General features: G+C 36.3%; 3 protein-coding genes across 3 annotated transcripts; 1 reads left to right on the forward strand and 2 right to left on the reverse strand.

Moving 5' to 3' along the window:
* Positions 1 to 10,734: 10,734 nt before the first annotated feature.
* On the reverse strand, positions 10,735 to 11,007 carry LOC124935070 (auxin-responsive protein SAUR66-like). The gene has a single exon (XM_047475533.1). The coding sequence runs from the start codon at positions 11,005 to 11,007 to the stop codon at positions 10,735 to 10,737; it is 273 nt and encodes a 90-aa protein (XP_047331489.1).
* Positions 11,008 to 22,345: 11,338 nt separating this feature from the next.
* On the forward strand, positions 22,346 to 27,816 carry LOC124934155 (villin-4-like). The gene is made up of 22 exons (XM_047474637.1): positions 22,346 to 22,453; positions 22,676 to 22,775; positions 22,853 to 22,921; positions 23,015 to 23,251; positions 23,329 to 23,506; positions 23,624 to 23,753; positions 23,870 to 24,032; positions 24,110 to 24,257; positions 24,346 to 24,446; positions 24,651 to 24,806; positions 25,102 to 25,170; positions 25,263 to 25,331; positions 25,430 to 25,567; positions 25,658 to 25,786; positions 26,026 to 26,173; positions 26,286 to 26,296; positions 26,404 to 26,544; positions 26,640 to 26,765; positions 26,861 to 26,926; positions 27,003 to 27,327; positions 27,424 to 27,575; positions 27,660 to 27,816. The coding sequence occupies exons 1-22, from the start codon at positions 22,398 to 22,400 to the stop codon at positions 27,771 to 27,773; spliced, it is 2,826 nt and encodes a 941-aa protein (XP_047330593.1). The 5' UTR covers positions 22,346 to 22,397; the 3' UTR covers positions 27,774 to 27,816.
* Positions 27,817 to 38,132: 10,316 nt separating this feature from the next.
* Positions 38,133 to 38,513, reverse strand: LOC124935072 (uncharacterized mitochondrial protein AtMg00810-like). Its single transcript, XM_047475534.1, has one exon. It carries the CDS (start codon positions 38,511 to 38,513, stop codon positions 38,133 to 38,135), a length of 381 nt encoding a protein of 126 aa, XP_047331490.1.
* Positions 38,514 to 72,089: the final 33,576 nt, after the last annotated feature.

Genomic DNA, 72,089 nt, shown 5'->3' on the forward strand with positions numbered 1-72,089 from the left:
TTCTCAAACCGCGAGAAGGATATTCACTAAGGAATACTCAACCACACTACACAATCGAGACTTATTTACTGCTCGATAAACACTCTTACAATTCTAACAGAAATTGTAATCACACTTCAAATGCACACTTAAACTTTGAATCTTGTAGAGAGATAAACACAACTTATAACTTGTAACTTGGGTTGTTGGCACTGCATTTACTCCTCTTCAGCTCCTTCTTTTATAGGTGAAATGTGCCAACGGTCACATTTCTTCAACGAATACCTTCAGGGTAATCCTTGAATCTGATTGGTTGAGCAGAGGTTCAGCATTGCATTAATTGCGGTTTAAGCTTCCAAGGCATGGAGCAGACCGGCTTCATTTGTCTTTTACTTAATATGGAAACTGTCGGTTGGCCAGTTGCATGCATCTGGAAAGCTGCACCTTTGACTTGTACAAAAATGGTAACTGTTTCTTCAGGCAGTCTTCTGCAGCCTTCAGAGTATCATCAGACTTGTATGGATATGGCAATGTCACAGTCTATTCCTTTCATATTATCTTCCGCAGATACTCAAAGTGTTCGTTTGCACCAATTTGTGGATTGTACTTAGTTTGATAATCTTGACTTCTTTCTTTAAGTAGTCTCCTCGTCGGTTTTAGGTTGAATACTTCATTTCGGTTTAGGATGTCTACCGGTTTTTCATAGTTTCAGGTTAACCGGATAACTTCCGGTTTTGGATACATCATTTGCTTCTTCTTCTAACTGGTTTGATTACTTGACCGGTTAGATTCTTGACCGTTCAAAGTTCTTGACCATTCCTGCACAACAAATTTGTTTTTGTTAAGTTCTAATTAACTGGTCAATTTTATCTAACAGTTCTCTTTAAGCATGTATCTATCAAATTAGTAGAAGACAAATCTGTGTGTTGATCTGCTCCTCGGAAATCATTATCCAATTAATGCCATGTTGACTTATTATCAAATAAAATCAGAGGATATCCCAAAGTTGTACCTCAACGATCCTCAACCAATCAGATTCAAGGAATGAAGTACTATCAAGGAAATATATTCGTTGAAGAAGAAGAATATGACTGTTGTCATATTTCTATTTAAGAGATGAATGCTCTATCGGATCAACCACCTATCTGAACCTTTGAGCACCTCACCTTTCGAACACTTTACGAACTGACAACTCTGCAAGAACTTTCAAACCACCTTTGCGATAATATCTGTTCAAGCTTTCAAACTAGTGTGTGTTAGAATTTCATGTGTTTTACAACTTCATCTATTCCGTGTGAGTGATGAGTGTTATAAGTTGATAGAATCTGTTTTTGTTCAAAAAGTGAGCTTAATGAGAAGTCGAAAACGAGCCGTAAATAAGCCTCGAGTGTTCGACGTAACCTTTGTAAATAGTTTGAATATTCTGAGTGAATATCATTCTTAACGTCTGAGAAGAAGGGGTGACGTAGGAGCTTTATCTCCGAAAATCCATAAATTATGTGTTGTGTTTTCCTTCTATTTCGTGTACTCTCATTGCTGTCTAAATCGTGCTTGTGTTGCTTCAAGTTGAAACGAACATTTCCGCACTTGAACTTGGTTCAAGAGTTTGTGACAACTTGCGAAGTATTGAGATCGATATTAACCTCTAACAAGGTTAGTATCAACCAGCGTGTGTGTAAGAATTCACCCTAGCGAGACCTCGGTCTCCTTCGGCGATCCCAATCCTAACCAGTGGTATCAGAGCCAGGTTGTCTCTATACTCAAGCAACCAGACGTCAGCATGTCTTACAGCGAAAATGCTCCACTACTCAAAAGCGAAGACTTCGTTGATTGGAAGTTACGTATGCAATTGCACCTAACTACCATAGACAATGAAATGATGTTCATCCTCTTTGATGATCCAATAAAGATTAATAAGGAGAGGAGCGAATGGACAGCCAAGGACAGAAGAAGGAACAACCTTGACAATATCGGTAGAAATGTCATCTACAAAACCCTAGACAAAAACACATTTGCCAAGATCAGAGGATGCACTACTGCAAAAGAAGTGTGGGAGACAGTCATCCAGCTTCACGAAAGAAACGAGCGAACCAAGAAAAATAAAATCATGGTGGCTACTCAAAAATTTGAAAACATCAAAATGCGCCACGGAGAAACTATGAAGGAATTTGGTGACCGTTTTACAAGTGTAGTGAATGAACTCTCACTTCTTGGAAAGAAATACGACAACAAAGAGACGATTGTCAAAGCTCTAAGATCACTTCCTAGAACTTGGGATATCAAAACTATGGTGATGAGAGAATTAAAAGGTCTTTAGATGAAGTTGTATGATGTATTTGAAAATCTGAAAGCAATTGAGTTCGAGATGAACTCAAGAAATGAAGATGAAGCCTCAGCATCAACAGCTACTAGAGCTCTAGTAACCTCCGTGGAACCGGCAGCTGTTCTACCTGTCAAATCGGCTGAACAGTTCATCGATGATGCAATGGTCATGCTTGCTAGGAAGTTCGAAAAGTTCATGAAGAAGAACCAACCCACCAACTCATACAACTACAACTACTCTAACGATAACAAAGCTAACGTTCACTATTTTAATTGTGATGCCTTAGGTCACTACAGGTCAGAAGGCCGGAAGCCAAGAAGGGACGACCAAAAACCAACCGAACAGAATCAAAGGGAAGATCACCAGTCAAACAGTCAAGGTAAAGAGATCCAAAAGGCATTGTTAGCTGATGATGGTGAAAGTCAGTGGGCACATAGTGACTCGGATAGTGATGATGAAGGAATCAGATGTCTTATAGAAAACGAAGAAGAGGTATTCGACTTCATCTCCGAGGAATTAACTTGAGAAGACTTAATTACTACACTTAATGACATGGTCATTGAGTATAAGAATCTGTCCAATCTAGTACCAACCTGGCTTAATACTCAAATCGGTGGAACTATCCTCTGAGAATGAGAAGCTCAAGGAGACAGTCCAATTTTAACTAAAGAAAATGAAAGAACCAAATACGTGATTGCTGCATGGAAGAGATTTGGAGATGTTGTGAGACAGATAACGAGTCATCAAAGACCCTATAATTGCAAGTTCGGTCTAGGCTATGACAACAACAATCCAGATAAGTCTAAATCTTCTAACTACAAAGAGTTGAAACTTAGTAAAGACAAGCTTCCATTCATAAACTTTGTCAAGAGTACATCAATCGACAATGAAGCAAGTCACGACTCAAAACTGGCAAAAGAACAAACATATGTAGGACCAACCGACAAGTCGCGATGGCTCATTCCTGAGAGAAGGAAAGTCAACTGGCCGATTAGGCAAGAACACGATAGAAAGTCAGAAAAAGCTCATCAAATATCATCACCACCATACAGTGAGGTATTCAAAGGTAGAAAGAGAGATGTCAAGCCTGATACCAATAGAATTATTAAGACTATTACAGGGAGATTCATTCAATTAATTCGAGTATGGATTCTCAATGGACTAATTAACCGTGGACCCAATTAAATGTGGGTACCCAAAGGGTGTAAATTGTTGTATTTTGCAGGGCAAACAGATTAAACGCTTAGAGAACTCGGAATGGTACTTGGACAGCGGATGCTCTAGGCACATGACAGGAAACAACAAGCTGTTAACTAACATTATGAAAGAATCCGGTTCAAAGATCATCTTTGGTGATAACTCTAAGAGTAAGGTTGTGGGTAGGGGTAAGATTGTCCATAGAAACCTAACTATAAATGACGTGCTACTTGTTGAGAACCTATGTTTTAACTTGCTTAGTATTAGTCAAATGTGTGACATAGGATACAATGTCAAATTTCACAAACAAGCATGTTTAATTAAAAACTAACAGGGTAGTACTTTATTGACAAGACATAGGACATGAAACATTTACAAAGTAGACTAGAAAATTAAATGCTTAAATATTGTATGCATGATTGCTAAAAATGATCAAAACTGGCTTTGGCATAAAAGATTAAATCATTTGAACTTTAAGACAATCAACTATATTTGCACTAAGGAACTAGTTCAAGGTATAACTAATATAAAGTTTTCAAAAGATAAAGTATGTTTTGCATGTCAAATGGGTAAACAAATTAAATTGTCTTTCAAAAGTAAAGGAAACATTCAATCCAGCAGATGCTTAGAACTTCTTCACATGGATCTTTTCGGACCGATTAAGGTAACAAGCCTATGCGGAATGAACTACATTATGGTAATTATAGATGAATATTCTAGATATACATGGGTTATTTTCTTATCATCCAAAAATCAAGTTACACCAAATCTGATCAAAATGCTTAAAAGAGTACAAAACGAAAAATTTGTACGTGTTAATAAAATCAGAAGTGATAGAGGAACCGAATTTACTAATAGAATTTTAAATGTATATCTTGTGGATTCTGGTATTAGACACGAGTTGTCTAGTACAAGAACACCTCAACAAAATGGACTAGCCGAGAGGAGAAACCGAACCCTCAAGGAAGTTGCAAGATCCATGATAGCCGATTTGGGTGTTCCTCAAAAGCTTTGGGCAGAGTCTATCAATATCGCATAATATACTCAAAAAAATCGCTCCATGATAAACAAATGTCTTAACAAAATGCCTTTTGAAGTATACCATGACCAAATCCCTAATATCCGGTATTTTAGGATCTTTGACTGTAAGTGTTACATTCATAGCAATGGCAAAAACTATTTGACCACTGTTGACGCTAAATCAGATGTTGGTATAATGATATGTTATTCTAAAATTAGTAAATCATATAGAGTGTACAACAATAAGACTCTTACTATTAAAGAATCATCTCACGTTGTATTTGACGAATCTGTTGAAAGTAATATTTCATCATCCATTGATTTATCTAACAGATTGGAAGATATAGATATTCAATCTGATAGTGTAGACGAGGTTCCGGTCTATAGAAGATTTGTGTATGACCAGACGGTTAATGACGTTGAAGTTCAGCAAGATCAAGCTACTTCACATCAGGAAGTTGACAACTCAGAAACTGCTAAGGAAATCGGACGGTCTAACACTATTCAACATACCAGTCGGTCAAAAAGCATTTTAGGACCGAATCTTAAATGGAACAAAGATCATCCTTCTGAGCTAATTATAGGCCTTCAAGTTCGGCATATTGAAGGAGGAACATTCATAAATCAGGCCAAGTACACGAAAGAATTATTAAAGAAATTTGGAATGGATAGTTGTTCTGTTGCCTCAAATCCAATGAGCTCCTCGATCAAATTTGATAAGGATGAAGATGGTCAAAGTGTTGACATCACATCATATCGTGGAATCATTGGATCACTTTTCTACCTAACAGCAAGCAGATTAGACATTCTATTTGCGGTTGGAGTATGCGAAAGATTTCAGGCTAATCCAAAACAGTCTCATTACACTACTACTAAAAGAATATTGAAATATCTTAAGGGAACTTAAGATGTGGGACTGTGGTATCCGAAGGATTCCAGTTTCAATTTAACAAGCTATTCTGATGCAAACTATGCAGGTTGCAAAGTCGATAGGAAGAGCACTAGTGGGACATGTCAATTCTTAGGTGACCGGCTTGTTTCTTGGTACAGCAAGAAACAAACTTCGGTTGCGACATCAACTGCAAAAGCGGAGTACCTTGCAGCTGGCAGTTGCTGTGCTCAACTCCTTTGGATCCAACAGTAGTTAAGAGATTTCGGTATAACAACTGAGGAGTCCCTAATTTTCTGTGACAACACGAGCGGCATTGCAATCACATATAATCTGGTGTTGCACTCAAGGACAAATCATATTGACATTCGACATCATTTTATCCGAGAATAAAAACATATTCGGCTAGAATATGTTTCAACCGAGCAACAAGTGGCCGATATCTTCACTAAACCACTATAGGAAGTTAAGTTTTCATATTTCAGAATCATTTTGGGTCTTGCTGATAGTAGCCAAATTGTTCCTTAAAATACCGGCATGCATATAGGGAGAAAATTTTCTCAAAAAGAAGAACATTTTGTATTATATATATATATATATATATAATATTAGTGGCGGACCTACTAGGGGCTGGGTTTCCCATTCAGGGTAAAAGTTTTAAGATATTTTATATATACATATTTACCAAATAAGGCTTTGTCTTGCTGGTTTTAGAGCTGAAATGTATAACGGAGGGTCAGCCTCTCACATTTCCTTTATAATAAACCTCATACTTTTTTTATAAAATAATATTTTTTTTATTTTATACCAAAACTATTTTCTAATATATAAATCTTTATAATAAATTAACACTTTCTTTTATAAAAATTAATAAAAAAAACTAATTCATAAATATAGTATCTAATTTCAAATATAATTTTATTAAAATAATTATTATTAATATTTTATTTTATACATACAATATTTATAATAATACATAAATTTTAGTTAATATATAAATAACATTTATTTATATGAGTTAAAATATAAAGAATTATATATAAAATAATGAAAATAATATAATATTATTATTTATTTTAAAACTACATTTATATTATAATTATATATATAAATATATATATTATAAGTTAAAATATAATATATAAACCTCACACTTTTTTTATAAAATAATATATTTTTATTTTATACCAACATTATTTATAATATATAAATATTTATAATAAACTAAAACTTTCTTTTATAAAAATTAATAAAAAAAACTAATTCATAATTATAAGTATTCTAATTTCAAATATAATTTTATTAAAATAATTATTATTAATATTTATTTATACAAATAATATTTTCTAATATACAATATTTATAATAATACATAAATTTTAATTAATATATAAATAACATTATTTATATAAGTTAAATATAAAAAAATTATATATAAAATAATAAAAATCATATAATATTATTATTTATTTTAAAACTACATTTATATTATAATTATATATATATAAATATATATATTATAAGTTAAAATATAATATATAAATCTCACACTGTTTTTTATAAAATAATATATTTTTTATTTTATACATACACTATTTTCTAATATATAAATATTTATAATAAACTAACATTTTCTTTTATAAAAATTAATAAAAAAACACTAATTCATAATTATAATATTCTAATTTCAAATATAATTTTATTAAAATAATTATTATTAATATTTTATTTTATATGAACAATATTTTCTAAGATACAATATTTATAATAATACATAAATTTTAGTTAATATATACTTAACATTTATTTATATAAGTTAAAATATAAAAAATTATATATAAAATAATAAAAATTATATAATATTATTATTTATTTAAAACTCCATTTATATTATAATTATATATATAAATATATATATTATAAGTTAAAATATAATATATAAACCTCACACCTTTTTTTATAAAATAATATTTTTTTTTATTTTATACAAACATTATTTTCTAATATATAAATATTTATAATAAACTAAAACTTTCTCTTATAAAAATTAATAAAAAAAACTAATTCATAATTATAATATTCTAATTTCAAATATAATTTTATTAAAATAATTATTATTAATATTTTATTTTATACAAACAATATTTTCTAAAATACAATATTTATAATAATACATAAATTTTAGTTAATATATAAATAACATTTATTTATATAAGTTAAAATATAAAAAATTATATATAAAATAATAAAAATCATATAATATTATTATTTTTTTTAAACTACATTTATATTATAATTATATATATATATAAATATATATTATAAGTTAAAATATAATATATAAATCTCACACTGTTTTTTATAAAATAATATATTTTTTATTTTATACAAACAATATTTTCTAATATATAAATATTTATAATAAACTAACACTTTCTTTTATAAAAATTAATAAAAAAAACACTAATTCATAATTATAGTATTCTAATTTCAAATATAATTTTATTAAAATAATTATTATTAATATTTTATTTTATACTAACAATATTTCTAAGATACAATATTTATAATAATACATAAATTTTAGTTAATATATACTTAACATTTATTTATATAAGTTAAAATATAAAGAATTATATATAAAATAATAAAAATTATATAATATTATTATTTATTTTAAAACTCCATTTATATTATAATTATATATATAAATATATATATATTATTAATTTCAATATAATTAATAATACAAATTAATTATAAAATAAAAATTAAAATAATAATATATATATAAGGGTAAAATAACAATTTATATAAATATAAGGATAAGATATTATTTTATATTTTTAAATTTTAAATTAGTTTTAAACTATTTCAACAAATAAATGTATTTGTTAGATTTTATTTAGGGGTTTAGGGTTGTGACACATATTTATTTTTAGTTATTTATTTTATGTAAGATATAGAATAATGTAGATGTTCTATAAACGAATTTGTACTTCTATATCACATGACCAGCTTGAGCCTTCTCAATCAATTAATGAGCCTACTAATGAGTCTAATGTTACTGTTAGGATCTAGGTCGCGACTGGAGGACCGGGGTTGCCCGGTTAGCGCGTCTCACTCAAAGGATGGTGATTAATTCTGTTAGAGATTAACACCGGGGTTTCAATACTACACAAACTGTCACAAACCCTTGAACCAGATTCAAGCACGGAAGAGGTTTGTTTCAGGTTGAAGTAGCACACTCACAAGATAGGCAGAACCGGTTTTGAATAGGACAGGTTTGAAAGTTGCTGGGTTGGTTTTGGATCTTAGTGATTTGGTTTAGGTAGTGTTAAAAACGGTTATAGCGGTGTAGATGGGTTAGTGCAGATTGGTAAGAATGTAGAACCGGCAGAAAGTAAATAACAAGACAGGTTTTTATGGATGTTCGGAGATAAAACTCCTACGTCACCCCTTCCTCTCGAAACCGCGAGAAGGATATTCACTAAGGAATACAAATACAATCCGATCGAGACTTATTTCATGCTCGATAACACCCGTACAATTTACACCGAAATTGTAAATATACACTTCAACTTAGCACTTAAGCTTTTCTAGAGATAGAACACAATTTTATCACTTGTAAATTAATTGTCCACTGTGTTCCCGCTGTGTGTCCCACATTTACTCCTCTTCTGCTGCTCCTTTTATAGGTGAGATGTGCCAACGGTCACATTTCTTTACTTGAATTTGATTGGTTGAGCAGAGGTTCAGTGATTCAGACCTGGCGGTCAACTTTTCAGACCTGGCGGTCTGTTCTTCCAGTAGGTAGGTCAAACCGGCTAGGTTTGTCTTTTACTCAATGTGGTAACTGTCGGTTAGATAGTTGTCTGTACTTGGAAGATTGCCTTTCTGATTTATCCTAAAGTGGAAAGATCCTGTAGGACGGTCTTCTGCAGCCTGCAGACTGTCCTCAGACTTGTATGAATATGGCAATGTTCAGTCTGTTCCTTTGGTATCATTCTCAACAGATACCTGAAGTATCTTCTTATGCTGGTCGGTTATTTGTCTTAACCGGATGGCTTTCGGTTATTGCTTTAGCTTCTGGTCGGTTAATGACCGACTATCTGGTGTTTCCGGCCTTTGGTTTTGACCGATCTTGCCTTCTTTGTGCGGTCATGTTTCTGGTCGGTTTGATAACTTGACCAGTTGAGCTTCTTAAACCGTTCATTGATTTGACCGGTCCGGTTCTTTGTCTGTTCCTGCATAGGAGGTTTATTTGTGTTAAGTTCTATTAACCGGTCTAATTTTATCTAACAGTTACTGATCAAATATACATGGTTATAATATAGCATATCAAAAGATGCATCATTTTGTTTTTGGTGTTATCTTTTCAAACCTTTAAATAGAGAAAACGTGGATGATAACTTTATGAGAGATGAGTACAAAAATTGGAAAAGGGTATTAGAAAGATTCAATCGTCATATGGGAATTTCAAATAGTTGTCATAATGAAGCTAGAATTCAATTTGAATCATTTCAAGATCAAAGACATAGCGTGAGAAACGTTTTACGTACACATGGTCGTGATTTAGAAATAAATTATCGCACTCGTTTAACGACAATGTTTGATGTAACACGCTTTATATTGAGGCAAGGATTACCTTTTCGAGGACATGATGAGTCAAATAGTTCATCAAATAAAGGTATTTTCTTGAATTGATTGATTGGTATACTCAACATAATGAAGAGATTTTGTCTTCTTTTATACCGACTCATGGACAAAAATAATTTAGTAATTGTGATTGTTAGTATTTTGTAATTGTGCTTGTTAATAATTTTTTTTAATTACCGAGTAAAATTTTAATTAAAAAATGCATTTATTTGATCGCCAAAATTTTTTTACGTTACTATGTATTTGACCCCCGAGAAAACATTTCTGGTCCGCCACTATATATATATATATATATATATATATATATATATATATATATATATATTTATTGAGAATCCTTATGGCCTGCACAACAATGCTTCTCCGATATACATGGCATAGTCAATTTTGTAATATATAGATAGATAATACATCTATATTTTATATTCAATTCAAACTCATTCTAAATAAGACATATTCATCGTTTGTTCTGGTGATAACACTTTGATGATTCCCTTTTCTTTTGATAAACTAAACTTTCTTCCATTTACAAAATTGTTATAACAATACAAAATCAAAAGCTGCAGACCGTTTGATCATGTTGGACAAACAATGAAGATGATAAACATAACTGACCGCAGGGCAACGTTGACATCACGATCAGCCTCTCCTCTATATCTTCACCGGATTATGATATTTTTATCAAAGAATTAGCATATTCCATAAAGGCACCATCAAAGGGAAGCACAATTGGACCATTCCCATAATTCCCATCCAATCCATATTCCTCTTCAGCCATTCTAAAGATTTCTAACATGACATGATTATGGAGATAGGCCAATGGAAGCACAAACCGTTTTCCTTCGCTTGTGTAAACCGCAAAATGGCCCTTCTCGAAGCTTTTTGTGTCCGGGATTCGTTTCCTGCTGATAGCTGCCCATTTTCGCCACCTACTAACCATGTTCACGAGCTTGTTGGATGTAATCATGATTTTGGTGTTCCTTTAGAGACTTTAAAAGGAAAAAAGTTGAGAGTCTTGTACTTGTTGATGTGAAGGAAAGAAGAGGAATGACTTCTTATATATGAAGGAAAACATAGAGATGTGGCTGCTAACAGATGTCTGGAATCCTTGGGCTGCAATTTAACGCCATTTGAAGGGTCAAGTGGGAGATGGGAGTTTTAGTTTGCAAGTGAAAGACAAGTGGTAAACATTTAATATATAATATATAATTTGATGTGCAAACAGTTAAAGTAGATTTGGTTGAGTTAACCCATGAATCAATTGAATATGAGGATGACTTTAGCTCAACAAATATACTACTACATCTCATTTAGATGTTGATAGTTTGGGGAGATTTAACCATATGTCTTGTTAAAGGTTTTAATTTGTCTACAACTGGCTTGCCACTTGTACCACCTTTTCTTACTTGTCTACAATAGGCATGCCACTTGTACCACTTTTTCTTAGTAGATTGCATGCTTATTAGTTTAGGTTTTTAATTTGGTTAATGGAAATTTAGCATGGATCATATTTTAATATTTGCCTTCCTAACTAGAAACTTATAAATATATAATGTCATTAATATATTTATTTATTTTTAATATTTTATAAACTTAATAAGAATTTTAAATTTATTTATTCATAATAATATTATGTTTTAATATTTTAAATTATAAATAAATAAATAAATTTATAAAAAAATATTATATTTTAAAAATATAGTATGAACGGTATAAACAAGGATAATAATAAATAAAATGGGGTGAGAATAGTAGGTTGATTTTTCGTCCCGATCTTATTGTCATTCATATTTCCCAATATAATCACATTGTGAAGGGAGGCGCAACGTACAAATTCTGCCCTTACAAAGTCAAGTAATTCGACATCGCAGACACCAACCATGTTGACATCGTTTTATTCTTTTGCTTGCATACTAAGGGAGACTAATGACGAGAAACAAAATCAGTGAATTTGTGGTCATTCTGAAAACACCTTATGTATTATGTTAGATGGAAATGGAGACAACTGCTCATTAACTTGGGAACTACCAGTTGACAATCAAGATTTGGAGGAGATTGTCCATAACTCTCGACATGGTCTGCTTCCCAGAAGAAAGACAAATGATCCATAAATGGTTGGCTAAGAAAGTCAAAATTAACTTATTTGTGGCTAACACCCTCATAAGTTTTTGGGAGATATTGTACACCAAATCTGGGTAGAAAAAAATGTAAGAGTTTTGATGAGATGTTCAAATCGATAGAACAATATTGCTCATATGTGGAGAAATGTCCCAGTCACCAAACGAAACTGGAATACATGTTAAGGAAACTAAAATTGATTATGGTTAAGTCATAATTAGGGCTATACAAAAATACGGAAACAATAACTGAACTGAACCGATAGCTTAACGGTTTCAATTTACAGGTTTATTGATTACTCGGTTATAACGGTTCTAGTTAACCGGTTTGTTATCGGTTAAACGGTTCAGTATTCGTTTGAATTATTTTTCTAACATAATTTAATCTTATATATTTATATTAGTTATTTTTGTAAATATTAGATATATTACAAAAAAAAAAAAAAACATGCCAGAGTCGTGATATTTGACATAGCAAGGTTGTTCGCGAGCTCCACACACATGTGTGGTTCTTAAAAAAATAAACAGTACGACACAAACAAGGATTCTGGAAAAGAAATCATTAAAATTGTTTAATATTTAATTTTAAAAATTGAATTATCTGTTCACGGTTAAACCAATTAATCAACCGAAACCAACCGAAACCAATAGAACCAAAACCGGTAAAACCAATACTAATAATGATCGGTTAATCGATTTATAAAATAAGAGGTAAAACCAATCATAATCTCCTAACCAAAGTAAGATAGATAGCTAGATTTATTTTAATATTGTCCTATATTCTATTCTAATGTAATTTGATTATTCTATATGTTTAATTTTAACTTATTGAGATAGATGTTTGTTTTACTGTAATTTAAATGATACATTTTTTTGTTGATTTTTTTTTTTAATAAAAGGACTCTAAGTCTCTTTTCTCCACACCAACAAAATAAAATAGAAAAAAAATAGATTAGACTAATCTAAGTGTTTTTTTTTTTTCTATTTTAATTTTCTCTGTATTAATTATGTAAATTTAAAAGGATAAAATTTTAGTGTTTAATTTACAAGATGTTTAACTCACTTGCTTATAAGTCAATCTTGATTTATCTAAAGTGCGGGCTTGACTAAATGATATAAAATGTTAATTTAGAGTTTATATCATATAAAGTAATTTTAATGCAAATCTTGCTTTCATTTCCTTTAATATAAAATGATAACTATGAATATGCGTAACAAAATCTTGGAAGGCATACAGACTTTGAGATTGTGAATAAGGTTAAGCATTGGGTGGATTAATTTGAAATCTAATCCAATTTGAATTCTAAATACTAATTCAGATCCGATATTTCGGATTGGATTGAGATCAGATCGGATTGAGTTCGGATTGAATTAAATCGGATTGGATTAGAATTATCCAAATTATCCAAACTATCTAAATAAAAATATATTTTTTAATTTATTATTTTTTAAATTAAATTTCATCTCAATATAATATATATTTTACTTAACATCACTTTGACAATGATTTTTATTTTTTTTATTATTATTTTTTTCAGATTCAAATTTAATAATAATAAAAAATTTAAATTTAAAAATAAAATAAAATAAATTATTGACTAATTTCAAGTTAATATATATAAATATTTTTTAGTTTTAATTATCCAAACCATTTTCAATCCAATCCGTATCTGATCCGTATTAATTAGTAAAATGGTTTAGATTTCGGATGGGATAAATTTAGTTTGGATTTAATATGAATCGGACAAAACGAATTTGTTTTACCCATTTGCTCACCTCTAATTGTGAGGTGCTACGATGGGCAGGGTTCGATTTTAGAGTTTTGTACAGCCCGACCTCTTTTCTCTTCCGGTTCTCTGGGGGCTATATATATATATATAACAGCGGACTGCACAACTAGATCTACTCTCAATCCATTTTCTCAATTAAATAAATTATTTTTATTGTTCATACATATATAACAATTGAGATTATAATTACAAATACTATAAGCAACGTGTCAATGATCCAAATGAGTTCGGTTTATTAATCTTCATTCGGGTTTTTCATTAAAACAACATTCCTCAATAACATAATCGTCTTTCGATTTATAAATTAAAAACATTTTTTTGCACCATCTAGGTCTCTCTTCCTGTCCGTCGCATCTCCCTTACTCGCACATAATTAGTGTCTCTAAACATAAAATATTATGTTCTTTCATAAAATACTAATTTACATGCATGAGTGTTTCTCTGTATACAATTTTTTTATACTTTAATTAATAAGGGTTCAATTAAGCCTTTTAATAAATCAGTTTGATTAGTCTTGAAATTTTGTTATGATCAAATTAACACATGTATATCAACATATTTGGATTAAATCTAACATAAGTTTGTTGAAAGATGTTGGCCAGTTTAATTTTGATATCAAACATATATATGAATTACTAAAAGTGGAGCTAGGTTCAAATGGACATTTATTTTTACTTGATGGAACAACTAAACATATGAGAAGTATAAAAAAATTAAAACTATTTGATAAATTGAAACTTCTTGATGGTATGTATATATATGTTCCAAACTGTAAGTACAAACTAATTTTAGTATCTAAACTTGCTAAGACAAGTCATATTCGATATCAAATTTTGCCTACCGATTGTATATTGCAGGATCTTAAGGACAACAACATCATAGGAACTAGAAAATTATCTCAAAACTTGTACTTACTTGAAAATATAGGATCTAAATTCGAGTTAGAAAATACTGCACTAAATAGTTGTACTTATTTCAAATTACATAGGAGACTTGGACACATTGTTCATATTGCATTAAAGAATTTTTTTATTTTAATAAAGATGATATTGTTCATTGTGATGTGTATCCTTTCTCTAAACTGAAACAATTGTCTTTTAGTAGTACTTCTAAAATTACGCTGTTTTAAAATTGTTCATATAGATGTTTGGTGTCATACAAAGAAAATTCATTTATAAATTATCTTTTTATGTTAACCATTATTGATGATTATAGTAAATTCATGATTAAATACAAACATCTTGTTATCCAAATATTCATTGAATTATATGCCATGATAAAAAACTCAATTCAATTTGACTGTTAAAATTATTAGAACAGATAATGGCAGTGAGTTTTGTTAATAACGAATATTAATTTCTTTTAAAGAAAAATAAAATTTTACATAAAAAAATTGTGTGTTTACACACCCAAACAAAATGAGGTGGTAGAAAGAAAACACCGGCATTTTCTTATAGTATCTCGGTAATGCATGTTTGAAGTCAAAATGCCTAGAATATTCAAGCCATTTTCAATATTAATGTCAACACATGTTATTAATAGAACTCATTCCAAAATTTTAAAATCTGACAGCCCATATCACATTATTTATAAACAAAAACCAAATTATTATAATTTGAGAGTTTTTGGATGTTTATGTTATATAAAAAATAATTTTCCAAATAAAATAAATTTTAACCAAGGGGTCAAAGTGCGTCTTCTTAGGTTATCAATCAGGACAAAATGGATTCAGGGTTTTTGATTTAAAACAATAAGTTATTATTGTTTCAAGAGATGTTTTTCATGAAAAGAATCTTCCATTTTCACAAAATTAAAGTTAAAAAAATAAATTTTTATAATCATGATGTTGGTACTAATCAATTTTTTTGATTTGTATGATTCTGAAACTGATTCTAATATTAATTCTTACACAGACAACACTCTAAAAGAGTAAAAAACAAAAAATCAAAATATTTTTGAACCCCAAAGTGAAAACACATATTCTCAAGAACAATTTGAGAATTCTCAAACTTCTTTTTCACAAGATGAAAATTCTTTATCACAAGATGAACAACTAAAAGTGGGAAGACAAAGAAAATCACAAGCATGGTGTAATGACTATGTGATGAGTTTAAATATTGAATCATCTACACAGAATAAAAAACCATATACTCCTAACACTTTTCCTTACACAAATAAATGCAAAAAAAAAAAATCTAGAATTTTTGGTAATATTTCTACTATTAAAGAGCCTCAAACATACATAAAGGTTTCAAAACTTAATCATTGGTAACAAGCCAGGAAAGAGGAGTTAATTGCTCTTCAAGAAAATAAAACTTAGATTTTAACTTCTCTTCCAAAGGGGAAAAAAGTCAATTGGATGTAGATGGGTATTCAAAACTAAATTGAAACCAGATGGATCAGTAGCAAAATATAAAGCTCGATTGGTGGCGAAAGGATACAACCAAAAGAATGAAGTTGACTTTCACGATAGTTTCTCTCCGATAGCTAAAACGGTAATTATTTGTTTATTTCTTACTTTTACTACTGCTAATAAATGATTTTTACAACAATTTGATGTAAAAACGCATTTCTCTACTATAACCTTAAAGAGAATGTTTATACGATTATTTTAGAAGGCTATACCGAAGTTAAAACTTGTCAAGTATGTAAGCTTAAAAAAGTTTCTCTTGTTTAATATAAGCATCTAGGTAGTGAAATTTATAATTTACAAAATATTTTATAAATTATAGTTTTTACAATCTTCTCATGATAATTGTTTGTTGACAATGAAAATCAATATTTCTTTTTAACTTTATTAGTTAATGTTGACATTATTCTAATTGTAGGAGACAATTTATATCAAATTGATTGTGTGAAATATTATTTGTCAAAATATTCATAATTTCTTAGGATTAGAAATATATCGTACTGATGATAGAATATATGTTAATCAACGAAAATATATTTTGAATATTTTTGCCGAGACACGAGATTAACAGGTTGTAGACCTACTGTAATTCCTATAACAAAATAAGTTAAATTGAATGAGAAAAACAGTACTGTGATATCTAAACCCGAAAGGTTTAAACTTCTTATTGGGCGTTTGATTTATCTCAGTTTTACGTGATCCGACATTAGTTTTAGCGTACAATAGTTAAGCCAATATATGAATCAACCCTTAAAAATTCATCGGGTTGCAACCCTTTAGGTTGTGCGATACCTGAAGGGGACTCCTAGTTTGGGGTTGTTTTATCCTTATTTATCTAACAATCTACTTGAGAGATTTTCAGACACAGATTGGGCTACCTGCACTAACATTCGACGATCAATCATAGGTTATTGTATCAAATATGGTGATGCACTAATATTTTGGAAGACAAAGAAACAAAGCATTGTCTCTCGATCCTCGCTGAAGCATAATACCGAAGTATGACCAACAATTTGTGAGCTCAAATGAATTTCATTTTTACTACAAGACATGAACGTCTCATTTACATTACTAATCCCGCTGCGGTGTGATAATGCGATACATATCGTTGGAAATCCAGTTTTTCATTAACGTACAAAGCATCTGACATAGACGATCATCTTGTATGTGATCATTTCAAACAATATTTTATTATTCCTCAACATTTGTATTCAAATGTACAACTAGGAGATTAAAGGGGTAAAAGCACTGGTGTAATAGAAAAAACTAGACATTGGCCGAAATTGGAAACAAGCCTTTCGTCCCACATCGGTAGAAACAATTCATCGTAGATGAACTTTTCACTATAAACTATTCCGCTGCTTGCTCATACGTGCTCTGTGTACAAAGTGAGCTATTCTTTCGACTTTTACTAAAAAAAAAATACCATGTACACACATCAAAATAGTGGCATACACCTATTTTTGGAGGGTTTACCTTTAAGGTAGCCCTACAAATATCAGTTTCCTATCTTTTTGAACTCTTATATTTATATTGATTCATTCATTATTTTCCACCATAAAAGTTATAACACCACCCACCCTAATTTTTGCAAAATAAAATGGATTAAAAATTGAAAATATGTGTAGCAATAAGAAGGATCTAGATTAGCCAAGATTATCATCCTCAAAAACATTAGGAAAGTTCTAGAGATGTATATGAGACCACATGTGAAGATATTGATACAATAATTCCCATCTTGCAATTTCTTAAACTTACAACCAGCTTCCATGATAAAAACAAAAATATATATTGCTTAGGTAAAGTAAACAAGGGAAAGTGGTCAAATTTGAATCAATTTCAAGTATCTAGAGAAGGATTCACCTCCAAACTTGAAAATGACACAAAAATTCAGATATGTAAAGATCATTCCTTCACTCTGGATCATCATATGCTTAAAAACTATTCTAAGTAATGATTATCTCTCAGTCTTACAGTTGATTTATCCAACCACAATGAATTCCAATTTCTTTTCCAATCTATCACCAAATCAAATAAAAGTTACTTGGTTTTCTTCTTTTGATCTAGTTAATTAACACCAAAATAAAGTGCTAATGAACTTGATTTATTTGTTAATTTGAGAGTGGATGTCAAACCACTATTGATTTGTAACTCACTACGATAGTTTAAGTAATAACCGTCTCTTTAAAATGTCATAAGTCTTCGATTCAATTCTGACTAATAACAATTTAAATTGAAATGAACCGCGGCAAGAAAAAAATAGTGCTAGCTTCTTAAATAAATAAAAGAGTGAGAATCAGAATAATTTACAAAAGACAAAATAGATTAGCTATAGTTTAAATATTTGTGAAGAAACTTATCCCTCATAAAGTCAATATTATTCTACAGTAGTCTTGACAAATTTGATCTTTTGGTTGTATTCGAATTGTATTATCAAATATTAGAGAGAGAGAGAATTACTCTGAAGTTTGATATAGATTTGTCCCACATCGTTTATAACTATCCTTTGACACAAATTCAGTGTGCATATATAATATAATTTTTTTTTTTATAATAATATGTATCTCATATTTAAAATTCCACAATTAATATATTAAAAATAAATAAAATACTATTATTTACATTTTATTCACTTCGATAAATAACTCATTTTCTCACATATTTTTTTTAATGAACCTCTAGTCCCGTAACTTTATACTTTTTACTTTTGATCAATCAAATATTTAATTCATATTTTTTAATATTTAGCATCGTGACCTCACATTTTGAACAATCAAATATTTGATTCATATTTTTTTAACCAATTTTAATTGTTACCGGACTATTATCTATCGGCAAACCACATCTCAATCACACTTGAACTTGGTTAAAGGGTTGTACTTATTTTTGTTAGGTTGAAAGTTCGAAACATACATATAACATTTTTAATTTTATTTTTAACTGTTTTAAGTTTATGGGTGGGTGGGTCAAACCACAATCCGACTCAAGTATCCATTTTTACTCACATATATATATTCAAATTAACCACAACTCTCGAATTGACAATCTGAAACACTTTGAAATTAAGCATCATTATATATATATATATATATATATATATATATATATATATATATATATATATATATATATATATATATATATATATATATATATATTTATAAATTAGTTAAAAAGTTGAACTTTTATTATTAATAATGTCTCGTATTCATCAAATTTGACATTGAATTTAAAAATATAAAGTTTTATTAGCCTAGTTAATTAAGGGTTGTACTTGTTTATGTTTAGTTATGTTACAAGTTTAAAACATACTTATAGTATTTTTAATTTTATTTTTAACTGTTTTAAATATATGGACGGGTAAACTCACAATCCGACTCAAGTATTCATTTACTCTTACATATATATTCAAATTAACCACAATTTTCGACTCGGCAATCCAAACACTTTAAAAATTATATATATATATATTAAGATTCATCATAGTGCACATTTTACACACTAGGTGGAGAACAAATGAATGTGCACAATTGTGGAATAAATTTTTTAATTATTTGATATATCAATATTTATTTTAGTTTGAATATACATTTATTATTAATATAAATTATAATACTAATAATTAAACTTATTAAATTAGTATTCAAACAAAACCATATAAATTATGAAGATAATAGCAAAGAGATTTTGTAAATAAACTAGGTGATTAAAAGGGAAAAAGCACTGGTGTAAAGAATTGTGGATTAAAAAAAAATAAGGCATAAGAAGGTTCATCATGCAATAAAGACAATAAATTATACTGCACATTTTACAAACTAGTTGAAGAACAAATGAATGTGCACAGTTGTGGAATAAAATATTTAAGCATTTGATATATTATATTTATCTTATATTAATATTTATTTTAGTTTGAGTATATATTTATTACTAATATAATACTAATAATAAAACTTATTAATTAGTATTCAAACAAATCCTATAAAGTATTAAGATAATAGCAAAGAAATTTTGTAAATAAACTAGGAGATTAAAAGTGAAAAAACACTGGTGTAATTGTGTAAAGAATTGAGGATTGAAAAAAAAAATATGGCATATGAAGCTTTATCATGGAATAAGACGATACATTAGACTGCACATTTTACACATTTTACAAACTAGTTGAAGAACAAATGAATGTGCACAATTGTCGAATAAAAAATTTAAAAATTTGATATATTAATATTTATTTTAGTCTGAATATACATTCATTACTAATATAATACTAGTAATAAAATTTATTAAATCAGTATTCAAACAAATCCATATAAAACAAATCCAAATAAAGTATTAAGATAATAACAAAGAGATTTTGTAAATAAACTAAGAGATTAAAGGGAAAAAACGCTGATGTAAAGGAGAAATTTGACGAGATGACCCTATAATAATGAATTTTTTTTTGGAAATAATCCAAGCCTAATAAAACTTATAAAAATGATCATTTTGGACGAAAATACCCCTTTTGCATTACGAAGCTCCTTGTACGTAGGATATTTTGGACTTTGTACGTACCGAAAAAGTCATTTTTTCCAAATATTATCAGGCTTGAGTCATTTCCCAAAATGCGATCATTATTATGGTCATCTCGTCAAATTTCCCGTGTAAAAAAAATTGGATTAAAAAAAACTATCATACGAACAAATGAATGTGCACAATTGGTTAATAAAAATTATAAACATTTTGTTCCATTTTTCTTTAGAGAACTAGGATGACACATAGTCTTGGCCTCTTGTTTAAATTCAAAACACATTAGATGAAATTGAACTAATGACATTTTTGTGGTCGATTTTTATATTGAAAGTGAAAAGAATATGTGGAGTCATTTTATTTTTTACATTAAAAACAAAATTAATATAAAATATTATGCTATATTTATCATATGTTTTAGTCAACCGAGATTGGGCTACATTAAAAGACTTATTTATTTTATTTTAATTCTTTTACTTTTAAAGAAAAATATAACCTTAACAATTAATTAAAATAATACAACCTAGTATCATATATATATAAAAAAACAGTTTGATAAAATCCACCAAAAGTTGAACCTAAAATTTGTACCACCTCAGATCTCCTCTGTGATATCTTTTTCCCATGTTTAGACCCACCACCTCTATTCACTCTCATCCGGTAAAGCGGGAACAACACATCATCACAAGCCACAGGCATTTCCCAATAGCATCTTTCTTGCACGTATGTACTCTCTGTGTTCGTTTCCTGAGAATTGAATATTGCAAATAAGCCAAAATTATAGTTGAATAAGACAAAAGGATTTCGGAACGAACGAATAACATGCAGACAGGCAGACAGACATTATCTGTAAAAGGGTTTGCTGTTAATTATCAATAGGTATCTGATTTTCTTCTCTTCTTTTGTTTTCATATAATCTTCGATTTGCTCCCAGGATCAACAACGAAAATGGGTTTAGTTCCAATCCTATCCAACGGGCCAACCCCATCAACTTCTCTAAACTGATTGAAATGTATCGTACGTAATAATATTCTTATTCTCTTTGATCTGTGGTTCGTTATGAAGATCGAGCTTAGAAAAGGGTTTCATTACTTTGAATCCGTTGATGATTTTCTAAACGGCCTTGGATTTGACTCATCCGTCATATATAGTTGATTATGCCTTTCATCAAAGCTCGAATCCATCGTAATGTTATTGGTTTAATTCACGATTCTTCCTGTTATTCGCATTATGTTATGTCGGGGTTGACAGACATACTCTGCATTTTCTTCTAGATTCTGCAAGCTACAATGTTTCTGTACGAGTTCAAATTTCTGTTGTTATTCAACATTTCTGAAGGAAAATGCTCGTCAAAGTTCATATTTCTACAATGCCATTTCTGTATATTATCTAATGAGCTTTTTCCCCCCTTTATCTTTCCAGGTTCATTAATCTCGATTCTGGTGGTGTTGAATTAATTCTTCGATCAGTTTGCATTTATTAGAATCAAAAATATCAAGGTAGAAATTCTATGGCTGCTTCAATGAGAGATGTTGATCCTGCTTTTCAAGGAACTGGACAAAAAGCGTATCCTCTTTCAAATTGCTATTATTTATGTCAAATTTTGTTTGCATCTTAATATGAATGATTAATCTGGATTATATATTTGAAATTGAAAATAGCAGTTTAAGGGGATTACTACAAGGGCAGACAATTGAAATAATTTAATTCCACTATTTGTGCTGTTAATGCTTCCATTTTTATGCCAAAACACATCCTTTTCTGTTTGTCTCCTTGACATTTCGATAGTGGGATTGAAATATGGCGTATTGAAAACTTCTGTCCTGTTCTTGTTCCCAAGTCCTCCCATGGCAGATTCTTTACAGGAGACTCTTACATAATTTTGAAGGTATTAACTCATTTTACACCAAATTCACACAAAAGAGATGAAACCATGTTCATAATTTTCTTACTTCCACATTCCAGACAACCGGGCTAAAGAGTGGCACCTTGCGTCAAGATATTCATTTTTGGTTGGGTAAAGATACAAGTCAGGTAAAAAACTTTCATGTTTTCTTTTTAAAAATTATACTGAACTACATTTTCTTCTAACTATTGGTAAAAATCTTATTTATTCTGCCAAATAAGGATGAAGCTGGTGCAGCAGCCGTGAAGACTGTTGAACTGGATGCTGCACTTGGTGGGCGTGCTGTTCAGTATCGTGAAGTACAAGGCTATGAAAGTGAGAAATTTCTCTCTTATTTTAGGCCATGTATAATACCTCAAGAAGGTGGTGTTTCCTCTGGCTTTAAGCATGCTGAGGCAGAAGAGCATAAAACAAGGTTATATGTTTGTAAAGGAAAACATGTTGTTCATGTAAAAGAGGTATATATGTACTCCTGCAGTATTGTTGCATTTTGTTCAGATAATAATGAAATAACACATATTGGTTGTTTCTGAAGGTTCCTTTCGCCCGATCATCTCTCAGCCAGGATGACATCTTTATTCTGGATACTAAGTCTAGAATTTTCCAATTCAATGGTGCTAACTCTTCCATACAGGAGAGGGCTAAATCATTAGAAGTTGTGCAGTATATTAAAGATACATATCATGATGGAAAATGTGATATAGCCACTATTGGTAAGTATTTGAGAAACTTGGGTATAATCACGATCACAATCTATATTCTTTATTTCATACGGCATGGAACAATTTAAAAAACAATTCTCTCTATTTTAACCATTTATATCCGTTCAGAGGGTGGAAAATTGATGTCTGATGCTGAAAGCGGTGAGTTCTGGGGCTTTTTTGGTGGCTTTGCTCCACTCCCTAAGAAAACATCTAATGATGACAACTCCAATGATATTTTTCCTACGAAGCTATTCAGGTAATTTTGATCTTCCTTTTCTTCCTTACACTCCATTTGAAAATACAAAAGCTTTGGATCCAGAAACGTATATGGATGAGATTACTATAATGTGAATGTTTGGTTGATGTTTCCAGTGTAGAGAAGGGGCAGTCACAGCTAGTTGAGGCAGATTCTTTGAGGAAAGAGTTGTTGGACACAAATGGATGTTTTCTTCTAGATTGTGGGATAGAATTTTTTGTGTGGATGGGAAAAAATACTTCTCTTGATGCAAGAAAAAGTGCAAGTGGAGCTGCAGAGGTAAAGTTTCTATGCATTTCTTTCTAAATTTCTCTTTTTTACTAGAAGAAAAAGTATTTCTGATTATTGCCCAACAGGAGCTATTCCGAGCTCTTAATCGTCCAAAAGCTCATACAATTCGTGTCATGGAGGGGTTTGAAACAGTTATGTTTAAGTCAAAGTTTGATTCATGGCCTCAGTCTTCTGAAACAGCTGTAGCTGAGGATGGCAGAGGAAAGGTTGCTGGTTAGTATCTCTGATTATTTCTTTCAAATAACTGCATTGTTTTGGTTTTAGAATCCTTAGGAATTTGATTTCATAATTTTTTTTGCAGCTCTTCTTAAACGCCAAGGGGTTGATGTGAAGGGCCTTGTAAAATCTTCTCCTGCAAAAGAAGAACCCCAGCCATATATTGAATGCACCGGAAATCTGCAGGTTACCATTCTTTGTTTCTATAGTTTGGGACCTGGATACAAAATTCTGGATCCTGAAACATATTTGTTAAGATTATGTTTAGAAACCATAGATTTATTGGTTGTTTCTCATTTAGATCCAGAAACAAAAACTACAAGTGTTTCCAAACTGACTTCATTCCTGCAAGTTTATATTCCAATTTCAGCTTTCAATGTGATTATGCAGGTGTGGCGGGTGAATGGTGGAGATAAGATTCTCCTTTCAGCCTCCGATCAATCTAAACTTTACAGTGGAGATTGCCACATTTTTCAGTATTCTTATGCTGGTCAAGAAACAGAGGAATGTCTTATAGGGACCTGGATTGGGAGGCAAAGTGTTGAGGTGAAAAAGATCTATATTTTGTACTACCTTACAATTTGTGCACATTTAAAAACAGTTGGTGATAAATTGTAGTGTAGTTAGCATTGTGTGTGTGCTTTAATTTAAAATTAAGGAAATGGTTACACAACTGATACTGACGTATACGAAAGCTTTTATGTCACTGAGTATGAACATTGAGATATTATTGCTACTATTTTCTTTCAATGCCTGTTGTACATGTAGTCAATGAACTGTGAGCACAAGTTTCACACACATATGGAAACTTAATCATATTGCTATTAATAATTCCTAACAGGAAGATCGAGTTTCTGCCGTTTCTCAAGCCAGCAAGATGGTTGAGTCCCTAAAATTTCTACCGGTTCAGGTTGTTCATCTTTCTTTCACTAGAACAAAAAAAAACTTGAGATTCCATTCATACAACAAGTGTCAACAATTGCATTATTTATTGATATGCAGGCTCGAGTATACGAGGGGAATGAACCATTGCAGTTCTTATCCATCTTTCAGGACTTTATTGTATTCAAGGTCTAGTTTTTGCTGTAGAAGTTATAGCTACTTATTCATTCACAATCTATTTTTCAATACTGATTTCCTTTCGATGATTCATGGATACTCATGATCAGGGTGGGTTGAGCGATGCATACAAGAAATACCTTGCGGACAATGAACTTCCAGACACGACTTATTCAGAGGAGGGAATTGCGCTGTTTCGTATCCAAGGAACCGGACCTGAAAATATGCAAGCTATTCAAGTTGAAACAGTAAGTCATATTATTGTTGTCTATTTTTTCTTTCTTTTTTTGAATCAATTGGATTATCTTCTTGAATATTTTTTGTTACTTTCTTTACAGGTAGCATCATCTTTAAACTCAGCCTATTGCTACATACTCCACAATGGATCTACTGTATTTACATGGTCAGGGAATCTTACAAACTCTGAAGATCAAGAACTTGTTGAAAGGCAGCTGGATATACTAAAGGTATATAGTATATGATGGGATCTTGTTACTCCTAATGGAAATTTAAACTAATAATGAGCTGTTTCGGTATGCATTTCCTTTGTCTGGAATATGATTGCGATGTTTCCCAAAAATCATATTGATTCTATAAAATAATCTCTATACCAAATAGAAATTTTCAAAATGTTCTGATAATATGTTTATTCATTTTTGCCATTCCTTCAGATATTGATATGTAGTTCCTATGTATGTTTTGGCAGCCAAATCTGCAGTCCAAACCGCAAAAGGATGGCAATGAATCTGAGCAATTTTGGGAATTACTAGGTGGTAAAGCAGAATATTCCAGTCAAAAGATTATTCAGGATGCTGAGAATGATCCTCACTTGTTCTCTTGTACATATTTAAAAGGTAAAAAATATGATTTAATTATATTCTTGTATTGAGTCTTACACTGATAACTAATTTTATTCCTTTTGATCTACACCATATTCATTGCTGCTAAAATTGTTCCGGTTCCCAGAAAGCTTGCAGGTGTGTATTCCATCTTGAAGATGATAATAATGAACTCTTTCTGTAGCTATTTTTCTCATTGCAGTTTTGGTATCTATAATATTTTTGCTTATCATATTGTAATGCAGGTTAAAGAAATATACAACTTCAACCAGGATGACTTGATGACGGAAGATATTGTTATCTTGGATTGTCACTCCGCCATATTTGTCTGGGCTGGACAACAAGTTGATTCCAAGATTAAGGTTCATGCTTTAACTATCGGAGAGGTACTAATTAACTCTATAACATAGATCATGAGCAAGAATGATGATGGCCAACTGTTACTGAAACAGTTCTGTTAAATTTCTTTTGTTCTTGGCAGAAATTTCTTGAAGGTGATTTTCTTCAGGAGAAGTTGTCACGTGAAGCTCCAATTTATGTCGTTATGGAAGGAAGTGAACCGGCTTTCTTTACTCGTTTCTTTGAATGGGAGTCTGCCAAATCCTTAGTAAGAAATCTAGTTGAAATTGTAAACCTTCAACAACAATGAGTAATCACTATTCAGATCATTTAAAAATGTTGTTGTTATTATTGCTGCTGCAGATGGTTGGGGATTCATTTCAAAGAAAACTTGCTGTGGTGAAAAATGGAGGAGCTCCAATTCTAAATGTAAGTGGGAGCGCTTTACCATTGAGATAAACTAGTCTTCAAATTATTATTTGATCTCATAATGATGCATTTTTAGAAGCCGAAAAGGCGAAAGCAAGTGGCATATAGTGGAAGATCTGCTGGAACCGAAAAATCTCAGAGAACTCGAAGCATGTCTTCCAGCCCTGACAGGGCCAGAGTAAGAGGAAAATCCCCAGCATTCAATGCACTTGCTGCTAATTTTGAGAATCCAAATACTAGAAATCTTTCAACTCCTCCACCTATAGTGCGCAAATATCCTAAATCTATTACCCCAGCAGAATCAGAAAAACAAACGGCTTCTAGAGCTGAAGCTATTGCTGCATTAAGTGCAAGGTTTGATCGACCAAGAGATACCAAGATGATACCTCGTGTTGTTAAAGGTAAATATTTAGATGTTGAAACCAAAAAGCCAATGACTGTTGCCATAATTTTTTCTTGTTTGTTGAAGATTGTGTTTTTTTTGTTGGTTTTTGAAGCGAGTCCAAGTAGGATAGAAGCTTTAACGATACAAGAGGATACAAAAGAGGGTGAAGCTGAAGAAGACGATGGACTCCCAGTATACCCATATGAACGGCTTACAACATCATCCACAGATCCCCCGACAGATATTGATGTGACCAAAAGAGAGGTATGTTATATGTTAATTTGTTATGTTACATAATCAATCACATATGAAATTGTTGATGATGAGTTTAAATTCCATATTTTGCAGGTTTATCTATCATCTCAAGAGTTCAAAGAGAAATTTGGAATGTCTAAGGATGCATTTAACAAACTACCCAATTGGAAGAAGAATAAGATGAAAATGTCCCTTCAAATGTTCTGATTCATTCTTCGTGCCTTTGGTTTTTCCATAACTGCTTCAGCCGTCCTCATTGCAGATGGAAGAAAAGTGTGGAGAAAACATGTATGTAATTTGGTCTTTCCTTGTTTAACCATTGCACTCACTTATCATTGTCATTTCTTTGTTGAATATTGAGCATTTAAATCCTGAACATAGTTTTTTTTGGGTATTTCTTTGGTAAGAGGTAGAAAATGTTATTTGTTTTTATTCTTTACATTGTTTAGACATTTATTTGATGATACTACTATATATAGAGCAAATAAACTTGGCTTTGTATATGAAAGGATTAATACATTAGTGGTGTGTGAATAATAGTAATGATAAACTATGTTTATTTCTTTTTAGATGTAAAAGGTTTGTATTAACTAAGTTATGGCCAACATGATTTTTGTTAATACAAATAATATTTATATTAAGTTTTAAAGAAATATGTCATCTCAAACAAAAAGTCATTCTATGTATTTGTTAAATTCTAGTGTCCATTTGAATTTACAATGACATGTACTTGTGCTTTTGTTTGGATGTTCTATGTAGGGCTGTAAATGATTTGAGTTGAGCTCAAACTAGTTTGAGCTCGAGTTCGACTCGATTAAATATTTACTAGTTCGGTTCAAATTCGAGCTCGAACGAGTATATAAATTTGAGCTCGAGTTTGATCCCACTATTTACCTGTAAACTCTCGATTCGAAAAACTTGAACTAAAATTAAATTTTAAATTCGAACTCAAACAAAAAATAATTTTTTAAATGAAAATATTAAACTTACATAACAAAAGAAATAGTTGAGTAACTTGAATTTACTAATTCTCGAATGAAATAATATGAAAAAATGATGAGGGAAGGGTGTTTGTGAATAAGTGAGAGAAATAGTGAAATATAGATATGATTGTTAGAATATATTATTATTATATTATAATTTATTTAGTTGATATATTTATGGAATATATTTACTAAATATATTATAATATATTCTAACGATGAATGATTAAGGAATTAGAGTTTCTAATTTTAATTTTTTTTTGGCAATATGATATATTAGTGTGAGTCTAACATATGAACTTTGAACAGAAAATAAGTAAATAAAAAATATTTGTTTTAAGTTTTAATATTAAAATAAATAAAAAATATATTATTTTGTATTAGGCTCGAAAAAGTTTGACAAGCCATCGATCAAGTATTGTATGAGCTCGAGCTCGGCTCGAATATTAAACACGTCGGCTCGAGCTCGACTCGAACATGGTCATCAAACTCAAGCTGAGATTCGACCGAGCGGCTTACGAGCGTCACAAGTAGTTTGACTCATTTGTCGCCCTAATTCTATGGTCGGTGGATGTATGTTGATATCAGGGCCAACCCTTAGAATTGGGGGTCTAATACAAATTTAAATTTTGTGACCCCTAAAGTTGTAAATATATATTTTTTTAAATTTGTAATAATATAAAATGAGATATAAAGAGATAAAATGAAAAAAATGATTAATAATATAATATATAATTAATAATACTATTATATAACCAAAATTTGGGGCTCTAAGAAGGTGGGGAGCCCCATGCAACTTGTTACGGGCACCAACGATCCGTGCGACACTAGTTACGATCTTCGCAAGAACTAGTAACTAGTTAGCCTTACTCGAAACAACATTTGATGCTTAATAGAATTGACACAAGAATTCTAGAGAGGGAGAGTAAACTCTTATAAAAAATTATATTATATCACTTGAATACTTGGTGATTTACAAAGTAATACCCTTGATGTGTTTATAAGAATAACTACAACTAGTACATTAATGATACTACCCAACTACCGCATTAATGATGTGCTAACCAACTACCACATTAATGGTTTACTAGTCAACTACCCCATTAATGACTTATTAACCCACCACCACATTTAATGTCTCATTAATGTAAAACATGCTTTCTTACAATGCTCATTGGATTGGGCTTTGATGGATTATTAAACCCTTAGGTTAGAAAGACAAGGGCGCCGCAACATTCTCCCCTACTCATTCCGGCGACGTCCTCGTCGCGTCCTCCTTGTAGGTCTGAATGATGTCTCCAAATGCGACAGAAGTTTTGAGCAATATGCTAGATCTCCAACCCATTTCTTCTCTAAGAAAGGGCATTCGTATCGCTTCACAAGCTCCTTGTGAACTTTGGAAAACCGTCTCCCTTGATGGAGGAGAAGTTTTACTATCACCCGGTTTCCTTCGAATTTCAAGTATCTTCTCTTCTTGTCCTCCCATTTTTTTATTCTTTTGGCGGCCTTGACAATTTCACACTTCTCTTTCTTGAAGATAACTCCTCCGGTTGCCTCTTCAATTCCTCCAATTTGAGAGGTTTCATGCGATAAAGGACTGTCGCCAATGGTTTAGTGCAGTTGACTAACTCTTTTCTGTGATCCACCTCTCTTATGTGGAGTTTCTTTGGTAACTCATCGGGCATTACATCCTGAACTTTCTCTAGGACAATTGTAACTTCCGGAGGCGTCTTCTATTGGACCGCAATTTTCTTATCTTCATTCAAGGTAACAAAACATGATAGATGAGCTTTCTTCACACCTTTTGAGAGTTGCATGGCAGAGAAGTGCTTAGTTTCTCTCTTTCCCTCCCTTGTTAAAGGTATAGTGCATGCATTGCCTTGCTCTAGAATGTACATAGTATTGATAAAAGGATGTAAGAAGACATTTACCTTGTCTAGGAACTTTATACCGAGAACCATTTTGTAGTCATCCTTGTCAATGATGGAAAAATCTAGGAGACTAGTCCACACTCCCAAGTTGACCTTTACATTTCGAGCAACAATATAAGTTGCACTTGGTGCCGAGTTGACTATTTAAAGCCACCATTGTCTTTGGTGTACCTTATCCCAGTCTTCCTGCCATTTTTACCTCCAGAAATTTATTGTTGGCTCCCGTTTCCAACAAAGCTTTAACCATGTGGTTTTTGTTAGGATTGGGATCAACGATAGAGACTAGGGTCTAACTATGTTGAATGATTACACACATTTTGTTTGATATTAACTCTGTTAGAAGTTAATATCCGTTTTATTCTCCGCAAGTCATCACAAACTCTTAAACTAAGTTCAAGTGCGGAAATATTTGTTTCGATTTGAAACAACACAACATGATTATAGTGATTTAATAGGAAGGAACACAATACATAGAAGATGTTTATGGATGTTCGGAGTCGAAGCTCCTATGTCACCCCTTCTTCTCAAACTTGAGAAGGGTATTCACTAGAAGATTTAGTTCAATACAACACTTGTACAAACCCAGTCGAACAACCAAGACTTAGTTACTTCCTGTTTTCGAACTCCTAGCACACACACTCTGTTGAACAAAAATAAATTCTGTCAACTTACAATGCTAACCAACTCACATAGAATAGGTAGTTTGTAATACAAATTTGACACTCTAACAAACTTGAAACCTTGTGAAACTTTGAGAGCTCAAGAGAGTTGTGAATAGTAGTTGATAGTTTAAGGATTCGTAAAGCTTGTTTTCTAACTCGTGTGTCAAAGGTAAGGTATTGAGGCAAGCTGTCCTTTGTCTTCTTAAATAGGAAGATGTCAACGAACATATTTGCTTCTCAACTGATATTTCTGCTTCATAAGACATCTGTCTTAATTTTGATTGGTTGAGTTCCAGAATAGTTCATCAGATGAGATATTCTTTGATATTGTCTTTTATTGGATGATAATAATCCAAATTGTTATTAATGGAATCACAATGTACGAGGAGCGTATATTTTAGAAGGTTTGACTTGATTAGCACCAAAATAAAGTATCGAGTACGCGTCTTCACCTAAAACTGATTTACAAAATGCCAGACGCGTGTTTATATAAAACTGAATTTGCAAAGTACCGACTTCATATAAAACCGGATACATGTTTGTAAACTACCGATGTCACAAACTACCAGGTACACTTTAATAAAATACTGAAGTACAAACTACCGGTTCCGCTTCTTCACATAAAACCGATTTGCAAAATACCAGATACATGTTTGTAAAATTCCGATTTTACAAACTACCGGTTATGCTTTTATATAAAGCCGATTTGCAAAATACCGGATACGTTTCTATTTAAAACCGATTATGCAGAATGCCGGTTACGCGTTTATATAAAACCGATTATATAAACTACCGGGCGTATCTTCATAGAATGCCGATCTTGTAGAATATCGGACGTGTTCCTAAATATAAAACCGATGCGTAAATAGCCGGCTACACTTCAATATAATGCCGAAGTCCAAACTACCGGACATCTTTTTCTTTCCAGTTTTCTTTAATCTGCATATGATTAAATTAACACAGTTAAGTTCTTATTTATATGTTAATAGTTAATTAATACTTTAACGATTGATTAACTATTTTGATTTAATAATTTCTCCCTAATTGATTATTTAAACTAAATATTCAAAACACAGTGATTTTATAATCGTTGGCTAATTATCCTAATTTATCTAGCTACTTTAATCTAACAATTTCTTCCTCTTTGATTGTTCATAATAAATTATCAAAGCCCATTATTTATTTCTCAGTAATTTCTCCCTTTTTGATTGTTTTAATTTAAATCTATCAAAACTAGCAATTGATATCTATCAAAACTAACATCAAAAACACACATCATTTGACTTTCTTGTTTGATTGCCGAAACATAAATTGCAATTAGTTAAAAACCAAATGTTCAGCAAAAACATTTTAATGAGTTTACAAATGAAAGACATAAAAGGGAAAAGCAAAGGATAAAAAGAGAGTTTTAGCGTCTCCCTCTTGAAGTTCTCTTGATGATGTCTTCTCTCAGTCCTTCCATAGACGTGCTACTGGGTTGGCCTCCGGTGTTACTCCCATGACCCCTTCCCCTTGATCGAGCGGGGACATCATCAATAGCGGAACCATCACTTTGTCGTAGCCTTCATGTAGAGTAAGTGCTGCGTGGAATAGAGGTTTCTAGTTGTTGTGCCATCTAATTAAGGGTCAGGTTGTCTTCATCGTCCTCAACTTGTTTAGCAGCCTCAACGGCTGCATTTTCTTCATCTTGGAACCGTTGGGCAGCTGCCTCTTGATCTCTCAGTCTTTCAACATCGACAACACTATGAGATTTAACCATTTCTAATATTTGGGATGTGAGAACCTCAACGGACGACTTAGTTTCGTTTTGGAGATAAAGAGTTTTGTTGAAAAGGGTTCGAATTTCTTGAGGTCTTGTCGCATATCTTGTCTCAGCCTTTCTAACTTTTGGTTGTGCGCAATAGAGAAGGACGTTTGTAGGCTCTCCATTCGATCCAATTGAGATTCAAAGGATTGAAAGACGTCTTGCAATGGGTCTATAACTTCCATGACGTTTTGTTTGACATCCACCTATCATGGTGTCGCTTCCTCTAAAGTGGATCAATATGAGCTAAGTGGAACAACATTGATCGGAACAGCACGACGGGTGCTAACCTGAATAGACATCTCATGTTCTGGTGGAGTATCTTGCTGACCGACCGGTTCTTCATGAGATTTATCCATGGCTTCATGAGTATGGTTATAGGTTCCTTTGGATTTAGAGGACTTACCCGAAGTGGAGTGAGCATGAGTCGGCATCTTGGAATTTTGAGCTTCAACCTGATCCGGAGGAGGAATTTCATTGCTGGTCGGTTCAGGATTGCCGACTCGATGAGAGGAGGAATGTCCTTTGTCTACTGCGGATGATGAAATCAAATGAGCTTCATCTTTCCAATCCTCATTCTCATTACCTTTAGACGCTGATCCGAGAAGACCCGAATCTGTTACAACAGCAGAGGTTATTTCCCAAGCTTTTTCAAGATGATCCCAATCTTATCTTGGAATTTAATGTTGTTCCTTGGTACAAGGTCCTCTTATTTCATAACCATCGAACAATTCTCGTTCTTCTGAGGGGGTCCACGTCTTCTTGTTCGGATGTTCCTTCGATATATTTTCCTCCTCTTCTATAGTTTGCTCAGTTCTGATAGTTTGAATTTCTCCTTGAGGAGGAGAAATTTCTTTAAAAAAGTCCAAAGGCTCGTTCTCATCATGATGATTCAATTCGGTTCAAGGAGTGGAAATGTCAGTTTCTTCCGAGTTGGAGGTTTCACCACCGTTTATGTACTTGAGAGTAGTGGAAATACTCTTCTAGTAGCCCATTTAAGTGATTGATCACCTCCATGTCTATTCTTGCTGTGTCAGAAATCGGGTCAAAGTTTAACTGGCACGCTTTGGAGATAAGAAATAATGCTCGGCCCTTTGAATATGCTTCCACAAAGGCGCTTCGTCTGAGGGCTTCGGAGACAGACTTGGTTTTAGTGATAGAGAAGATTGCCTCTTCCAGGTCTCGTAGTTTCGACCACTTCTTATCTTCTGCTAAATCTGGGAACACCTCACTAAAGCTCATTCCCAATCTGAGATTTACCCAAGAGTTGAATAAATCGATTTTTACCTTAGCGTCAACTTCATCCTGTTCAAGTATTAGTTAGATGGATGTTTGTGCCTCTAGAGTGACATCAAGAGGCGATTCAGGGGCTGGAGAAGCGATACCTTTGCCTTCCTCAACAACTTCAACTCGTTTAGGTTTTGGAACTGGTTCTCTAAGCTCAAGCTTCCTTGTTGTTCTCATTTCAGCAAAAGAGGAGAAAGACATTAGAAGAGTTTCAACCGGAACTCATTTTATGGCATTTTCATTTGGAGTAGGCACATTGTGCAAAATTCCATGTGGAAATGAACCGCCATCACAACCGTCGTATTAGCAATAGTCAAGAAGGCCATAAATGTTGTTGGAATCTCCTGTTGAGTGACTAGAGCATTATCAGTCTAACCGGTTGCAGCAACTTCAGGCTGGTCGGTTTGGACAACATCGGACCAGTCAGTTTGAGAAGTAAGTAACCGATCGGTTTGGAGACCCTCATCTAACCGGTCGGTTTGAGAGTCCTCCAGCCGCCCGGTTTCAAGAATATCAGACCGATCGGTAGCAGCGGTTTTCATAGTCTTGGTTTTAATATCGATAACTATCGATTGAACCTCTAAAGCTGCATGCTCAATCGGAGTATTAGTAGAAACTGCACTTTCCGTCGGTACAAAGGAAGCATTAAATAGAGGGGGAGTAGGAATATTTACCTTAGGTCGAGTTCTCTTTCAAGATGAGGTAATTTCACCGGTTTCTCCAGGTCCGGTTCTTGCAACACTTTTGGTACTCGTAGTGGACTCAACTCCGGATTTGTGTCTTTTACTAGTAGTAGCGCGAGTAGACGTGTTTATACATTTTGAGCCGCCCATTGACTTTCCACCTGCCGATTTCGCACCGGCAGTTTTTCCACCACTTAATTGTTGACCGGAAGTCTCGGATTTAGACTCCTTAGCTTTATTTGTCCTAATAATGTATCGACCAATAGTAATAGAAGACATGATCTTTTTAGGGTTTAACGAAGTACCTAGACCGGTAGGCACATACAGATGCTTAAGTATCCAACCTATCTGCACTGAAAAACCGAGACTTCTTTTGGTGAGGAGAGACACCATTTCGCTTAGAGTATTTAATAGAACGAATCCCCAGTTGATTCTATCGCCCCTAATTATAGCACTCATCATGTCGAACTTAGATTGGGTGGTTCTATCATAATTTCCGCCTCTTCCCTAGAGCTTTAACAACAATGTCACAGAGAATGTGATATTCACATTTTAGGTCTTTCTTCTTTCCACTGCAACTCACCGGGACTTCGCAATCGGAGAGGATGAATTGCATTGTAGATATTACACCGGGAGACATTGCCTTAGAGAAGTCCCGACCCTTTGTCGGAAGCTGCATAACCTTGGCGAACAACGCTTCAGTAATAGTGAACTCCACACCTTTTACCTTGGAATATATAGCATCATCGACTATATTCGCTGATTTGAAGAACGCCCATACCACTACATCGTAGAAAATAAAAGGTCCTTCCAAAAACTTTGCAAGGCTGGAGACTTCGATAGATCCGAACATCGTTATCATCTCCGGTGTTCCAGATTTGAAGACGGACTCGAAGTCAACCTGCTTAATATTGTGAAATAATGCATTATCCTTAGCCATATCAGTAGTTTTAGAAAAGCAGAAGAAGATGAAGAGTATTTCTTAGAGAGAAGGCAGGGTGAAAGAGAAATTTAGGGTTTGCAGGAGATCGTGAACCCAAAATTACGGCATGCACTTCGTTTATATAAGGATATGACAAAATATTTTCAAAACCGTAAAGCATAAAAACTAAACCGTCACTTTTAATAGCAAGTATTCCCAAACGCTATTAAAAGAGGAAAAATGGCGCCATTTTAAAAAGGATATATTTTCAAGAAAGATGCATTATGTTTTAATATTTAATCATTAATGTTTTATAACGGTCGTAACTTAAAAACTTAATATAAATGCAAAAATTACTTAATAGAAAATATATTCATTAAGATAATTTTAAATAACCGATTATCATCAAGAATATTTTCCAATCTTTACTTCACAATATTAGAAAAATTAAAACCAAAATCTAATGACTTGGTGACCCTGGGAGCATTTCTTTCTTAGCCCTTGCTGTTTCAATCCTATCAATCCAGCTATAGATTTTGTCTTTGGTCAAGACATGGGAAGATTTCGAACTAGTTCCATGTCTAATGTAGGCATCGATATCGAAGAAGACGTTGCCAAGTTGAGAGACATAACCGGTCAATATTTTTAGGGAAGAAATCATTCTCTTCAAGTTGTCAAAGATGACCTTTGACCAATTGATCGGAATGACTTTAGTTATGGAAATCATCATTTCAAACATCTTTTTGGAATAGATGTGTGTGTATTCTTTTTCCAGAATGGACTTGAGAATGATGTCGTTGAGGATTTGAAATTTGGTTTTTAGAGAAGACTTAACCCCATGGGTTGCAACACGAGCAGAAGTGTTTGAGAAGAGATGTGACCTTTCGTAGACGATGTCATTTGGAAAGGGAGGGAAATCGGAGAACCCTTCCATAGAAAGGTCGAAGGAATGAGCCATGTCTTTTTCGTAAAGAGCGAATTCTTTTCCTGCCAGTTCTGAAAGGATAGTTGAATCATTAATTACCCTTGCGTTTTCAAAAAATTCGAAAATGATGTCTTCGTGAATCACATGTGATCCTTCGAGAAATTTTCTTAAGCCTGAGTTTTCTAGAGATCTCAACATGGAGATGAATTCTTCATCCTCGATAGATAAGACATAGTCGAAGTCGATGATGAGGATATTACGAGCAAAAACCGGGTCCATTTCTAGATTTTTGAAGAAATAAGAAGATTTTTTGAACATTACAGTAAATAAAATAACCGTTACAAGTATGTTAGTCATCTGTTTGAACGTTGAGAAACACAAATCTTCACGTTATTTGAGGTTTGACTGTTTGATTTCTGAGAGGGAATATATTCAGACAGATAATGACAAAACTAGACAGCTGTCCCATTTTGATTCGAAGATGAAATTACTGAAATTTTCATGTAAATAAGCAAAGAAACTGTCTGCATATCCTGAGTTTAAGGGGTTAGTTATTTAAGTTTGAGGAAAGACCGCTTCCGCTTAAAACATAAATTTAACCGAGCGATATTTGTTTAATCTTATAAATAACCGTTCGACTTAACTTCCAGTTTTCTTAAGCTGTTCGGTTTTATCTATAGTTATTTCGGTAGAATGATCTGGTCGATTTTAAAAGGAGAAAACCGTATGGTTTATCTGTCTAATCATTTTATTTTCCCTCTAAATTTATATAAACAAACATTTTATCAAGTCATGTAATGAAAACATGTTTGAGAAGCGACATCTTCTTCCTATATTCATGCATGGTATTTTTATGAAATCAATTTCACATTAGTAATTTTTGAGAAGCAATGGCTTCTCCCATAGTGCATGCCCAGTTTTGTATAAAAACATATGCAATAAGAATATTTTTGAAAAAGAAGGAGGTTCTCCATAAGTGCATGCCAATTTTTAGAAATGTTTAGTTAATGTCTGTAATACCAAAAATATTTTTAAAGTAAGAAAACTTAGTCTCTTGGAGTGGCTTGGTGAAAATATCAACCACTTGTTGATCAGTTGATACATATTCTAGCCGAATATGATTCTATGCCACATGATCTCGGATGAACTGGTGCCTTATGTCTATATGCTTGGTCCTTGAGTGTAACACCTTATTATAGGTTTTGGAAATGGCGCTGGTATTGTCACATAAGATTAGGGATTCTTTAGCCTGGATATCGAAATCTTTTAACTGTTGTTTGATCCACAGAAGCTGAGCGAAGCAACTTCTAGCCGCAAGATACTCTTCTTCGACTATTGATGTTGCAATGGAGGTCTGCTTCTTGCTATACTAGGAGACAAGACGGTCACCAAGAAATTGACATATTCCGCTGGTACTCTTCCTGTCCACATTACAACCTGCATAATCTTCATCAGAGTAGCTTATCAAATTGAAACTGGAATCCTTCAGATACCACAGTCTCATATTTTGAGTGCCCTTAAGATATTTCAAAATTCTTTTAGCAGCTACATAGTGAGATTGTTTAGGATTATCCTGAAATCTCCCACAAACACCAATGATGAAAAGGATGTCTTGCCTGCTTGCTATTAGATAGAGCAAAGAACGGATGATCCCATGATAGGCAATGATGTCAACACTTTGACCATCTTCATCTTTGTCAAGCTTCATCGAGGAAGTCATAGGTGTTGAGGCAGCAGAACAACTCTCCATGCCAAATTTCTTTAACAACTCCTTTGTGTACTTGGCTTGTTTGATGAAGGTGCCTCCTTGTTAACGAATTTGAAGGCCTAAGAAGAAGCTTAACCCCCCCATCATGCTCATTTCAAATTTATCTGTCATCATCTTAGAAAATCTCTCACAAAGATTAGGGTTAGTTGACCCAAAAATAATGTCAAAAATATATATTTGTACGAGTAAGATATGATAGTCCTTTTCAATCTTGAACAACGTTTTCTCAATAGATTCTATAGTAAAGTCATGATCAAATAGGAACTTAGTAAGAGTATCATACCATGCTCTAGGAGCTTGTTTAAGACCATAAAATGCTTTATCTAATATAAAAACATGACTTATCAAGGCAGGATTTTTAAAATTGGGAAGTTGCTCAACATAGACCTCCTCATTTATTATTTCGTTAAGAAAGGCACTATTAACGTGCATTTGAAAACCCTTGAAGTTTTTGAAAGCGGCAAATACTAAAAAGATTTGAATGGCCTCAAGTCTAGCGATAGGAGTAAATGACTCCTCGAAGTCAATGCATTCCTCCTGTTTATATCCTTGGGCCACTAGTCTAGCTTTGTTCCTCGTGACCAAACCATCTTCATTTAGTTTGTTTCGAATGACCCATCTGGTTCCAAAGACAAATTGATTAGTTGGTCTTAGAACCATATGCAATACTTTGTTTCTTTCAAATTGGTTTAGTTCCTCTTTCATTGCAAGAATCCAATCTGAATCTAGCAGTGCTTTATTAACATTCTTAGGTTCAAACTGTGAGATGAAGGTAGAATTTGCGAATTCATCTAATGATTGATGTCTGATTTTAAGAGGTGCAGAAGGGTCACCTATTATTAGCTCGAGAGGATGATTTCTGTTCGATCTGAAGTTTGGTCCCGAAACATTTTATGACCGACCGGTTATTTGATCAAGATTTGATAAAATGGATGGTTGATCAGAGTCTGACCGACCGGTTTGCTCAAAGTTATCCAGACTATCAACAGTCTATTGAGGTGCGATCTGATCTTGTTGAGTTTCAACATTCTCATCCGTCTGGTCAGAAGCAATGTTTCGCAGCACATGAACTTCATCTTTTCTATCAGATTGGAGATTGACATCCTCCATTCTGTTAGACAAATCAATGGATATAGAAGTGTTACTTTCGACAGATTCATCAAACATAATATGGGATGATTCTTCAACATTTAGAGTTCTAATATTGTATACTCTATAAGCTTTACTGACTGCAGAATATCCTAACATAATACCAACATCAGATTTGGTATCAAAAGTGGTCAGATTTGTTAGGATCGGGATCGCCAAAGGAGACTGGGGTCTCACAAAGGTGAACGCTTACACACACGCCGATTGATAATAACTATGTTTGAGGTTAATACCGGTCTCTATTCTTCACAAGTTGTCAAAAACTCTTGAACCTAGTTCAAGCGCGTAAGTGTTTGTTTCAACTTGAAGCAACAAGTAATCAGTTTAGAAAACAACAAGGGAAAGAGAACACACCACATGATTTATGGATGTTCGGAGATAAACTCCTACGTCACCTCTTCTTCTCAAACCTTTGAGAAGAATATTTTCTAGAATATTTAGACTGTTTACAATGCTTACGTCGAACACCCGAAGCTTAATAACTGCTCGTTTTCGACCTCTCAATAGCTCACTCTATTGAACAGAAACATATTTTGTCAACTTACAATACTCACCACTCACGCAGAATAGATGAAATTGTAATACACACGAGTAAGGTTCTAACACTTTTGAAGATTAAATGGCTTGTCAGACAGATAACTCAAGAGGATTGTGAACTCAGTTGTAGAAAGATATTCAAGGTTGTCAAAAGGTGCTCAATCCGGTTGAACTTTGTTCTCTTAAATAGAAATATGACAAACAGTCATATTCTTCTTCTTCAACGGATATATTTTCTTCTTAGTACTCCTTTCTTGATCGTGATTGGTTGAAGTTCAAGGTAGTACAGTAGATGAGATATGCTTTGATCTTATTTTTACTCTAATGATAAGTCAACATGGCATTAATTGGATTAATGATTTCCGGGGAGCAATCAACATACAGTTTTGTCTTTTAATGATTTGGCTGTCTGGAATAATGTGGCACACAACTGCTCCCAATTGATTTCATCAGACTTGCACCAAAATGGCAATTAAGATTAATTTGGCAGACATCTGCTACCAAGAAGTCTTTCATCAGAGTTGCACCAAAGTGGCAATAAGACAGTCTAGAAGCGTGAAGACTACTCTTTGCATTTACTGAAAGCGTTTTTCATAGAACTAATGTGGAAACTACTAGCTGCACCTTGTATAAGACTATTTTGACATATTACCAGTGCGCTTCTTGAAATAAAAACCGAGCATACTACCGTTGGATATATGCTACCAAATATATAACCGATATAGAGGAACTACCGATTCCGCATATAATAAGACCGAAGTAAGGATACTACTAGTTCCATTTTATTTATAGAACCGAACGGATACCCGGACATTCTACCGGCTTCGTTTCTTTTATAAAACCAAAGATACTACCGATTAGACTACCAATTGGTCTATCGGTTACGCTTCTTATGAATTACTGAAGATGCTACCGATCAGTCTACTAATTGGTCAACCGATTGCGCTTCTTATGAATAACCGAACAGATAACCGGTCAGACTACCAGTTGCACCGTCTTTTATAAAGCCGAAGATGCTACCGATCAGTCTACCGGTTGGACTACCGGTTCCGCTTCTTTATATCGGTTTGCTGATTTTTGCAGCCGTCTTTAATGGAAAACTGAACAGTTTTAATTTCCGGTTTTCTTTATCCTGCACAAAATTAACTTGATTAAGTTTTTTTAATACCGAACTCCTCAAGGTAAGAAGGTAAAGTCCTATTAGTGAACTCAGTACCCCTATCACTTCTAATTTTATTAACACTTACTGATTTTTCGTTTTGTACTCTTTTAAGTATCTTAATTAAATTAGGAGTAGCTTGATCTTTAGTAGCTAATAAAACAACATAAGTAAACTTAGAGTAGTCATCAATAATTACTAAGGTATATTACATGCCTCCTAAACTAGTTATTTTAACTGTACCGAAGAGATCCATATGTAAAAGTTCTAAGCATCTTTTTGATTGAATATTACCTTTACTTTTAAAAGTTGAATTGATCTGTTTTCCCATCTGACAAGAAGAACATATTTTATCTTTGAAAAACTTCAAATTAGGAATGCCTTCAACTAGCTCTTTAGTACATATAGAGTTAATAGTCTTAAAGTTTAAATGATTTAGTCTCTTATGCCAAAGTCAGTTTTGATTATTCTTAACTATCATGCAAATATGATTAAGTGATTTATTTTTCCAGTTAACCTTATACATGTTACCTATCCTATGCCCTGTCAACAGTGTACTTCCCTGTTGATCCTTAACTAAGCATACTTGATTATGAAATTCAACATTATATCCTATAGCAAACATTTGACTTATACTAAGGAAGTTATAACATAAGTTTTCAATGAGTAGTACGTTATTTATGGTGAGATTACCATGGATAATCTTACCCTTGTCCATAGTCTTACTCTTGGAGTTATCACCGAATGTGATTCTTGATCCAGATTCCTTCATAGTGTTGGTAAGAAGCTTGCTATTTATGGTCATATGCCTTGAGCAACCACTATCCAAGTACCATTCTGAGCAGTAAATAAGACTCGAGCAGTAAATAAGACTCGATCATATTGTGGTGTGTAATATTCCATTAGTGAATATCCTTCTCACTGTTTGAGAAGAAGGGGTGACGTAGGAGAGTTTGATTCGAACATCCATAAAATTCTGTCTCGTGTTCTTCATTATTTTACAGCTATACTATCAACCTAACCGAATCATTAATCACTCCAACCGAACCAAATTATCACCTTATTAATCCAACTGAATTACCTCAGTCCAACCGATTTCTCTAATCTACCTTCTTTAACCGAATCGTGTGTGTTGCTTCAAGTTGAACAGACACTTCCGCCCTTGAACTCGTTTAAAGAGTTTGTGACACCTTGTGTGGTGTTAAGAACGGTTCTAATCTTTAACCGGATTAATGCCAATTGGTGTGTGTGTTGTGTAAGTGATTAACCTTTAGCCGGACCCCGGTCCACTATCGACAATCCCGATCCTAACAAACTCATTTTCAACAAACTGTTGAGAGTTCAGACATCGTGGAGTCACCTGTTTGATGACCAATCCCTTTGGATCCAACTTCAGATGGAAAAAAAATCATCTACCAGAATTGATCATCGGAAATCCCTTCTCTACTCGAAGGACAAGACGTTAATTGATGGATGTAATGGTCAATTCTACATTTATTTCTCAGATTGAACCCAAGAAAATTGGTGAAGTAGTGGTTGATCCAGATTGGATCAATGCCATGCAGTTGGAGCTAAACCAATTTGTGAGAAATAAAGTGTGGCATCTAACTCCTAGACTGACTGATCAGTCAGTCATAAGAACAAGATGGGTCTTTAAAAACAATCTTAGTGAAGATGGCTTGGTTAATAGAAACAAAGCTCGTTTAGTTGCTCAAAGATACAAACAAGAGGAGGGTATCGAATTTGATGAGTCTTTTGCACCTGTAGCAAGACTCGAGGCAATTAGAATCTTCCTAGCGTATGCATCGTTTAAGAATTTTAAAGTCTTTCAAATGGATGTGAAAATTGAATTCTTAAATGGAAAATTAAATGAAGATGTCTATGTTGAGCAACCCCCTCGTTTTGTCGATCATACTTTACCAAATCATGTTTATAAACTTGACAAAGCTTTGTATGGTCTGAAACAAGCTCCTAGAGCTTGGTATGACACTTTGACTGAATTTCTGTTTGATCATGACTTTGTTATAGAACTTGGACAAAGATGAAGGTGGCCAAAGTATAGATGTCACAACATATAGAGGTCTAATTGGGTCATTTCTCTATGTTACCGCTAGTAGACCTAATATCCAATTTGTTGTTGGTGTTTGTGGAAGATTTCAGGCTAATCCTAAACTCTCTCACTTTACTACTGCTAAACGCATTCTGAAGTATTTAAAAGGAACTCAAAATGTGGGACTATGGTATCCGAAGGAATCCAGTTTCAATTTAACTTGTTTCTTAGATGCAGATTACGCAGGATGCAAAATTGATAGAAAGAGCACGAGTGGAACTTTCCATTTCCTTGGAGATTGTCTTATCTCATGGTTTAGTAAAAAGCAGACGTCGGTTGCCACGTCTACAGCTGAAGCAGAGTATCTTGCTGCTTACAGTTGTTGTTCTCAGCTTTTGTGGGTTCAATAACAGCTTAGGGATTATGGGATTGAGGCTGGAAAATCTCCAATTTTATGCGACAACACAAGTGCTATTGCAATCACATACAATCCAGTTCTGCATTCTCGGACAAAGCATATCGAAATCAGGTATCACTTTATCCGAGAGCATGTCAATCAGAAGAAGATTCGTCTAGAATACATCTCAATAGATCAACAAACTGTAGACATATTCAAGAAGCCTCTACCCGAAGCTAAGTTTTCTCATTTTTGAAACATTTAAGGACTTGTTGATCTTGATTGATGGTGTTATGTGCATAAATTGAGGGGGAATATGTTGTTCAAACGTAACTGGACAAACAAGAAGACATAGGTCTTAATACGTCCAATGGACTAAAAGTTTAAGAAGCATAACTACTTAGACGTATGTCTACTCAAGAAGCTTTATCTTCTTTCGGGAACTCATGTCTTGGTTTTTAACCTGCGCGGTTAGACGTATACGTCTAATAGACGTTAGACGTTTTGATGACAAGAGAAGTGGAAGGTCACGTCTAACCAAACACACGTTCAGAACGTGGTGTTTATGCGTAATTAGAAGTCTAAGTCTAATAGACATTAGACGTTTATAAGACAAACTTGATTAGACGACAACGGCTAATAGACGGATTTCCCAATTAGAAGTGAAGAACGTGAAAAGTAAAATAAACGTCTAACTACTTGTGTACTTAGACTTTTCATCTTTTGGCTATCTGGACAACTGTCATCTGCATATGTATCTGTCTATGTACTTTTTTCCGCCAAAAATAAACCAGTCACTTCTCAATGAATTGAAGACAGGTGTCTATCAATTTGTCAAAAGTGACTAAAATTTCTGATTATTTTCTTCTATACGTCTAATATTAATTGTGAAGTTTCATGATTAATATTAATTGATAGGTGTGTTCCTTGGGAATAGGAATCTGAGATTTTTGACGGTTGAAATGATTATTAACATTTACTAATATACGTTAGCTTTATGATATTTAATGAATGGAGTCACTCAAATGGTTGAGTACTCCTAAATTCGTGTCTCTCTCTCTAGAATTCGAATCGTCAAACTCTTGTGCTCGCTTGATCATCTTGCCAAAATGACTTTCTTCCCTACAAAATCCCTGATAGTAGATTTTAAATCGATCTCTACTCTGACTAATCCTGGAATGGTTCAAATGTTTGAATCATTGAAAGCCACTGGATTGAAGAGATTCATTCGCCCTCAATGCATTTATCACGAACAAGTCGTTCATGAGTTTTTCTAAACATTTAGGTTTTACAACAACAAATACATCTATGCGGATATTCTTGGTAGAATGACCTGCTTCGATGAAGAAACATTCGGCCTGTTCTTCAGACTCCCAACCGAAAGAATCCATGAGTTTCCTTTTTCCTCTAACGAGATTCTGTCTGAAATGATGAATGTCTTTTCATATGAAATCTTCGAAGGAGAAACCCTTCCTCTTGAGTATCACGGGAAGAGTAACTGCCTGAAAGTTGAGTATGCCCTACTCAACGATATCATCTCGAAATTCCTCCTTGCAAAAGACTCCTCCTACATCTATTGTACGAAGGTCATTGAAATAATGGTGGCCATAACAAGAGGTGTAGCCATGAACTAGACAAAATTCCTTTTCAACAACCTGGTCAGAATGATCTTCGCCCGGAAGAAGATCTTAGGGTATGGCGGTCCTCTTTGCGCTTTCCTTTGCCGTATTCTTGATGAACCTGGTCATGGGTTCCATTCCTCTTCCAAAATCTTGAACAGCGAGACGGTTTTCGCTTATGTTCTTAAGGTGAACAAGCTTAGATCGAAGAAGAGAAACAGGGATGAGCTTAACTCGGCTCTAACCTTAGCCCTAGAGTCAGATATTGATTTTCTTCTTAGATGATGTTAAAAAGGGGGAAGAGAGAAAGGAGGACAATAATTTTTTTTGGGTTGTCTTAAATTTATTTCGTTTTGTTGTTTTTGAAAGATGTTTATGTATTTTTCTTTTGAAAAACATTCTTGACTTTGCTTGATTTTGCTGTTATCTGATTATGGTTGTTATTTGATTATGGTATTTATTGCATTACTTATTTGATGGATGCTTATTTTGTTACCTATGCAAAGTTTTAACATCATTATCAAAAAGGGAAAAATTGTTGGGTCAAATTATTTTGACTACGTGTCAAAGTATTTTGACTATTGGAATTTAGATGATGAGTGTGTATAAAACTTAATTTAAGTCGTCCAATCGTTTTTGGTGCAGGTGTATCGAAATCAGGTTATATTGAACTAAGTCAAAATGATGTTCATTATACTGATTGGTCATTAGATGCAATGAGTTAGACGTGCAGTCTAACGGATACGTAGTTAGACTGCACGTGTAGTCTAACGGATACGTAGTTAGATGTACAGTCTAACAGATACGTAGTTAGACGTGCAGTCTAATAGATACGTAGTTAGACGTGCAGTCTAACAGATACATAGTTAGACGTACAGTCTAACAGACGTAGTTAGACGTGCAGTCTAATAGATACGTAGATAGACGTGCAGTGTAATAGATACATAGTTAGACGTGTAGTATAACGGATACGTAGTTAGACGTGCAGTCTAACAGATACGTAGTTAGATGTGCAGTCTAACCTATGAGAGTTAGACGTACAGTCTAACTCCTTCAGATTAGTTTGAAGGGATGCGTAATTAGACGTGCAATCTAACGTATGAGAGTTAGACATGTATTCTAACTCCTTCAGATTATTCTGAAGGGATGCGTAGTTAGACATGCAGTCTAACGTATGAGAGTTAGACGTGCAGTCTAATTCCTTCAGATTAGTCTGAAGGGAACCGTAATTAGACGTGTCGTCTAATCCCATTAGACCAGGTGGTGTAATGGATCATGCTATTAGACTTGGGCGTCTAATTTCATTAGACGAGGTCGTCTAAGTGAAATACGTTTAATGCCATGCTTAAGCAGTTGCTTGAAGCTAACACCCGTTTACCCATGATCAACTAGCTGTATGCTACTCTTGCTCCACTTTCCAGTGAAGATCAGTACGACAGCCAGTTAAAACAATTGATTAATGCCACGTAAGAAAATTTTCTTCCCAATACTTGTTTTTGCATGAATATCCTAGAAGAATGTTTTGCGCACTACCAGTTTGGTACAGCCATGATCCTGGTGCTCAGAGTCTGATGTGTACTATGGAGGCGTTCCAATGGAAGTGTTAGATAAATTCATACCGGTTCAAATAAACCTAACTTAAACAAACTTCCTATGCAGGAACAAGGAACCGGACCGGATAAACAGAAGAGAACCAACTGAAGAAACCGAACCGGTCAAGCTACCAAACCGATCAAGAGTATTCGGTACGTGACCGCACAGAGGAAGGATCGGCCAAAGCTCAAAACCGGAATCATCATACAGCCGATCAATCCACAAGGCAATCATAACCGGAAGAAGTCCGGTTACTTTACTATCAGAAGACATTCGGCCAAGTCAAGTGGCCAACCTAGGCCAAGTCAAGAGGCCGACTAGTACAAGAAGACACTTTGGGTATCTGTTGAGAATGATACCAAAGGAACAGACTGAATACTTCCATATCCATGCAAGTCTGAGGAAAGACTGTAGGCTGCAAAAAAACAGTACTACCGGATCCTTCTACTTCGGGATAAGCCAGAAAGGAAATCTTCAAAGTACAGACAACTGTCCAAGCAGACAGTGCCTACATTGAGTAAAAGACAAATCCAACAGGTTCGCTTTACAGACCGGCAGGTCTGAAACAGGATGCCAGGTCTGAGATTGACCGTCAGGTCTGAGGAGAAGACCGCAGGTCTGAGACACTGAATCACTGCATCTCTGATCAGCCAATCAGATTCAAGGCTTCGAAATATGACCGTTGGCATATTTCACCTATAAAAGGAGGCAGTTGCAGAAGAGTAAATGCGGGACAAACATTGAGAAAAACGCAGTTACTAAGAGTTATCAAGCGGGACATTAAGTGAGAAAAGTGAAGCGTTGAAAGCATTTACTACAAGTGATAACAGTGTGGTATTCTAAGAAAGCCTAAGTGCTAAATTCTAAGTGTGTGTTACAATTTCGGTGTGAATTGTAAGAGTGTTATCGAGCAGGAAATAAGTCTCGATCGGATTGTATTTGTATTCCTTAGTGAATATCCTTCTCGCGGCTTCGAGAGGAAGGGGTGACGTAGGAGTTTTATCTCCGAACATCCATAAAATCTGTTGTGTTATTTACTTTCTGTTGGCTTCATTACATAACCAACTAATTTATCCATAACGCTCCAAACCGAATCTCTACTTACCATACCGAATATCCAGATAACCAAAACCGACCCACCATTCTTCAAATCTCCATCATCCGAAACCGACTTCGCCTATCATACACGTGTACCGCTTCAACCTGAAAGCAAACCTCTTCCGTGCTTGAACCTAGTTCAAGGGTTTGTGACAGGTTGTGTAGTATTGAAACCCCGGTGTTAATCTCTAACCGGATTAACCACCACCCTACGAGTGAGAACCGCTAACCGGTCCAACCCCCGGTCCACCAGCGGCGACCTAGATCCTAACAATTGGTATCAGAGGTTTGGACCGCAGCCAAGTGTTCACCAAGGAAATCATCGACTCGTTCTACGATCGGGTTGAAGAAAGGAGGAACCGTTAAATCACTCCTTCTTGCATCCGGTCATTTTGCTTCACGCACCGGATGTATTACTGCTCAACTCAAAAATTCGATCATATCAACTTCATCCATGTTCACTTCGGTTCTATTTATGCTTTTCATTTCTGTATGACATGTTTCGGCTTTATCCCTACTATGTTCGGTCTTTATCTAATCATTATGTGTTAAATGCATTTAATGTGATAATCCCGATTAATGCAATTAACAAAGATAACTCCCAACCACCCGCATATTTAATTTCCAACTAATCTGGTTGCTTTCCAACGAACACTTACCTCGGGCTTTGCAAACCGCCGCTTCCCCATGCACCTTGAAAAGGAAAAGATTCTCTTCCTTAATAAGACAAAACTGACCATCAATGCACATATTTTCCCTCCAAAACCGATCCTATATAAGGAGACATCCTCCTCTTGCTTCATCACATCCAAAGGTACAAAATCACTTTCCCCTCTTGAATTCCGTTTCTCTCTCTCAATACCGAAATCATGCCGAGCAGAACTCTGGGAAATTTTCTATGCATCGATTTCGACTCGTGCACGGACATAAGGGATTGTAATGCTAAGATGAGAATCATGTATGACTCCCTTGTTCAAACCGGTCTTCAACCGTTTCTTGAAGAGGCCGGTCCCATCCTTCTAGATGATGTCAAGGCCTTCTTTCGAAGCGCCTGCATCAGAGGGAAGTACATCGTCTCGACTGTCCGAGACCACACATTCTGGATTGACGAGGATGAATTTTCTTCACTCTTCGATCTACCCGCTGAAGGCTTTTCTGACTTCCCGGCTGTTCAGGACCTTGCGGGATTTGAAACCGCACTCTACCTGTCGGCCACTCCTCTTCCAGTGGAACGGTTTGGGCCAAAATCCCAACTTGCCAGTCACGGTCAGCTCTTGCTCGAAATTGTGACCAGGTCAATACTGTGTCAATCACCCAATCAAAGGTATTCCAAGAATACCTACAATATTATGACCAACATTCTTCGCGAATCGGCCATTAACTGGTCATCGGTCATCTGGGAAAATTTGAAGGATATGGTGCTGACCAAGAAGGGTCTCGGGTATGCACCGCACATCAGCAAGCTGATCCTTGGGTATCGACCAGAGTTTGGACCGGGCACACCGGCTTCCTCTTCGAACATTCTCAACTGTGTTTCGGCAAGAGAACGACTCTGGAGAATGCCTGTTGAATAGGCTATATTTTTCGTTGTCTCTATATGCTTATTCATGTACCGAATCTTATAATCGGTTTTCTTCTTCTAATATTTCCTGAATCTCATTATCATTTCAGTTTAAATAACCGAGTCCTCTTAAATTCCTTGAACACTCACCTGTAGAACTGGAGGCCGACTGCTTTCTACATATAACCGCTTACTTGACCGGTTTATAAAATCTGCTTAAAACTGTTAAACACCGATCAATCAAAATATCTGAAACACTTTTAGAAACCGATCTGCCATTCGGTCTCAAAGAAAAGATTGCGTCAGCGATGACATAGACAAACTTTTGGAGGGAAATCTCCCGCCCAAAGATGCCGCCCACCGCTTCGTACGTAACCGCCCATGGTTTGCGTCCTTTCGTTTTGGAGGGAAAACTCCCGCCCATTCATGATGGGACGGTTTGGCTTCCAAACCGTGCCTATAAAAGGGGGCCTTCGTCATATTTTTCATTTTCACACAAATTCACTTTCTCTCTCTAAGCTACTAAATCCTTCGAAGCCGATTTCTCTCATTCTCAAACTATTCAAACATGGGCCGTGATGCGGTATTGTTCAAACTATACTCTCAAGTGAACTTTGAAGAGATTCGGCAAAATGGAACAACCGAGGCAAAAGAAGTAATTGACCGACTGATTAAAACCGGTCTGGGATACTTTCTGGAGGGACCTCACGTAATCTACAAGGACGCAGTTGAAGAGTTCTTCAGAACCGCAACCATCTCCTACGATAGAATCCTCGCAACGGTTTGCGGTTCCCAAGTTGAGATCACCGAAGCCGTGGTGGCCGAGAGTCTGCGTCTCCCAACTACCGGCATGGACGCAACAGCAGAGATGGACGATGATATCTTTAAGATGGCTTGCCGTCGTTTATCAGCAACCAACGAGCCGGTCACCACATCCGGAAAGAAATAGATGTTGAAACCGGAGCTTATCCCGGCATGTGACGTCTTTGCCAGGGCGATACTGGCAAGAGGAGGAAATTTCAGCAATCTGACCAGAGACAAAATCAAAATGATTTTTCGTCTGATGGAGGGAACAGAGGTGAACTGGGCAAGATCGGTCTTCAGCAATCTCTTGGACATGGTAAGACCGGACTCAGACAGGTCGTGGGGGTACGCCGTACAACTCGGCAAGATCTTCTTACATTTGAACATCAACGTCGGTCCCGGTGTTGGGATAATAAAACGTAGCATCATCCGATCAAGGCATTTTCTTCCAAGAAAGCAGTCGGCCTCCAGTTCTACAGGTGGCCGAAAGAAGAAAGCCGCAAAGAAAAATACCCCGGCAAAAGCAAGCACCGGAGGGAAGAGAAAAGAAAAGGTAATTTTCGAAGAACCACCTCAAGAAACAGAGGATGAGGAGTGGGACGATGAGGAAGCCGACACAGAGGGAACCGAAAATAGAACGGACCATGACGATGATCTTTCGGCTCGAAGTCCGAACGATGCCGAACATAGCATCAATCCTGAGACCACCGAGGGTGAGGACGGGGTTGACACAGGTGCCAATGATGAAGGCCTCAGCAGGGAAGAAGCCGATGAAGCCGAGGCCGAAAGATTAGCACAGAATATCTTTTCCGGTATCAACAAGCGGGACGAGGACGTCATAGGTTTATATCTGGAGTGGCATGAATACCGGTTTGATACAAAGTATAAAGACATCCTATCAGACCTCTCGCAAGAAAACTGCATCGCCAGACTGGAGGAAGTCGAGAAGATGATCTTAAGCCTCACAAAATCCAATACCATTCATGAGGTACAATGCCGAACTTGCCTACTGATACCGAGAAGTCATCTTCGACAGATAAGAAGGCGTATCAGAAAGATTAAGGAAGAATATGCCGAAGGGGGATCGGTGTCTACGGTAGCACCGCTAGTTTTGGAAAAGCTTGAAAAGGGCAAACTGGAAATTCGGCAGGAAATAGAGCGGCTGGAAGCCATATGCAATCAGAAAGAAGTACCGGTATATACCGCTCCAGTCATCGAAGAATTTCCAATTGACTGGACAACAACCTCAAGAGAGGACACTGAGACACCGAGGGACATTGAGACACCTCTGCCAGAAAATGATGAGGTACCGACTTCGAAGTCTGTTGAGGTCCAAACTTTAGAGGATGTCGAGGTACCGATCCTGGAAAATGCGGCATTGAACTTGGAGGATGCGGTTACATTGGAACCTCCTAATGAGAATGCTGCACTGATGGACTCCGGTGAGAGAGCCGATCCTGATACGACCGAGCAGTCCCCTCCCACTCCACCACCGGAAGCCACCGTTTTAGTTCCTCCTAAGGAATGGATTGAAGACCGGCTCCAAGAGTTTGAAGCATCCGTTTCGGGACGGATTGGTGAGCAACTTAAGAAATTTGAAGCGTCCACATCGGGGCAGATTGAAGACCGGCTTCAGAAACTTGAGGCATCAATACCGGAGCAGATTGATGACCGCATACTTGAACACAACGTCTCTAAGCTTCAACCGCTCAAGGATAGATGCGAGAACATTTTCGATACGGCTATGAAGTTCGCCGATGTGACAAAACAGGTTGTGGATCAACATCAAACACGCCTGGAGCAACTCAGCACCGGACTATGGGAAGAGGCCGGTGAGCGAGAAAACTGTGCTCATCATATTGTAGCTCTGGAGGATCTCACTTCGAAATTAAAGAAGGATTTCGAGCAGGTCGACCAGACAATTGACCGAGTCTCGGTGCTGGAAAATTCAAATAAGACTCTCGTGTCCGAGGTAAAGGCACTTACAGAGCAGATAGCCGAAATCCTGAAAGCTAAGGAAGTCGCGGATGCCGCGGCTATAGAGGCCGACGCTCTGGTTGCTAAGAGAGTCCAGGAAAGGCTGGACGCCGAAGTCAACAGAGACAAAGAGGCGCCGCGAGCGACTCCGCTGACCGAGGAAGAAGTAGAGGCCGAGAGAATAAGAAGGGCTGAGATCATGTATCCAGGGTATGCTGAGCAAATAGCAAGACAAGCTGCGGATGATGCCGAACGGCTGGAGAGACAAAAACGTGGGCTGGAAGAGTTCTCCGAAGCAAACAAGAAGAAAAAGAAAGTGGCCTCCTCTGCTTCAGCACCGGTCGCCTCCGCCTCAGCACCAAAGAAAAGAAAGAAGCCGGCTCCTAAGAAAGTTCGGATTGTGGAGATGCTCAATACAATTTCTGACCCGGTCGAGACGGGTACTTCGCAGCAAGACGACCAAGTCGAGGATGAATTCGAAGAACAGCTGCGGTACCGATCTAAAAGACCACGACACTCCACGCAACCGCAAACGCCACCGCAACCGAAGAGAAAGAAGAGTGCCTACGAATTCACGGACTCAGAATAGGGACTATCCTTCTTTTTCTTACTTACCTTAGTATTTTTGCTTAGTCTTTTCCGGTTATCTATGAATATATAAAGTTGTTTTTGAATACCGGCCTTATTTTGCATTTCTATATGATTTTGATAATTTTAAATAAAATAATCAAAAAGGGAGAAATTGTTAGATAAAAGATAGAGATTCTTCCAAAACTCCTCCCCCAAAATTTTTCGAAAAATTCTCTAAGTCTTTTTCAAAATCGGCCAAACAAAACAACCGGCCTACGGTTGCAAACTTACATAATTTTGATAATTTTAAATAAAATAATCAAAAAGGGAGAAATTGTTAGATAAATTCATACCGGTTCAAATAAACCTAACTTAAACAAACTTCCTATGCAGGAACAAGGAACCGGACCGGATAAACAGAAGAGAACCAACTGAAGAAACCGAACCGGTCAAGCTACCAAACCGATCAAGAGTATTCGGTACGTGACCGCACAGAGGAAGGATCGGCCAAAGCTCAAAACCGGAATCATCATACAGCCGATCAATCCACAAGGCAATCATAACCGGAAGAAGTCCGGTTACTTTACTATCAGAAGACATTCGGCCAAGTCAAGTGGCCAACCTAGGCCAAGTCAAGAGGCCGACTAGTACAAGAAGACACTTTGGGTATCTGTTGAGAATGATACCAAAGGAACAGACTGAATACTTCCATATCCATGCAAGTCTGAGGAAAGACTGTAGGCTGCAAAAAAACAGTACTACCGGATCCTTCTACTTCGGGATAAGCCAGAAAGGAAATCTTCAAAGTACAGACAACTGTCCAAGCAGACAGTGCCTACATTGAGTAAAAGACAAATCCAGCAGGTTCGCTTTACAGACCGGCAGGTCTGAAACAGGATGCCAGGTCTGAGATTGACCGTCAGGTCTGAGGAGAAGACCGCAGGTCTGAGACACTGAATCACTGCATCTCTGATCAGCCAATCAGATTCAAGGCTTCGAAATATGACCGTTGGCATATTTCACCTATAAAAGGAGGCAGTTGCAGAAGAGTAAATGCGGGACAAACATTGAGAAAAACGCAGTTACTAAGAGTTATCAAGCAGGACATTAAGTGAGAAAAGTGAAGCGTTGAAAGCATTTACTACAAGTGATAACAGTGTGGTATTCTAAGAAAGCCTAAGTGCTAAATTCTAAGTGTGTGTTACAATTTCGGTGTGAATTGTAAGAGTGTTATCGAGCAGGAAATAAGTCTCGATCGGATTGTATTTGTATTCCTTAGTGAATATCCTTCTCGCGGCTTCGAGAGGAAGGGGTGACGTAGGAGTTTTATCTCCGAACATCCATAAAATCTGTTGTGTTATTTACTTTCTGTTGGCTTCATTACATAACCAACTAATTTATCCATAACGCTCCAAACCGAATCTCTACTTACCATACCGAATATCCAGATAACCGAAACCGACCCACCATTCTTCAAATCTCCATCATCCGAAACCGACTTCGCCTATCATACACGTGTACCGCTTCAACCTGAAAGCAAACCTCTTCCGCGCTTGAACCTAGTTCAAGGGTTTGTGACAGGTTGTGTAGTATTGAAACCCCGGTGTTAATCTCTAACCGGATTAACCACCACCCTACGAGTGAGAACCGCTAACCGGTCCAACCCCCGGTCCACCAGCGGCGACCTAGATCCTAACAGGAAGCTCGCCACATATCATTATGGAAGATTCGACTGTTAGTACATGTTCCCTATTTAAAGATCTTCAAGGACAACGGAAGAATTGCTGGAAACTACTGTTGAACACAATTGCTGAATACTGAAATATACGCATACGAGAGATCCACTGAATTTACAATCTTAAGAACTGCTTTCTTGTTTTACCGTGTCTTTATCAAGAGAGAGTAATAATCAAAGCATTGTTTTAGCTGAGTGATATACTTCATCATATTATAAGTTGAACAGAGTATGTTCTGTTCAATAGTGAGCTAAACGTGCGAATGTATTTGATTCAAAGAAATTTATAGTGAATCCTTCCGGTGGTTGGAAGAAGGGGTGGCGTTGAAGAGTTTGCTCCGAACATCCATAAACAAACTGCTGTGTCATTTACATTCTGTCATCTTCTCATTCTTGGTTCTTAGCTTCCAACCTGAGCAAACGTTTCCACACTTGAATCGTTCAAGAGTTTGCAAGGGTTTGTGTAGAATAGAAAGTGATTTAAATCATTAACAGGATTTCTATCTAACCATTTTCCCAAAGCCGTCATCAATAGCCAGACCCTCTTCTCTATTGATTACGCCGATCCTATCAAACTACATTTCCCATTAGACTGCCAAGTCTAATGGAGTTAAACAATAATGTCTAACTACGTATCTGTTAGACTTGCACGTCTAACTACGTATCTGTTAGACTTGCACGTCGAACTACGTATCTGTTAGACTGGCACATCTAACTACGTATCTGTTAGACTGGCACGTCTAACTACGTATCTGTTAGATTGACATTTTTAACTATGTATCTAATAGACTTGTACGTCTAACTATATATCTGTTAGACTTGCACGTCTAACTACGTATCTGTTAGACTTGCATGTCTAACTACGTATCTGTTAGATTGACACGTCTAACTACGTATCTGTTAGACTGGCATGTCTAACTTTGTATATGTTACACGACCACGTCTAACTACGTATCTGTTAGACTTGCACATCTAACTACGTATATGTTAGACTTGTACGTCTAACTACGTATCTGTTAGACTGACACGTCTAACTACGTATCTATTAGACAGACACGTCTAACTACGTATCTGTTGGACTGACACGTCTAACTACGTATCTGTTAGACTGACACGTCTCACTACGTATCTGTTAGACTGACACGTCTAACTATGAGCACGTCTAATTAGCCTGTTTAGACCACGCCTAAGTTAGCCAATTCTGATGCACATGCACATAAACAATTAGACGACTTAGATTCCTTTATTTAATCATAATAAAGTTTTAATCACATGTAATTAAAATAAAGTTGGCATAGAATAGACTTATTCTCTTAATTATTTCAATTAAAATAATTTGACCTAGCAATTTCCCCCTTTTTGATTATTTAAGTTAAATGATCAAAATCAGATGAGTTCATTTTATCTAGAAAACTTTTCCATTTTAATGATGTTAACACTTAAAAAAAATCATTAAAGAGATTAGACACAATCGATAAGCATCATAGCAGTAATAAAATATCATATATTCATTCAAAATATTTGGGGAAATAAACAACACAATCGAAAATTTCCCAAGAACAAAAAGATTGAGCTCTTTTCTTATCCATTTCTATCCTTAGTTCCCCCTGGGCTTAATGCCACTTCTTTTACTTTCTCCCTTTTTAATATTATCGAAAAACGGATTCCTAATATGCTCTTTCAGCCAAAAAGACTGCTCGATTTCTTCTCTTCAACTTGAGCGTACCTACCTAGAGAATATAGTCAAGAACCTTTTGATTGTTTAAGACTTTGGACGGATTGAAATGAACACTGTGTCCAGCTTCAGAGAGAAGACAACAAAGGAACATACTGGGAGGAGCATCATACCCATAATGTTTATTTGGAGAGGATATCATCTTCACCAAATTATTGAAAATAAATTTCGACCAATTGATGACTACACCCTTTGTGATGGCCACCATTATTTCAAAGAATTTATTGTAGTAGATGTAGGATGATTCCTTGGCAAGAAGAGATTTTGAAATGATGTCGTTAAGTAAGACGAACTCAACTTTTAGACAGGAACTCTTTCCATGAGAGGCAACAGGGAAGAGGTGCCCTTCAAAGGATTGGTCTGAGAAAACGATTTTCATCTCAAACAGGATTTCATCGGAGGAAGAAGAGAGCGAATGTTTCCTCACTGACGCAAACATGTTTTCCGAGAATGGTCACACGAATATACTTATTTTGGTAGAATCCGGCAGTTTCAAAAATTCACAAACCGCCTGTTCGTGAAAGATGCAATGAACACACAAAAACTTCTTTAGACCAGAAGTTTCTAGAGATTTAAACATAATGACCATTTCTGGAATCACTATGGAGGAGACAGAAGCAAAACCTATTTGGAGAGATTTTTCAGTGAGGGAACCCATTTCGATAAGTTGAAAGAAGAACTTAGGGATTCATAATAGACAAGAGATGATTTTTTAGAGTGAGAGAACTAAGATAGATATTTAAATCCTTGAATATAATTGTTCTTTTATACAAGAAAACTGACGTTTGAACATTAAACGTAATGATTATATGAACCATCAAACACATAAATGCATGTTTCCAAGAGATGCATCATTTAATGATAACTCGTATTTAAGAGTAATCATGAAACTGTGTCATTAATGCAATACATGTAGTAAGGAAACATCAGATATTTTTGTTAGGATCGGGATCGCCCTTGGAGGACCGGGGTCCGACTCTTAAGGGTGAACGCTTAACAACACACCACACACACAGGTCATAGTCCGGTTAGAGACTAGAACCACTTCTTAACACTACACAAGCTGTCACAAACCTCTTGAACCGGGTTCAAGTGCGGAAATTGTTTGTTTCAGCTTGAAGCAACACACACAGTTCGGTTTGGAAGGTATTTAGAAGGAGATACCGGTTTAAGGAGAAAGCCAGTTTGGTTTAGGAAGTTATTAATGATTTCAGTTTGGTTTGAGATAGTAAACCAGAGTATGAAAGTAAAGAACTCGAGACATGATTTTATGGATGTTCAGAGTTTAATCTCCTACGTCACCCCTTCTTCTCAAACAGTGAGAAGGATATTCACTAAGGAATATTACAAAACCACAACACATAATCCGAACGAGTCGTATTTACTGCTCGTCGGTTACACCACTCACAATGATGTAATACAACACTTTTACTCAATAGTAAAATACACACACAATACACAAACACTTTCGGGAGTTTCAATCACTATTCTAAGTCGTGTGTAAGATCTTTTGTTATTGTTACTTCTCTCTTGTATATGCTTTTTCGTAAAGATCTCACGTGTATGTTTCTTTGTCGCTATGAGCTTCTATTTATATGGAAAATATGACAACGATCATAATTTTCTCTCTCCTCTGGATTGGTCATCTGAAGCCGCGCCGGTCAGGTTCAGGTGGCGTGCACACTTTTCCATTTTGGACATATGGCAGACATGCATGCACCAGTTAGGTTCAGGTGGCGTGCACGCTTTTCCATTTTGGACACATGGAAGACATGCACTTAGGCCGACTTGCATTTTTGACACATGGCATACATGCACCAAGTCAGCCGCCTGAATCAGATGTTGCTTGTAGGGTTAGATAAACAGTTTCATCATTGTTTTCGTTGCATGCTTCTAAGTCGGATCTTATCTTCTTTTGTATTTTCGAGAAATCTCTATATCGTCATATTACGTCATTTTCTCAGATTCACCACTTTTCATATTTTTCCGTTGAACTTTTATGATCTTCAATAAGAGTGAGTCAGTCGGATGAATAAGCTTTTGCTAGCCGATCCGGTTGATGAAGTTTAGCCGGTTTCATAGACTCTGACCGGATCATTTAGAACATGTACTTTAGCCGGTATGATGCGACTTGATCTATACTTGCACAAGAAGATTGATGTTGATTAAGTTCTTTGGCCGGTTAAAATTAATCTACTTAATTTTTCTAACAATTTCTCTCTTTTTGATTATTTATAGTAAATATTCAAAACTTGTAATGTATGGCCGGTTTAAAAATTAACTTCTTAATTTTCTAACAATTTCTCCCTTTTTGATTATTTAGAATAAATATTCAAAACTTGTAATGTATGGCCGGTTTAAAAATTAACTTCCTTAATTTTTCTAACAATTTTAGTCACTCTTTAACCTTGAGAGACACATGTCTTCAAGTTTTTAAGGAATGACTTTTCGATTTTTGGCGATAATAGTACATAGACATTTAATGTAGCAGTAAAAAGTTGTCCCACTAGCCTGAGGATGAACAATTCAAGTACACACGTAGTTAGACGTTTCAACTTATTGTCTACATTAAATGCATCTAAATTCGATAAGCGTCCATTAGACACATGATTCTATTAGACGCATGCGTCTAATCACATGTGTCTTATAGACATTTAAACGTCTATTAGACGTAGACGTCTAATTATGCATGAACAACATGTATTAGACGTGTGTTTGGTTAGATGTGATCGTCTATTAGCGTCAGTCTTATAGACATTTAAACGTCTATTAGACTTCAGACGTCTAACCGCGTAGGTTTTAAACCAAGACACTCCAACCTGGAAACATAGACTGCTTAAGTAAGTCTACGTCTAATTAGATGCATTCTTTAGACTACTGATCCATTTGACAGATTAAGACCTCTGTGTACACAAGTTTGTCTAGTTACACTTAAACAAAATGTTCCTCCTCAATTTATGCATTTATTAGTTCAAGTAAGTCAATCAAGATCAACAAGCCCTAAAATATTTCTAAAGTGAGAAACTTAGTCTCGGCTAGTGGCTTCGTGAAGATGTCTACTGTTTATTGATCTGTAGGGACATATTCAAGGCGAATATGCTTTTGACTAACATGCTCTTGGATGAAATGATGTCTGATTTCAATGTGCTTTGTCTGAGAGTGTAGAAATGGATTGTAGGTGATTGCAATTGCACTTGTGTTGTCGTAGAAAATCGAAGATTCCTCTACTTCAATTCCATAATTCCTTAGTTGTTGTTGAATCCACAAGAGCTGAGAGCAACAACTTCCTACAGCAAGATACTCGGCTTCAGTTGTTGACGTAGCAACAGATGTCTACTTCTTGCTGAACCAAGAGATCAAATGATCACCAAGAAATTGGTATGTGTTAGGATCTAGGTCGCGGATGGGGGACCGGGGTCTGGGCCGGTTAGCGCGTCTCACTCAAAGGGTGGTGATTAATCCTGTTAGAGATTAACACCGGGGTTTCAATACTACACAAACTGTCACAAACCCTTGAACCAGGTTCAAGCGTGGAAGAGGTTTGTTTCTGGTTGAAGCAGCACACTCACGAGATAGGCAGAACCGGTTTTGGATAAGACAGGTTTGGAGGTTGCTGGGTCGGTTTTGGTTCTTAGTGATTCGACTTAGGTAGTGTTGAAACGGTTATAGCGGTGTAAGTGGGTTAGTACAGATCGGTTAGAATATAGAACCGGCATAAAGTAAATAACAAGACAGGTTTTTATGGATGTTCGGAGATAAAACTCATACGTCATCCCTTCCTTTCGAAACCGCGAGAAGGATATTCACTAAGGAATACAAACACAGTCCGATCGAGACTTATTTCCTGCTCGATAACACCCGTACAATTTTAACCGAAATTGTAAATACACACTTCAACTTAGCACTCAAGCTTTCTAGAGATAGAACACAATCTTATCACTTGTAAATTAATTGTTCACTGTGTCACTCATTTACTCCTCTTCAGCTCCTCCTTTTATAGGTGAAATGTGCCAACGGTCACATTTTATTTCCTTGAATTTGATTGGTTGAGCAGAGGTTAAGTGATTCAGACCTGGCGGTCAACTTTTCAGACCTGGCGGTCTGTTCTTCCGGTATGTAGGTCAAACCGGCTAGGTTTGTCTTTTACTCAATGTGGTAACTATCGGTTAGACAGTTGTCTGTACTTGGGAGATTGTCTTTCTGATTTATCCTGAAGTAGAAAGATCTTGTAGGACTGTCTTCTGCAGCCTGCAGACTGTCCTCAGACTTGTATGGATATGGTAATGTTCAGTCTGTTCCTTTGGTATCATTCTCAACAGATACCCGAAGTATCTTCTTATGTTGGTCAGTTATTTGTGTTAACCGGATGGCTTCCGGTTATTCCTTGGCGACTGTCTAGTGTTTCCGGCCTTCTTGTTTGACCGATCTTGCCTTCTTTGTGCGGTCATGTTTCTGGTCAGTTTAGGTGTTTGACCGGTTGAGTTTCTTAACCGGTTCAGTGATTTGACCTGTCCGGTTCTTTGTCTGTTCCTGCATAGGAGATTTGTTTGTGTTAAGTTCTATTAACCGGTCTAATTTTATCTAACAATTTCTCCCTTTTCGATTATTTTGTTTTAAATATTCAAAATCCTGTAAGATTGCAAATGTAGGCCGGTCTTGTGAGTTTTATTTGGCCGGATTTTTGGAAACTGACTTGGGAGGATTTTTCGAAAAATTTTGGAAAATTTTGCGAAAAATTTTGAAAAATTCTATCTTTTATCTTATCAATTTCTCCTTTTTTGATTATTTTAATTAAAATATTCAAAATCAAGTCGGAATGTAAATGTAGGCCGGTTTCCAAAAATAACTTTATATATATATAAGTAAAGATAACCGCAAAAGAGCAAAAATTATATATGTAAAAGACCGAAGTAAACATAAGTAAAGGTGGAAAAGAGAGCCCCTATTAGTTCAATTTGGATGGCAGGAAGTCTTCCATCAGTTCATCTGTTGGTTGTCCCTTAGCCGGTTGAGCCGGCCTTGAAGAGGAACCTCCAGCTCCTGTGGTGTCCGGGTGAGGAGGGAATGGTTGACCGACCGTTCTAACTGGAACTTTATCGAAAACTCGTTGTCTTGTAGGTTGCGGCCCGAGATCCTCTTCGAAGTCATCCTCGGTTTGCAAAGCCGGGTTCAGTGGAGGGTCAACAACTGTATTGGTGATTCTGCCCAGCATCTCGGTGACTTGAGCCTTCCTTGAGGGAACTTTCCTTTTTCATGTTGCCGGAACCGAAGAGGAGGGAGCCGCCTGGGTCTTCTTGTGAGCCTTGGCATATTCGTCGTACATTTGTTTCTCAGCGTTGAACCGCTTTGCCTCCTTGGCTTCTTGAGCTGCTATGGATCTTGCGAGTTCCGGATTTTTGGCTATTAATAACCGTAAGCGTTCGTTGAAATTCGCATCGGACCGTGGTGCCTCCTTCTTTTTCCGCGTCTCCTCATCCAGAGCATCCTGAACTTGCCAGGCCGCGAGGGCATTCGCCTCCTCAATTGCTTTATCCGCAGCAAGCTTGACATTCATCAGTTCATTCACCTGTTCGGTGACCGCCTTGAGGTCGGCTTCAAGCTTGTTGTTCCTTTCCTCAAGACTTGCATTCTTCTCTTCAAGATTTGTGACCCTGTCGAGTGTCGAACCGGCTTGGGTACTTGACCGCCCCAGGTCCTCATCGACCTTTGTCAGTCGTTGCTCGGTCCCTTCTTGAGACCGTTCCATCTCTGCTATCCTTCAGTTAACCGACTCGAAGTCATCTACCAACTTTGAAGTCGTTTCCTCCAGGGCTATGGTTCGCTTAAGATGAGCGCCGTACAGAACATCGGCGTCACGGTAGTTGGTTTTGACCGACGTGATCCGCTCGTTCACCTTGCCAAGATCATCCCTTGTTGTCTCGGCCATCCTGAATGCTTGAACCGCGACCCTCTTAGTTTTCTTCTTCCCGGGCTTAACCGCGTCGTTGACAAACTCTTCAATGAGAGACTTGACTCTTTCTTCTGTGACGGCCAGTTCTGAATCCCCGGTTTGAACAGATGCGCGTGGGCCGGTGAGAGGAGTCTCTGTCCTTTCGTCGGTTACGTTGATAGCCTGATTTGCTGGAGGAGAAGCTGTCTCATTATCGCCCTGATTTTGACCGTCAACATTCTCATGATGCGGAGAGTGCGTTGTATTTTGCTGGTCGGGCACCGCTTCAAGCCGCGCCACTTCGTCGATGAACTCTCCTTTCTTGACCGCAAGTAATTCCAACACCAAGAGTTGTAGTTGAGACTTCGGTGTTCCTGGAATATACCTTTCTGTAAGTTTTCTAATATGTTCGGCTAGCTTTTGTAGCCGAGCACGCGTTTTCACTATTGCGTGTCGGTCCAAGGCTTCGCTGGGATCCTTGGCTTTTGTTAGGTGAATGAAGTCTTCCTCTATCTCCATCAACCTTTCGAATCTTTGTCCAGCGGTTAGTCCCGATAGCATTTGTTTGTAGAATTTGTCACACCGGTACCGGAACCACTCATAGTATACTTCGGATGCCTCGTGAGCCTGCAGATCGATTTCCTCCATGATTCTGCGCACTATATTCTCGGCCACCTCCTGGTCGTTGTTATCGTGAACGTCTTCCTCCCCAGGGCCGTCTGCACCGGTATCTTCATGTTCAAGACTGGCCGATTGTTCCTCTTCTATCGGTCCTTTTTCTTTACCAGACAGATTTTCTTCGGTATTATGTGAAGCCGTTCGTTCGGAGCTGGAGGCCTAATCGTCCTCATTTTGCGTTTCAGAGGGCGGATCCGCGAATTCTATCGGTTGTTTGTCCTTCTTGCTTCCAGATCTGCCCTTTACCGGAGTCGGTTTCTTAGCGGCAGACTTCTTCCTTCGGCCACCTGTAGAACCGGAGGCCGTCCTCTTCTTTTCCAAGAATTGGCGGGATCTTATTATTTTGCTTGACGAAAGAAGAACACCAGGACCGGTGTTGATGTTGTGGTGGAGCATGATCTTCCCGAGTGGGATGACGTATCCCCATGACCAGGTGGAATCCGGTCTCACCATTTCCTTTAGGTTGTTGAAAATCTCCTTCGCCTAGTTAATATTTATGCCGTTTAGTAAACCGGCAAGCATCTCGATTTTTGCCTTGGTGAGGTTGTCGAAATTTCCCCCTCTCGCCTGGACCGACTTGGTGAAGATGTCACATAGCGGTATGTATTCCGGTCGCAGTGATGATTTCTTTCCGGAGACTTCCACAGGAACCGCGGTTGCCGAGATAACCTGGCAAGCCGCCTCGAAGGTTTCTCGATCTAGATCCGTCGAAATGTTGTGTCCATCTGTTGGTAGGCGTAGGATTTCAGCAACCGACTCTTCGGTTAGGTCGAACTACTGACCGCCGACGGTTGCGGTTATTGTTCTGCCGGAGAGAGATGCGGTTTTAAAGAATTCTTCAACTGCTTCTTTGTATAGAACAAACGGACCACCTAGGAAGTATTCGAGGCCGGCCTCGGAAATCCGGGATAAAACTCGCTTTGCCGGAGCCGAACCATTTTCTCTGATTTCTTCAAAGTCTACCTGGACGATATGTTTGAACAATGCGGAATCACGACCCATTGGTGATGATTGAATTGAGAGAGCAAGAGAGCTGTGCAGAGAGAGTTTGAGAAAGTTAGAGAGAGAAAGCCGTTCGCGTAAGAATGAAATGAAATGGCTAAGGACCCTTTTTATAGTTGCGGTTTGGAAACCCAACCGTCGCAAACCGTCCCATCACCTTTAGGCGGGAATTTTCCCTCCAAGTGAATTGGGAGGCAAACCAAGGGCGGAAAATCGTGGGCGGCAAACAAAAAGGCGACAAATCAAAGCGGGAAACCAAAGGCGGGATATTTGAGCGGGAGTTTTTGGGCGGGAAATTTCCCTCCAAAATTTCGAGTGGACTTTTGCTTTAGCCTTTGAACAAACGGTTCTTTTGAAAACCGTTTATTAAATAATGTGATTTATTAACCGCGAAGATGTGGTTTATGACTTTAACCGGATTTTTCAGTGATTTATTGATATTGACCGTTTAGTTAGATGGATGTTCAGATTTTGCAACTTTTGACCCGGTTATTAAACTGAAATAGATTTTTATTGAAGAAAGAGTACAGGATATAAACCGATTCATGAATCGGTTTTAGGAATAGGAATACATAAGAAATAAAAATATAACTTATGTGATAACGACCCTTGAAAGCTTTTCTTCCACTCCATCCACGTCAAGGATGTTTGAAGGAGATGCCGGTATGCCCGGTCCAAATTCTGGGCGATACTTGAGAATGAGCCGACTGATGTGAGGAGCATAACCGAGACCTTTCTTGGTCAGCACCATGATTTTCAGATTTTGGAAGATGACCGATGACCAATTGATAGGCGTATTGCTAACAATGTAGGTCATCATGTCAAATATCCTTTTCGAGTAGCGTTGATTAGGGGATTGCCAGATGATAAATCGGTTAACGATCTCATAGAGGAGTTGGATGTGGTGGGTAAGGCGGGTTTTCAGCCCGTAGTTCTCCACCGGTACATCGGTTCCGGAGAAGAATTCTGAGTAATCGGTCGCTGCACTTCCCACCCGGGTTGGGAAGTCGGATAACCCCTCTGAGGGCAGGTTGAACATTTGAGCAAACTCGGCTTCATCCAGCCAGAAAGTGTGATCTCTCACTGTGGAAACAATGTAGTTTCCTCTTATGCAAGCACTCCTAAAGAAGGTCTTGACATCCTCAAGGAGTATGTGACCGGATTCTTCGAGAAAGATGCGAAGACCGGTGTCGATGAGAGATTCAAACATGACCTCCTTGGTTTCTAGATCCCAATGTTCCATATAGGAATCGAAATCGATGCTCATGAAGTTGCTTAGAGTTCGGCTCGGCATGATTCAAACTTTGCTATAAGAGAGATAGTTCAAGAAATTGTGTTTTGAGATGTGTTATGTTGATTAGAGGGTGACTCCTTATATAGGTCCGGATTTGGAGGGAAAATATTAGAATTTAATGTTGAAGATCAGTTTTGACTTATTAGTGAAGAGAATATTTATGTTTTCAAAACGTATTGGGAAGAGGTTACTTTTGACCGGTTGCGGAACTCGAGGTAAGAATCTAGTTCAAAAGTAACCAAGTTAGTTGGATAGTGATTATTCATGTGGTTGGGAGTTACTTCATTAATTGAACGTTACTTTTCATTAATGACGGATGTTATAAGAAAAGTAACCGATTGAAACCGAAGATAAAATAAACCGGGCCGAAATGACCATATAGGAAGTCGAACAAAGATACAACTAGTGCGTACAGCAAAATGACCGGTTGTAAGAAGGAGTGACTTAATATCCGCTGGAATTGGCGTGACCGTTGGAGTTGATGTGGCGGTTCCTCCTCTTCCAAGCCTTTTCAAACCGCTCATAAAATGAATCGGTGACTTCTTTGGTGAGTACCTGGGCTTGGTTCAACCCTTTGCCCGGACATGTTGGAACCCCAAGCTCCAGAAGCAGACAACTTAGTTGAGAAACGAGACCGACTGTTCGAACGTCAATCATCCATATTAGGACGTCGAACAACACCCTTGACCAGTTGACCGGTGTACCAGTGGTTATAGCGGCCATTATGTTGAAGGTAGCGGTGCAATACGTGTTGGTCACATCCCTTCCCAGGATGCCTCGACCGATCAAGTCGTTGAGAAGCTGGTATTCAGCTTTCAACAGTGACTTGGCACCGTGGTCATCAACTAGCTGATTTGACCGGGCAAAGGCTAAGGAGATCTCGGCTTTTAGTTCAGCCGGTACATTAAGGTCGGTCAGCCCTTGCTTTGGTAGGTCAAAGCATCTTGCAAAGTCATTTTCGGTAAAGTCGAATACAATCCCTCCCACTTTTGACTGAATATGTGTGTCAAAGTGAGGAGTTCCACGAAAAACCCTGGCGTTGTAGAAGAACTCCAGGACATATTCAGAATAGATGACATGTTTGTCGTCTAGAAAGTGTTGAAGACCAGTGTCTTCAAGTGACTTGATCATCTTGAAGACATCGTAGTGTTCAGTACTTAGAGCAGATTTGAAGTCCACTTGAAGGATGTTTGGAAACTGAGACATTTTGTCTTAGTGAGAGAATAAGTTATATCTTGTGATTTTTTTGTTTAAGGTTTGCTTAACTTATATAATAGTAGAGAGAGGATCTTATTATTCAATGTGTCACAGGTAATGATGTCTATTAACCACATGGTAAAGAGTTTTGCATGAAATAAGCATGTCTACAACCTAGGATGTTGGTCATAGACTTGGACCATGAAAGATATCAAATCTTCACGTCTTTTGAGGTGTGACCATTTAACTTTGAAAAGGTAATTTTTTTTTTCAGGACAGATAAGTTTAAACACAGGTAATTATTTCACTTTTGTTCGAAAGCCAAATAATCTGAGATAAACTATTTCCGAACCGGTCAGTTATCAGTTGTTCGTCCCGATGCGGTTATTTGGTGCATGCACTAAGTAACCGGTCGATTTACTCTGACTGATAGTCCATGCGGTTCTTCCATAGATACCTTAGGAAATTTGGAATCCTACAATTTAGGAGGAACTACCGGTTTTGTCTGTCCGAATCGATTTCCCTTTTTAAGCATCCTTAGGAATAATTTGATTAATATCGGTTAAACCGAGTGTGAGTCTGAATTGAGAAAACTTAGCTTCCTGCAGGGGCTTTGTGAAAATATCGGCTACTTGTTGATCTGTAGATACGTATTCCAGCCGAATATGCTTCAGCATGACATGTTCCCGAATGAAATGATGTCGTATGTCAATGTGCTTGGGTCTAGAGTGTAAAACTGGAATGTAGGTGATTGCTATAGCACTTGTGTTATCACAGAAGATTGGAGATTCTTCGGCTGTGATACCGAAATCCTTCATTTGTTGTTGGATCCAAAGAAGTTGTGAACAGCAGCTTCCGGCCGCCAGATATTCAGCTTCTACGGTTGATGTGGGAACTGATGTTTGTTTCTTGCTATGCCATGAAATAAGCCGATCACCTAGGAATTGGCATGTTTCGCTGGTGCTTTTTCTATCAACCTTGCAACTTGCATAGTCTGCATCTGAATAACTCGTTAGGTTAAAAGATGAGTCCTTTGGATACCACAGACCGACGTCAGGAGTTCCCTTTAGGTATTTCAAGATTCGCTTTGCGGCTGTGTAGTGGGACTGTTTTGGGTTGGCCTGGAATCTTCCACACACACCGACTGCAAATAGAATATCCGGTCTACTTGCTGTCAGATATAGAAGAGAGCCAATGATGCCTCGGTAAGCGGTCAGGTCTACCGCTTGACCCTCATCATCTTTGTCCAATTTGACCGATGAACTCATTGGAGTAGCGGCTGAGGAGCATGTATCCATCCCAAATTTCTTTAACAGTTTTTTAGTGTACTTGGGTTGGCTAATGAAAGTTCCTTCTTCGAGTTGCTTAACCTGAAGACCTAGGAAGAAACTTAATTCTCCCATCATACTCATTTCAAATTTGTTAGTCATCAGGGTTGAGAATTTATCACATAGCTTAGGATCGGTTTAACCGAAGATGATATCATCTACATAGATTTGAACAAGTAGGATATGTTCCTTTTTCTCAAACTTAAAAAGTGTTTTGTCCACCGATCCGATGGTGAAGTTATGTTTTAACAAGAATGCGGTTAGTGTGTCATACCAGGCTCTAGGAGCTTGCTTTAAACCGTATAAAGCTTTGTTTAACCGGTATACATGGTTGGGTAGTTTAGCATTTTTGAAACCAGGTGGTTGTTCAACATATACCTCTTCACGTAGGTTACCATTCAAAAATGCACTTTTAACATCCATTTGGAAAACCCTAAAATTCTTGAATGCAGCAAAAGCTAGAAAAATCCTAATAGCCTCAATCCTAGCTACATGGGCAAATGATTCTTCAAAATCAATGCCTTCTTCCTGTTTGTATCCTTGTGCCACTAATCTGGTTTTGTTCCTCGTGACCAAACCGTCTTCATTGAGTTTATTTCTAAATACCCTTCTTGTTCCTATGACCGGTTGATCTTTCAGTCTAGGGACTAGGTACCAGACTTTGTTACTCTCAAACTGGTTTAACTCTTCTTGCATTCCCAAGATCCAATCCGAATCTGACAATGCTTCATCCACTCTTTTCGGCTCAATCTGGGATATAAATGCGGAATTGAAGTATTCCTCCAGAATTTGACGCCTAGTTCGAACAGGTTCTGAAGGGTCACCTATGATTAGCTCAGGAGGATGTTTAGTGTTCCTTTTGAGGTTCGGTTCAGGGATGTCTACCGAATTACCGTTTACTTGATCAAGGCTAGACATATCGGTAGGCTGAGCAAGGATGTCAGACCGACCGATTTTCTCGGTTTGGACCGAAGTGTCAGCTTCCTGTCGTGGGACAGCTTGATCCGGCTGGGTTTCATCATTACCCATTTGGTCATGGACAAACCGCTTGAAAACCGGAATTTCATCTTCACTATCAGAATGGATATTGTTATTTTCCAATCTGTTGTGTAGATCAAAGCATGATGCAGTGTCACTTTCAACCGATTCATCGAAAACAACATGAAGTAATTCCTCCACGGTTAAGGTTCTATTGTTATACACTCTATATGCTTTACTCACTGCTGAGTAACCTAACATGATCCCAGTATCGGTTTTTGCATCAAAAGCACATAGATAGGTTTTACCATTTATGTGAATATAGCATTTACAACCGAAAATCTTAAGATACTTGAGGTTGGGAACTCTATCAAAATATACCTCATAAGGTGTTTTGTTGTGAAACTTGTTAATCAAAGACCGGTTTTGTGTATAACATGCAGTATTGATAGCCCGAGCCTAGAATTTTTTAGCAATACCCGAATCGGCTATCATGGACCGTGCGGCTTCCTTGAGAGTTCGGTTTCTTCTCTCGGCCAGGCCGTTTTGTTGAGGAGTCCTAGCACTAGATAACTCGTGTCTAATACCGGATTCATCAAGAAATGCGGTTAAAGTACTGTTTGTAAATTCGGTACCTCTATCACTTCTAATGCTATTAATGCGTGTTGATTTTTCATTTTGTAAACGTTTAAGCAGTGTAATCAAATTTGATGCGGTTTCACGTTTGGATGGTAGAAATATTACCCATGTATATCTAGAGTAATCATCAACAACTACCATAGTGTAAAGCATACCTCCTAGGCTGATGACCTGAATCGGTCCAAATAGATCTATGTGAAGAAGATCTAAGCATCGGTTAGGTTGAATGTGTCCTTTACTCTTAAAGGTTGACCTAGTTTGTTTACCCATTTGACATGCTGAATAAACCTTATCCTTATTAAATACTATGTCAGGAATTCCGTCGACTAGCTTTTTACCGCGAATATAATTTAAGGTTTTCATGTTCAGATGGTTTAGTCTCTTATGCCATAGTCAGGTTTGATCGGTTTTAGCTATCATGCAAACATGATATTCTACTTTAGTTTTCCAGTCTACCTTGTAGATATTTCCTAGCCTATTTCCTGTTAGTAGTATGGTACCTTGAGAATTCTTAACTAGGCATGCATGTTTAAGAAATTCTACAGTGTATCCAGCATCACACATTTGACTAATACTTAGCAAGTTAAAACGTAGGTTTTAAACTAAGAGTACATTATCAATCGTCAAGTTACCATGGACAATCTCACCCTTGCCCACAGTTCTACCTTTTGAGTTGTCACCGAAGGTGATTAATGCACCGGTTTCTATTTTGATGTCAGTTAAAAGGTTGTTATTCCCGGTTATATGCATGGAGCAACCACTATCCAAGTACCATTCAGAGTTTCCTAGCCGTTTCTTTAAATCCTGAAAAATGTACATATTTACAACTATTTGGTACCCACATTTACTTGGGTCCACAGGCGATTAGTCCCTTGGGTATCCAAACCTTGACAAACCGGACAACTTTCCTGGTCAATGTCTTAAATACTTTTCTTGCACTCGGTTTTGAGTCTTTCTATTTTCCTAATAAGGCCCTGTGTGGGGATGATCTTTGGTTTGTCCTATGCGGTTGTGGGTTGGCTTTTCTATTATTGAACAGGTTGGCTTTCCTTTTCTCAGGGTGAAGCAATTTCTTAGAATCGGTCGGACCTACATAGGTTAATTTGTCTTCCGTATAATAGGCAGTTAATTCCTCTTCAGCAGTTAAAGAACTTCTTATAAAACATACAAAGGGGAGATCATCCTTTGAGAGCCTTACTTTGTCTAAGTGTTTTTGGCTTTGGGATCTACTCTTTTTGTAACCTAGACCAAACATGCAAGTAGGGTGTCTTTTATAACTACACATTTTCTTACCATTTCACTAGATCTCTTATATGCGGCCATTTTATACTGGAGTCGGCCATTTTCTTCCTCGGTCAATTCTTGAACTGGCTCATTGAGCTGTTCGGTTTCAAAGGATAGTTCAGGTGCTAATTCGGTTTCTAAGGTAGGGGTTTCATCAGGTTGTATGATCTTTGGTTCGGTCAGAATGGGTATTATGAGGTCGGCTCTAAAATTGGGTTGCTTAGGTAATAAAGTTAGTAGGTTCTTATACTTTGCTACCATATCATTCAATGCATTATATAACACATCTTTAGTAAATTCTTCACAAGGAGAGTCAAATACCTGTTCCTCATTTGCCATAAGGCATGTGAGTTCATCATCACTGTCACTGTGAGCCCATAGGCTTCCTCCATCATCGTCTATCAGTGCTTTCTGAACCTCACTTCCTTCACTGGTTTGTTGATAGTTATTTCGGTTATTTTGATTGTCCGGTTTCCGGTAACCCCTCCTCGGTTTTCTGCATTCCCACTTGAAATGTCCCAAACAGTTACAGTTATAGCATCTTACATTAGATTTATCACCATAGTTTTAGTTGTTTGTCGGTTGACTCCTTTTCATGAACCTCCCAAATTTATGTGCAAGCATTGCCATGGCATCCTCGGTGAACTGTTCGGCGGTTCTGATCGGTGCAGGTGCAACCAGTTCTATGGATGTGATCAATGCTCTGGTTGAGGATGAGGCTGAAACTTCTTCTTCAGTCCTAGATCTCATTTCGAACTCATATGCCTTAAGGTCTTCGAATACATCGTGTAGTTTCATCTTACTTAGGCAGTTTGATTCCCTCATTACCATTGTTTTTATGTCCCATGCACTTGGAAGAGATCTTAACGCTTTCATGATGACCTCCTTGTTCCCATACCTCTTGCCAAGAGTTGCTAGCTCGTCTAACACACCTGTGAACCGATCACTGTATTCTCTCATTGTTTCTCCCGGTTTCATCTTGATGCTTTCAAACTTCTGAGTATCTACCATTACCTTGTTTTCCTTGGTTCTTTCATTTCCCTCATGAATCTGTATAACCGTTTCCCATGTTTTCTTTGCGGTTTTGCAGTCTCTGATCTTGCAGTACGTGTTTCTGTCCACACCGTTGGAGATCCGGTTTCTGGCATGGTTATCCAGATTATTTCTTCTCCTGTCTTCAGCTGTCCAATCCTTCCTGTCCTTGTCAATAATTATCGGTCTTTCGGCTATTATGAACTGCATTTT

The sequence above is a fragment of the Impatiens glandulifera genome, chromosome 4, assembly GCF_907164915.1.
Source record: "Impatiens glandulifera chromosome 4, dImpGla2.1, whole genome shotgun sequence".
NCBI lineage: Eukaryota > Viridiplantae > Streptophyta > Magnoliopsida > Ericales > Balsaminaceae > Impatiens > Impatiens glandulifera.

What these genes read in the sequence shown, in the direction of transcription:
- LOC124935070 (XM_047475533.1), bottom strand. Translation starts at nt 11,007, where the DNA reads ATGGTTAGTAGGTGGCGAAAATGGGCAGCTATCAGCAGGAAACGAATC.
- LOC124934155 (XM_047474637.1), top strand. Translation starts at nt 22,398, where the DNA reads ATGGCTGCTTCAATGAGAGATGTTGATCCTGCTTTTCAAGGAACTGGA. An exon ending in TGGGTAAAGATACAAGTCAG is followed by an intron (nt 22,922 to 23,014) that starts GTAAAAAACTTT and finishes CTGCCAAATAAG; the next exon opens with GATGAAGCTGGTGCAGCAGC. An exon ending in TTGGGAGGCAAAGTGTTGAG is followed by an intron (nt 24,807 to 25,101) that starts GTGAAAAAGATC and finishes AATTCCTAACAG; the next exon opens with GAAGATCGAGTTTCTGCCGT.
- LOC124935072 (XM_047475534.1), bottom strand. Translation starts at nt 38,513, where the DNA reads ATGGAGAGTTGTTCTGCTGCCTCAACACCTATGACTTCCTCGATGAAG.